Raw genomic sequence first — 72,089 nt, 5'->3', positions numbered from 1 at the left:
ATAAAATTTATCAGAAGAATATAATGTTTTTATGTAATTTAAATAGGTCGATTAGCAAAAATAGTCGTATAATGAGAGTGAAACATGCGAATGTCTATATCGGTATGCAAATATCCTAAAAGCTTCGAAAGTACTTGCTCCACACTTTAGAGAAAGTTACTAATTGACTCAGCATACTACATTATTTAAGATCAAGCTACTATTTTAAATGCAATCTTGGTTTTTATGATTATTTCTTTACGTGATACGATTTTTCGTGTGTACACACATATCATCGAATTACGAAAAGTTATAAATTCTTTTAATTCCTTAGATATCATATTATATGGACGCAAATTAAAGAATATAACAAGAAAACAATGTTTTTACAAAGGTTAAGAACGTCAATAAACGACAAAATTGTCGTATAATGTAAGCAAAACATACGAATTACGATACCGGTATGTAAAAATCGTAAAATCTTCGATAGTACTTGCACAACAGTTTAGGGAATGTTACCGATCGATTCAGCACACTTTATTACTTAAGATCAAACTACTATTTTAAACAGAATCTTGGTATTTAACATTATTTCCTTGAGTTATATGATTTTTTGTGCATATATGCTTATCATCAAGTATGAAAAGTTGTAAACTCATTCAATTCCTTAGATATCATATTCTATCGACGAAGAATATAACATTTTTACGAAGATTAAATAAGTGGAATAACGATAAATTATCGGATAATGTAAGCCAAACATGCGAATTTCGTTGCCGATATGTAGAAATCGTAAAATCTTCAAAAGTACTTGCACCACAATTTGGAAAATATTAGCAATCTATTCAGCGCACTGTATTACTTCAGAACAAACTACTAATTTTAACAGTATCGTGGTTTTTAACATTATTTCTTTAACTTATACAACTTGTCGTATTTATAGGCTTATCGTCAAAATACGAAAAGTTGTGAACTCTTTTAGTTTTTTAGATATCATATTTTATCGACGCAGAATAAAGAATATAACAATAATATAACGTTTTTACGAAGATCGTAAAAATCGTCGATTCAATACGATATCAAAGGAATTGAAAGAGTTTACAACTTTTCGTATATTTTTGATAAGCGTATACGCACGAAAAATCGTATAACATAAAGAAATAATGTTAAAAACCTCAATTCCGTTTAAAATAGTAATTTGATCTTAAGTAGTGCGGTACGCTGAATCGATTTGCTACATTCTCCAAGCCGTGTCGAAGTACTTTTGAAGATTATACGATTTTTACTAATCGGTAGCGAAATTCGTATGTCTCGCTTACATTATACGACCATTTATTCTTAATCCACGTATTTAATCTTCGTAGAAATGTAATATCCTTGTTATATTCTTTATTCTGTGCCGATAGAATACGATATCTATGTAATTGAATGAGTTTACAGCTTTTGGTATTTCGTGGATTAGCGTATCCGGACGAGAAATCGTATGACGTAAAGAAATAATGTTAAAAATCACGATACCGTTTAAAATAGTAGATTGATCTGAGGTAATGCTGTGCGCTGAACCGATTGGAAAAGTTCTCCATACTGTGATGCAAGTACATTTACAGATTCTATGGTTTTTACTTTAGCGAAAGTTGCATGCAACGCTTACATTTTAAAACAATTTATCATTAATCCACATATTTAATCTTCGCAAATGGTTATATTCTTGTTACATTCTTAATTCTGCAACGATAAAATAGGATATCTAAGAAATTAGAAGAGTTTACAACTTTTCGCATTTCTACTATACTCTACTATACACACCAAAAATCGCAAAACGTAAAGAAATAATGTCAAAAACTACGATTCCGTTTAATATAGGAGCTTGATCCGAGTTAATGCAGTGTGCTGGATCGATTAGTAACATTCTCCAAACTGTAGTGCAAGTACTTTCAAAGATTTTACGATTTTTATTTATCTTTAAAGGGTAATTCGCATATTTCGCTTACATTTTCCGACATTTTATACTTAAACCACGTATTTAATCTTTGTAAAAACGTTATATTGTTGTTATATTCCATATTCTGCGTAAAATACGATATTTAAGTAATTGAAAAATTTTATAATTTTTCGAATTTCCACGATAAGCGTATACGCACCAAAAAAATATAGAATAAAGTAATAGTGTTAAAGATCACGATTCCGTTTAAAATAGTAGTTTGATCTGAGGTAACGCAGTGTGCTGAATCGATTGGTAACATTCTCCAAACTGTGGTGCATGTCCTTCGAAGATTTTATGATTTTTACATTCCGGTATCGAAATTCATACGTTTTGCTTACATTATACTACAATTTTTTATAAATCTATGGATTTAATCTTAATGAAAACATTATATTCTTGTTATATTCTTCATTCTGCATCAACGGAATACGATATCTAAGAAATTGAAAAATTTTACAACTTTTTGTATTTGGATGATAAGCGTATACGAGAGAAAAATTGTATGACGTAAAGAAATATTGTTAAAAACCACGATTTTATTTTAAATATTAGTTTGATCTAATGTAATATAGTGCGCTGAATCGTTTGGTAACATTCTCTAAACAATAGTACATGTACTTTCGAAGATTTTATTATTTTTACTTATTGATATTGAAATTAACATGTTTCGCTTATATTATACGACAATTTTTCATTAATCCACGCATTTAATCTTCGTAAAAACATTATATGCTTGTTATATTCTTTATTCTGCGTAGATAGAAAACGATATCTAAGAAATAGAAAGAGTTTACAATTTTTCCTATTTCGACGATAAGCGTATACGCTCGAAAAGTTTTATAACGTAAAGAAATAATGTTAAAAACAAAGATACCGTTCAAAATAATAGTTTGATCTAATGTAATGCAGAGCGCTGAATCTATTGGTAACATTGTCCAAACTGTGGTGCAAGTACTTTCGAAAATTATACGTTTACTACTTATCGGTAGCGAAATTCGGATATTTCCCTTACATGATATGACAATTCATTGTTAATTCACGTATTTAATCCACTTAAAGACGTTATATTCTTGTTATATTCTTTGTTCACTGTTGATAGAATACTATATCTATAAATTTTTGTATTTCGATGATAAGTGTATACGCACGAAAAATTATATAACTTAATGAAATAATGTAAGAAACAACGATTCCATTTAAAATAGTATAGTTTAACCTTAAGTATTGCAGTGTGCTGAACCGATCGGAAAAATTTTCCAAACTGTGGAGCAAATACTTTCGAAGATTTTACGATTTTTACTTATCTATATCGAAATTCGCATGTTTCGCTTACATTATACGACAATTTATCGTTACTTCATATATTTAATCTACGTAAAACGTTATATTCTTGCTATATTCTTATCTGCGTAGATAGAATAAGACATCTAAGAAATTGGAAGAGTTTACAGCTTTCAGTATTTTGGCGATAATCGCGTGCGAACGAAAAATCGTATACTTCATGAAAATAAGGATAAATCCACGATTCCATTTGAAATTTCTTTTGTCGTTAACTTTTATTTTTCTTCATAAGCAAGCGAAATGACTTCGCCAAATAGATCTTGTTTAACGGATGTAAACCTTACCGAAAAAGATAGTTGATCTCATGAAAGCGCGTTATTACATCGTGAACAAAGCCTTCAGGATGTTATGAGCAAAATTTCTTCATTCAGGGAACAGTTAGACAATATAAAAAGATATATCGACAAACAGAACGCTACTCCACATAGGAAACGAATAGAATTAAAATAACACGAATACCAAGTTACCGAACGAGAACAGTTACTAATTCGCCGCGAACGCGATTTAGATAAACGGGATGGATTCTTAATTATAGACGAAACATACGACGGTAATCACTCATCTTGACATACTCCAATACGTTGCGAAGAGAGTCGTTGCTCTTTCAGTAGCGATTCACACCTGCAATTCGATATCGATAACCTCAGTCAAGAAATCGACGAATTAAAAAGGAAATTAAATAACGAATCAGGAACTAGGCAACATATACATTATAGACCGACTGCTGCACCTAGATTGAACATGCCACAACTCAAATTGAGAGATATACTGGAAAGCATATCTAATTTCGACGGCGACAATATGCTCGTTCTTCGCTTTACGCGAGAATAGAAACGAGCCATGGAACTCTTCGGAGAGATCCCTTCAGCCGAAGTTGATCGGGCTCCAGTAAGGGCTATTCGCACTAAACTAGAAGGGCACGCGTATTTAGTGGTAGAAGAAGAGAAAATCACCACGGTAGAAGAAATAGAGATTTTAAAGGTAGCGTTTCAACCCTAAAGGTCAGTGAATTACTACAGAGGCTTACTCAGTAGCACTTATAAGAAATCAAATGAGCATGTCCTAGATTACATAGGCAGGATACGCTCCGTTGCCAAGGGTGGAAGAGGCATGAAGCATCTGCATTCCTTCACGTACTTTTTGTCTTCCTTTGTTCCTCCACGTGTTGCTCTAGCGCGTGCTCCGTTACCAAGGGTAAAAGGGCATAGCGTATTTGTCTCTCGACACGTACTCCTTTGTCTCTTTGTTCTCTTATTTTTTTATTACCGTACCCGTTACATACCTGAGCGTATGGATCATCATCTTGTTTCCGAGAATTTAAGGCTGGCTCTTGCTTGCCGTTGAAGATATTTATAATGATATAATCTTATGATATTACAGCTAGTTTTTTTTATATTATATGTTATTCGTATGGTTAATACATATGTGCTTATACGGTGTAGCTATAATAGCGTCTTATGCTATCCCCATATAATTAATTTATTACTACGTATCGTATAGATAGTTTTATTAATGACATGTTATATGTTACATAATTATGTAACATATAACGTAATGACATGGTACATAATTAATTATTAATGACATGTTGCAAATGATTATTCTTATGAAAAAGTTAAAAGAAAAACAAATAAAAAATGATAAATTTACATCACTCAACATGCACATATATTCGTGTCTTTAATAAGTTTTTCTCTTCTTTAAAATGTCTTTCAAAGTTTCTTGTTTACCTACACACGAAGATGTGACACCTCCACCCTTAAATAAGTCGCTCGGAGTTTGGGTGCTTCAGTGACTTAGTACCGCATGCTGCAATTATTTTCTCAAGGATAGGGTACTTTATTAATGTCCTTGGCGTGGGGGTCGTAGTCGCATCGTTTCCTTCTGCTAACATTGGTTGTTCACTTTCGATACTTACGCTGGTTTCGTTGTCGTTCCTGACCTTGTCCTTGCAGCTCTTCGGTGGTCGTTGTCGTCCCAAGTGTAAAAGCAGTTGTGCCAATGAACTCCCAGATTGCACCTAACAAGTGTTAACGCCAAACATACACTGAGTGGAGCACATATCCTCGGATAACCGCATTAACATATATTTTAATGCCTTTTAATTACTATAAATAATCCGATAACTCCACACTTGCTGATCCGAACACTAAAAATCCTTGTCACACTTTATAATTTTTTCCATTATTTTATTAAGATCACCTAGTAGATTGTGATGAGATGGTGTTTGGTGGAACATGGTGACCAGTTGCTCCTCTCGCTATTGCATTTAGAAGACTAGGTCTTTCTGCCGGGAACATGTTGTGATCCCTTAGATTCTCCAGGTCCTGTTGGGAGTCCCGTTCGTCATAAAGTGTTGCGTATCCGTGTATTTCCGGACAGGTTTTGTCATAGGATGAAGGATTTGCGGAGAAAGGATCTTCACTGGTTTTGGTGTAAGTCGATACCAATTTCCTTCTAAGGAAAACATATAGCGGTAATAGGCTATTGCATTCCCTGACTGTTCCCGATTTCACTAATATTCTTGATTTCGGTGTTAGAAATAAACTGTCATTTTTCTGATGAACTGGCAGAGTGATAGCACTCTTCTGTTGTTCTTATTTTTACCGGTACAAGAGTGCATCTAATGATGTAGATCACTTCTCCCGCCGTCATGGTCATATAGCCAACTGATTTCATTACCCTGTAGGCAAACTCGTCCGTGCGCAATGTGGCCGATGCCAGAGCGTTTTTCAACACTTGTTTTTCCAATTTGCATTTTTTTTTGATAACGTCATTGTGTAGTACTGTCATCTGATTCTTGATGTGTTTTCCAGTATACGAATTTTGAATTTACGTAAGCAAAATGATCAAGTTCCTCGGCCTAAAGTTTCTTCTTTGATGCAAATGTTCGGCCCTTACGAGTTTCCAATATGAATAATTTTGGATTTTCGCTTTTGAGCAACGTATAACCACATAAATGGTACTCGTCCCTTTTCTCTAATGCTAACGTGATATCGTGGGTAGTCAGCATGTAGATGCTGGTAATGTTTCGGTTTGCCTAGATACTGTTAATTTTGTAGTTAATCCTTCATACAACACATTATAGTATTCGAAGTTGCATATCGAGTCAGGATGCGTAGTCCAGAATGCGTTGCCTTCTTCGTTAGTGAAGCAGTTACCTTCGGAAAAAGCGCATTTGATGCTCTTTCGGAGAATCACATTATTTTCTGTTATTTTTACTGTAACGTAATATTCTTCTAAATTGACTTTTATTGACGTTTGCACTACAACGTCGTTCCAGGTACCGTACGGGTCGACATATTGTATTTCAGTGCAACGTTCATCTGTTCCTATGAATCCGGCTAACGTCACGCTTCGATGTTCCGTAACATTAATTTTTAAACCAACTATTTGTAGAGTGGGAGTTACGGCTAGAATTCCTGTGTTGAATGCAGCTTTGCATGATTCCGAGGTCGTGTCCAGCAGGTATATTCTTCTCCCGTTGTGGACGATAGATACGTGAAAGGCCATACCGCAATGGCATATTGTGCGGTTCAATTCCACACGGCACTGGTGCACGTGCGTACGTTCATAGTCCGTGAGTTGAAGGAGCTGTATGTACACCTCCGTCGGGTTTGATGTTTCGACAGGAGCGTCACAATCATCAATGTCCAACAATGAGAGGGTCGTAATGTTAGTAGTTGCCCCTCCATAGTCGTATCCCAGAAAGGCGGCATAAAATTTAATTATAAGTACTGTAATTGCCGCTATAGTTAACATTTTTACGATATTTCTTATCTGAAACAATACTAAGATCTATTCGATTTTAGTTTGGATTTCCGTTGTTTAATACAGTCCCCTATTTTTACCTTTCCGTCAACTTGTAGCTTAATATTATTCTGAGGAAGCATTTCTAGGATTTTATGAGGGCCGGTATATTGGTTTCCTAATTTTGAGGTGGGTTCTTTCAAAAGAAATACCTCATATCCTACCTTTAGTACTTGAGGATTTATTTTTCGGTCATAATAACTTTTAGATTTTTCCTTGGCCCTTAAAAGATTCTGTCGTGCTACCTCTTGTGTGTGGTTAATCCTATTCATTAGTTTAGTATAATATTGGAAGTATATTTGATCCAAGTTTTCGTCTAATGGCGAGTCCGACGCAGGTATCAAGGCTCTCTTCCCAAAGACTAATTCGTGTGATGAAAATCGAGTTCCCTCATGCGTACTTGTGTTGTACGAAAACATTGCGAGATCTATCCATTCGTCCCAATCCTTCTTAGTGACGAATATTTTTAGATATTTTATTAGTACGTGGTGAGACCTTTCGACCGAGCCATTTGATTACAGATGAAACTCCATGATTTTGTATTGTTTAATTTTGAATTTTCGTGCTATTGCCTTAATTAGTGAGCTGAGAAAATTCGTGCCTTGATCTGTCAAAATAGCACGAGGTGCTCCGAATTTACAAATTAGGACTTTAATCATCGTGTTTGCTTTATCAATGGATGTAGTTTTATTAAGAGTCGTTGGAATGGAGAACTTAGTGAGCTGATCTTATATAGTTAATATGAATCTATTTCCCTTCAAGGTTTGAGGGAGAGGGCCTACTATATTCATCGCCATTTTATCAAATGCTGCGCCTGGTGTGTCCGTTAGAATGATTGGTTGTTTGTTTTTTATTCTGACTAGTTTCAATAATGGACATTTTAAACAGTTCTATATAAAATTTTGTATTTGTTCCTTCATATTTTTTGCAATGATAACGTTGTCTTAATCTGTTATATGTTTTAGTTATCCCCTTATGTCCACCCAGGACTGAGGCGTGATATTCTTGAATTAGACTCTCTCTCTCGTGTTCCTCGGAAGTTGTTGTTAACATATACATATACAAATATAATATAATACATATACAAATAATGCAATGCTCTCTATTGAATATCTCTACCAATCTTTTTTTGATATGCTTCCACGGAATATTATCGATTTCGGTAGTTTTTGAAATACATATTGTATGAAGATCTAGCTCTCGTGCTACCGACAGTAGTGATTCGAATGCGGAATCTAATATTTCATCGTCCAGGATTATATTATTTGTTTCTTTGATATATTATTTGTCTCTTGTTTATTTGTTTCTTTGGGTAGAGATATTAATTTATTTTTTCCATAGTCAGTTACTTTCGAGCGTCGTAGCATTAAATCTTTATATTATGGGAGTTTACCCATTCTGGCCAACTGTTTAGCTCCTACATCACATGGTGTTCCACGCATAGTGATGAAGATCGCTAAATTATCTCTTTTAAAAGAAATTTGGTCGCATAATTCTATTAGATTCTGTGAATCACTATATGTTTCCTCTAAATGAGGTGATGTACGGACACGAGGCAGGATCAAACATACTTTCCGAATTAGTGTCTGAAACGTCGTCCCTTTGACCCTAGGGTGGAAAGAGATATTCGAACCACTGCTCAACGCCTCATGCGTATCTAATAGCGCCGAAATTTCTACTGGCGATTCTTCTCTTAAAGTTTTTATTTGTTCGCTCGTTTACAGTCTACTTGAATATAAAGATTCGTCGAAAGATGTTTCATTTGACGGACAAATAGGTATAACCTGTTTAGTTTCAGGAGAATTCCTAGATAAAGCATCCGCATTAGCGTTGGCGATTCCTGCTTTGTAAATGATTTTGAAGCTATACTCAGCTAATTTTAAAGCCCATTTTGTTAGTCGAGAAGTTAGATCTTCAACCGATTTTAACCATACTAAGGGTTTATGGTCAGTTATTAAGTTAAATTCTCGCCCATATAGATACGGAAGGAAGTAATAGATTATAGCTAATAGCTCTCTTTCGATTGTTGAATAGTTTCTTTCAGTCTGGTTCAACAATCTTGAGCAATACGAGTTTGGAAGGTCTTTGCCGATAGGGCCTAGATGCCCTATACTCAAATACTCAATACGGCGCCGATTGCATATCCCGACGCATCTGTAATTTCATTGAACTCTTTCGTAAAGTCAGAATACTGCAAAATGGGTTCTCGACATAATACGTCTCGGGGAGAGGTGAATGCGTTATCCTGTACTTGGTTCCACGCGAAGGTTACCTCCTTTTTTAGTAGGTCGGTAAATGGTTTCACTAATTTGGAAAAAGCTGGGATAAACCTTCGATAGTATCCGGCAAGGCCTAAAAACTGGCGAATGTTCTTAATGTTTCGCGGTGGCGGGAACTCTTTGACCGCTTTGAGCTTTTAGGGATCTGGCTTTACTCCACATTCCCCAATTATATGGCCTAAATACACAACCTCTTTTTTCAGAAATTCGCATTTATCTGGCTGTAATTTTAAGTTGGCTGTTCTCAAACACTCTATTAACTTTGTGAATTTAATTTCGTGTTCCCGAAGTGATCTCGCGTACAGGACCACGTCATCTAGGTAAACAAACATTTCTTCACCTTGGAGGCCTGTTAGAACAAGGTCCATTAGATGTTGAAATGTCGCTGGGGCATTCTTGAGGCCGAATAGCATACGATTAAATTCGTAGTGTCCATGTGGCGTCGAGAATGCCATCTTCTGCCTATCTACTGGATGTATTTTGATCTGATGAAAGCCCGACTTGAGGTCGAAAATCGAGAAATACTTTACAGATTATAACTGATCTAAAATTTCTGTAATATTAGGTAGTGGGTACGCATCCCCTACCGTTTTCTCGTTTAACCCTCTACAATCTATTATTACTCGCCACTTTGGGTTTCCCTTTAAATCAGCTTTCTTGGGAACTACCTAGATGCCGATATACGGCAAGACTGATGGCTGGATTATTTCATCTGGCAGGAGTTCTTTCGTTTGTTTGTTGATTTTTTCTTTGTGAATGGGCGGAAATCTATATTGCTTAGTATTTATTGGAATCTATATTGCTTGGTATTTATTGGAATCTCATCCGTTGTTATAATTCGGTAATTTATTAATCTTGTGCTTCCTAACGATTCTACAGGTAGGTAAAAATAATCCACGCTGATGGCTAGTAATCTTCCTACGCTTTCTCTTTCCTCTTTATTTAGTTGTTCAAGTCGTAAAAACGATCGTACCTGCTCTATTCTATTCTTACCCTTAGGATTATGTATTTTCATTTCTATTTAACCTGTCTTAAGTCTTGGTAACTACGGAGGCGGCAGTTATTGCCCTAATTGATGCAATCGGACATCCTTCTCCTGAAACTTTACTTCCTCGACCCATTGATTTGGCCTAACTTAGGTCATGGATCTCGCACCGCAGAAGTTTTAAAGTGGGAACTATTATGTCGAAATCCCCGGAATATACCCGAGAGAGTTTCGAGTTTGGGTACGTAACTCTCTTTGACTTCATTATTCTCGATGCGACAACGAAATATTGTGCTTGACTTTGCGGAAGCGCGAATTACTTCCCAATCTATGAACGGAATTTTCCTATCGGTTAGTTCTAGCGATTCTTTGGAGTAATTTACGCTCGCGCCAATTTCTCTAAGGAATTCACTGCCTAATATACCGTCCTGATTGATAGGAAAGGTAGGGTCCACTACTTGGAAGCTTATAGGTTTATCGAGGAGGTCTATTACAATAGAGCCTTTGTGTAAATATATGGTTACTAGTTATTCCATTAATTCTTATGGCTTCTTCCTCATTCACTGCCATTCCGTTTCTAATAGCGTTTGTTTTGATGTTGTTTACTTCTGAACCTGTATCTATCATGAATTTACTTTGTCCGTGGAAAATAGTCGAGTTAAGAAATATCGAAGGCACTTTGGCCGTTGAGCAATAATTGACCACATTTATTCGTTTGTGCCGGTTCCTAACGTGGTCTGTTTCGGATGAACGTACTTGGTCGTGGGCCCGCTCACATTCTTGCGGGTTACGGACGCACCTAAATTTTGGCGACGATCGTCGAATGCCTTTTTCCAGCATTCATCTGCCGAATATCCCGTTCGGTTATGGTAATCACATTTTACTCTAACCTTTGGACTAGCAGGACACGACACATTCATTTTAGAATCTATCTTAATAGTTTTCCCCTTAGGAGGTGTTGATAACCCTTTCCTCTGGCGATCAAATCACGGTGATTCTTTTCGGCGTGGGGGAGGACTAGCCGCTACTTTCAGGTACGTAGTTGGTCGCGAGGTAGAACAGCATTTCGCGGTTTGATATTCTCTTTTTCCGCACGACTCACATTTTGATTCCTCGACAGCTATCGGTCGAACGGCTAAGATCTTATTCCTGTTAGAGAATTTAGCCCTTTCCTGATCTCGCACGACCACTTGAGCTATATGGATGAGAGCGTTTGATGTGGAAGTGAAATCGTAGCATCTCTCCATAACAAACGGATCCTAAGTTCCGGCGGTAACCCGTATATGAAGCTATCTAATACCTCGACTTCTATCTTACGCTTTTCCTCGAAAGGGATTCCATTAGGCGGTTTCAATTCTCCCTCCATGATAGTCTGTCTTAAATCGCGTATCCTACCTATGTAGTCTAAGACGTTTTCACACGATTTCTTATAAGTGCTACTGAGTAAGCCTCTGTAGTAATTCACTGACCTTTAGGGTTGAAACGCTACCTTTAAAATCTCTATTTCTTCTACCGTGGTGATTTTCTCTTCTTCTACCACTAAATACGCGTGCCCTTCTAGTTTAGTGCGAATAGCCCTTACTAGAGCCCGATCAGCTTCGGCTGAAGGGATCTCTCCGAAGAGTTCCATGGCTCGTTTCTATTCTCGCGTAAAGCGAAGAATGAGCATATTGTCGCCGTCGAAATTAGATATGCTTTCCAGTATATCTCTCAATTTGAGTTGTGGCATGTTCAATCTAGGTGCAGCAGTCGGTCTATAATGTATATGTTGCCTAGTTCCTGATTCGTTATTTAATTTCCTTTTTAATTCGTCGATTTCTTGACTGAGGTTATCGATATCGAATTGCAGGTGTGAATCGCTACTGAAAGAGCAACGACTCTCTTCACAACGTGTTGGAGTATGTCAAGATGAGTGATTACCGTCGTATGTTTCGTCTATAATTAAGAATCCATCCCGTTTATCTAAATCGCGTTCGCGGCGAATTAGTAACTGTTCTCGTTCGGTAACTTGGTATTCGTGTTATTTTAATTCTATTCGTTTCCTATGTGGAGTAGCGTTCTGTTTGTCGATATATCTTTTCATATTGTCTAACTGTTCCCTGAATGAAGAAATTTTGCTCATAACATCCTAAAGGCTTTGTTCACGATGTAATAACGCGCTTTCATGAGATCAACTATCTTTTTCGGTAAGGTTTACAACCGTTAATGGAGATCCATATAGTGAAGTCATTTTGCTTGCTTATGAAGAAAAATAGAAATTAACGACAAAAAAAAAATTTGAAAATATTTTGAACCAATCTTTTCGAGGATCAAAAGTACATCCCACCCCTGCTACCAAATTTTATTATTGGAATATCTGACGTCAACAGTTGAATCTTGAATGACTGTAAAGTAACCGAAGTGCCTGCAGCTTCCCAATTATACGAACCTAGTCACGCGCCTCTTTTTCGCTCCATCCTTTCGGAATCTTACACGGGAATGTTTTTTTTTTATTTTCTTCACAATAGAGCAGTCAAACTGCGCCAAGAAAGATTTACTTTAACTTACCTTATTCGATGGAATGCTGAGAGGGGCTCTGAATATCGTTACTCGTGTTTATTTTTCTTTCTTGGGCTGCAGACTCGAATAGTGACTCTTGACTGGTTACCTCTTGTTAACGATGGCTGAGGAACAATAGGGCGAAGCGATGTTCGATATTCGACAATTTTTTTCTCTTTTACGATTTGATTTATTTGGTATGAAATAGGTGATAGAAATTTACAAGGAGATGAGTAACAAATGAATGAAACTAGTTACTATGATTAGAAACATAAGTGTTAAGTATTTCTTAACGAGAAATTTTTCGTGAATAAATTGAACGAGCTAACATAATCGTTTTGGTCATAACGACTAATTGCAAAGAACTGATCTTAACGACTGACTGCGATGAAATTATTTCGACGACTGCTGATGATGAAGTGTTCTTAACGACAGACTATGATGAAGTTATCTCGACGACTGCCGATGAAGAAGTGAGTTCTGCTGCGGGCTTGCCTGCAGCATCTAGTCTCTAGGCACGTTACTCCGCATGCTCATCGCCTGCAGGCGCCCCCTTGCACGAACCGTTCTCGCGCGTTTTTTTGGTCTCGTCAAAGGCGATAAGCCATTGCGTCACAGTTTTCCTGCGCGTACTTCCTTGGTCGACTTTGTCTCTACACATGTAGCTCTTGGGCGTGCTCCGTTGCCAAGGGTGGAAGAGGCATGAAGCATCTGCATTCCTTCACGTACTTTTTGTCTTCCTTTGTCCCTCCACGTGTTGCTCTAGCGCGCGCTCCGTTACCAAGAGTAAATAGCGTATTTGTCTCTCGACACGTACTCCTTTGTCTCTTTGTTCTCTTATTTCTTTACTACCGTACCCGTTACATACCTGAGCGTATGGATCATCAGTCTTATTTCCGAGAACTTAAGGCTGGCTCTTGCTTGCCGTTGAAGATATTTATAATGATATAATCTTATGATATTACAGCTAGTTTTTTTTATATTATATGTTATTCGTATGGTTAATACATATGTGCTTATACGGTGTAGCTATAATAGCGTCTTATGCTATCCCCATATAATTAATTTATTACTACGTGTCGTATAGATAGTTTTCAATTAATTATTAATGACATGTTGCAAATGATTATTCTTATGAAAAAGTTAAAAGAAAAACAAATAAAAATGATAAATTTACAACACTTTAGATGCACATGTATACGTGTCTATAAAATTTTCTCTTCTTTAAAATGTCTTTCAAATTTTCTGATTAACCTATCCACGAAGACGTGACATTAAATACGTGGATTGAAGATAAATTGTCGTACAATGTAAGCGAAACATGCGAATTTCGCTACCGATAAGTAAAAAACGTAAAATCTTCGAAAGTACATGCATCACAGTTTGGAGAACGTTCTCAAACGAATCAGCACATTGTATTATATAAAATCAAACTAGTATTTTAAACGAAACCGTTGTTCTTAACATTATTTCGTAATGATCTACAATTTTTCGTGCGTATACGCTTATCGAACGAAAAGTTAAAAATTCTTTCAATAACTTAGATAAACTATTCTATCGAAACAGATAAAGAAAATAACAAGAATATAACGTTTTTACGAAGATTAAATAAGTGAATTAACGATAAATTGTTGTACAATATAATCGAAACAGGCGAATTCGGATACCGATATGTAAAAATCATAAAATCTTCGATAGTACTTGTTCCAAAGTTTGAAGAATGTTACCAAACGATTCAGCACAATTCATTATATAAGGTCAAACTAATATTCTAAACGGAACCGTTGTTCTTAACATTATTTCATAAAGATCTACAATTTTTTGTGCGCATACGCTTATCTTCGAAATAGGAAAAGTTATAAACTCTTTCGATACCTTAGGTATATTATTCTATCCACGTAGAATAAAGAATATAACAAGAATATAACGTTTTTACGAAGATTAAATACGTGGATTATCATTAAATTATTGTCTTATGTAGGCGAAACATACGAATTTCGATAAACATCAGTAAGAATCGTAAAATCTTCGATAGTACTTGCATCACAGTTTAGAGAATGTAACCAAATTTTTCAGTACATTGCAAAACATAAAATAAAACTACCATTTTAAACGAAACCGTAGTGTTTAACATTATTTCATTTCGTATACATTTATCGATAAAATACAAAAAAATTTTAACGTTCCCAATTCTTTAGATATAGTAATCTATCGACACAGAATAAGGAATATAATAAGAATATAACGTTGTTACGAAGATTAAATTCGTGGATTAACGATAAATTGTACAATGTAAGCAAACATGCGAATTTCAATACCAATAAGTAAGATTCGAAATGTCTTCGAATGTCTTCGAAAGTACTTGCATCACAATTTGAAAAATGTTGCCAAACGTTTCAGCACTTTTCATTACATAAGATCAAACCACTATTTTAAACGGAACCGTGGGCTTTAATATTATTTCATTACGTTATAAGATTTTTCGTTCGTATACAATTATCGTCAAAATGCTAAAAGTTGTAAACTCTTTCAATTCTTTAGATATCGTATTCTATTGATCCAGAATAAGGAATATAACAAGAATGTAACATTTTTATGAAGATTAAATACGTGAACTAACAATAAATTGTTGTATAATATAAGCGAAACATTTGAAATTCCATACCGATAAGTAAAAATTGTAAAATCTTCGAATGTATTGTATTAGGTTGGAAACTATGAAACGGGCGTTGAATGAAAATAAAAAACAAAAAGCGCAATTTTTCACATTATTTATTATATTCAATTGAAATAATTTCCATTGGCATCTACGACTTTTTGCCAATGATTGGGCAAATCATATATGCCTTTTTGAAAAAAATCTTTATTTTTAGAGTTAATAAATAATTCAAAGTCTTTTATAATATCATTTTGGTTATTGTATTTTTTTTCTCTTAAAAATAATTCATAATTACGAAAAAGGTAATAATTAGTCATTGAAATATCGGGTGAATATGGAGGATGCGGTAAAATTTCATATTGTAGAGAAGTTAATTTGTCAACAGTAATTGAAGCTTTATGTGGTCGTGCGTTATCATGCAGTAATATTGGACTGAGCCGATTGAGCAATGCTGGTTGTTTTTTCATAAATTTCTCATGCATGACATCAATTTCACGACAATAAGACATCGCTGTTATAGTTTCGCCTGGTTGTAGAAAGGAATAATGGATCACTTCTTGGGCATTCCACCATATGGTAACCATAATTTTTTTTTATGAAATTTCGGTTTCAGAGTGTGTCCTGGGGTTGTATTCTTATTTACCCATTGGCTTGATCGTTTTCGATTATCATACAAAGTACACTTTTCATCACAAGTGATAATTTGGTGTAAAAATGGCAATCGTGTATTGCGAAGCAATAAAGATGCGCACTTGCTTTTGCGGTCGATCATCTGCAATTGCGTCAATTCGTGCGGCACATATGAGTCCAATTTTTTGACTTTATTTATCGCACGCAAATGTTTTATCACAGCTGTATGACTAGTTCCTAGTTTAGACCCAAGTGTTCGACTAGTTGTGTGTGGATCGGATTCCATAGTATTCCTTAATTCCTCGTTATCATTATGAGCCGGTGGTCTTCCTCGAGGCTCATATTGCCAGAACGAAATTTTTGGAACCAATATTGAGCATTTTTTTCATTGATGGATCCATCTCCGAATGCCAGATTAATATTTCTTGAAGCTTGAGCTGCGGTGTGATTTAATTTAAACTCGTACAAGAAGAGTAGATGTAAATCGCGTTTTGTTTCCATCTGGTTTAGGATAAAAATAAAATAAAAATGGGATACAAACATGAAAAAATTTTACAAAATGAATAAGAGGAATACCTTTAAGCTTTATAAATTGAAATATCGAGCGCACGTTACAATGTATCCCTCTCAGTCGCAGGTAAATACAGACTAAACAAAAAACGCCCGTTTCACAGTTTCCAACTTAATACTTGCACCATATTTCGGAATATATTACCAAACGAATCTGCACATTGCATTACATACGAATTAACTACTACTTTACACGAATCCGTAGTTTTTAAATATGATTTCGTTACGTTATACGATTCTTCGTTGATATACGCTTTTCGTCAAAATACGAAATGTTCCAAACTCTTTCAGTTCCTTAGATATCTTATTCTATCGACGCAAAATAAAGAATATAAAGTTTTTACGAAGATTGAATTTGTGGAATAACTATAAATTGTCGTATAATGTAAGCGAAACATGCGAATTTCGTTATCGATAAGAGAGAATTGTAAAATTTTCGAACGTACTTTCATCACAGATTGGAGAATGTTACCAAACGGTTCAGCAATTTGCATCATATAAGATCAAAGCACTATTTTAAACGTAACCGTTGTTCTTAATACTACTGCTTTAAGTTATACGATATTTTGTTCTTATATGCTTATCATCGTAATACGAAAAATTGAAAACTTTTTCGATTCTTTAGATATAGTAATTTATCAACGCAGAATAAAGAATATAATAAGAATATAACGTTTTTACGAAGAATAAATACGTGTATTAACGGGAAAATTGTCGTAAAGTGTAAGCGAAACAATAATACGTAAATATAGCGTGAATATAATGTTATTATGAAGATTAAATACGAGGATTATCAATAAGTTGTTGTATAATGCTAGCGAAACATTCAAATTTTTTCACAGATAAGTAAAAATTTTAAAATCTTCGAAGGTTCTTGTACCACAGTTCAATAAATGTTACCAAATGATTCAGCTCACTGGATTACATAATATCAAGCTACTATTTTAATAATAATAATAATGATAAAATTAATACTAATAGTAATATCAATAATAACAGTAATAACTTTTCGTATTCCGGCGATAACCGGATATGCACGAAAATTCGTAAAACGCAATGAAATATTGATTAATATTACGATTCCGTTTAAAACAGTAGTTTAATTTGAAGTAATGCAATGTGCTGAATCTTTTGATAATTCTCCGTACGGTGGAGCAAGTTCTTCCGAAGATTGTACGATTCATATTTATCACTGTAGAAATTCGCAAGCTTAACTTCTATTAGTCATCAATTTATCATTAATCCTCGTATTTAATCTTCGTAAATTCGTTATATTCTTGTTATATTTTTTATTCTTATTAGGTAGATTCCAATATCTAAGGAATAGGTAAAGATTTCAACTTCTCGTATTTCGACAATATCCGCAATTGCAAGAAAATTCGTATAACGTAATGAAATAATGTTAAAATCCACGATTCTATGTAAAACAGTAGTTTGATCTTATGTAATGCAATATACTGAATCATTTTGAAACATTCTCCGAACTGTGGTGCAAGTTTCTTCGAAGATTTTACGATTCTTATTTATCGGTATCGAAAGTCTCATGTTTCCCTAACATTAAACAACACTTTATCGTTAACCGTCGTACTTAATCTTCGCAAAAACGTTATATTTTTGTTGTACTATTCACTCTGCGTAGATAGAATACGATATCTAAGGAATCGAAAGAGAATTCATTTTTTCTCTATTTTGACCATTTCCTTATACGCACGAAAATTCCTATAATGTATTGAAATAATGTTAAAAACCACGATTCGGTTTAAAACAGTTGGTTCATCTTATGTAATGCAAAGTCTTGAATCGATTGGTAACATTCTTCAAACTGTGATACAAGTTCCTACAAAGATTTTACGATTCCTATCGGTGACGAAATTCACATGTTATGCTAATATTATACAACTTATCGTTAAATTTATCGTTAATGCTCGTATTTATCCTTCATAAAAACATTATATTCTTATTATATTCTATATTCTGCGTCGATAGAATACGATATGTAAGGTATCGAAAAAATTTCGAATTTTGTATTTCGACAATTTTTGTATGATTTTTGTATGATAATTTACGTACGAAAATTCGTATCGCTTAATGGAATGATACTAAAATCCGCGATTTCATTTAAACCAATAGTTTGATCTTATGTAATGCAGTGTGGTACAAGTTCCTTCGGAAAATTTATGATTCTTACTTATCGTTGTATTAGGTGGACCGGAAAGTAATGTCGCTTTCTTAAATTAAATTCAAACGAATAAATTTTTAACAAGTTTTTATTTTTAATCACATACTCTGTATCTGGGTAATCACGTAATTAAGTATATGGATTTTGATAATATTTCAATCAGTCTAATAAGTAAATAACGAAAGTAGACACCTAGGCGCAATAAGCCAAGGGTTATCTGGCTTCTAGTTTTAAAATATCCATTGGCATTTTTTAATCATATGATCATTAGAACAAAGTGGACACATACGGAATGTTTAAACATTCCAACAAACTGCCCCCACCAATGACATTCACGGCGTACGGTGATTGGCCGTTAGAGTTGGACAAGAAATTTGTAGTGGTAGGACTGCATGTAATTTATCTATCAACAGTTCGCACACCTGCGGCACTCCTAACCTCAAATCTTAAAAGCGCGGGAAACACTTCAGGCATGACTCTACAGACCTTGTCGCCCGTGGTTAAGGAAAAATTTTTCGAAATTTTTCAAAATTTTCAAAATTATCAAAATTTTCGAGCTTCGTCATAATACGCGACTGCAGTGATGTAGCCACAATGAGAACTACCCCAAATTAATGGCGGGATGTCTTGCATGATCAAATATATAATAATTAATTTTTTTTTAAGTACTTTATTATTTTTCTATTTCTTTTTTTCCTCATCGCGAAATGTTATTGTTTGATCGTTGCATCGTCACTCTGCCATTAAGAGAAGTATACTTTAAGTACTACTTCCCTTTTTTTTCTCCAACTCGCATGCAATCCGTCCAAAATTCCCTGAAAACGGAATTAGGGGCCCCCAGCCTCTAGGGATAACCACAACCCCTGCAACAACAGCGCACATGCAACACATAGAAAGAATCCCCTACCACCGATTATCGAGCAAGACGCCAAGCAAGTCTGTGGGAATTCATCTCCAGAATCACCGGAAATGGTCGCAGAAATAAATGATGCCCCATCCAATACCCTCGTAGAGGACCATATACGCGTAACCCCCGATACCATCGGCGCGATAGGCATGGATCTTCAATTAAAGACACCGCGTGTTACTTTCGCCGATCCCTGCGCATCAATCTGTGGTAATAATACGATTTCGATCAAGACCCCCCTTTCACGTAAATTGCATGTTCTCTAAAATTCATTTGTTGCAGTTAAACATGGGACGTTCTAAAACGATAACTGGCGAAGTCCGCGAACCGATTAGCCAGAAACACCTGGACGTGCTGCTTTTACAAGAGCCATACGTTCAAAGGCACAGGACAGGTTACGAAGTTATAGGACTAGGAAACGGAACAAGAATAACTGCCATCCGCGATGAAAGACCCTGGTCGGCTGTCGCGGTAACCAGCCCGAACATCGCGTTACTTTTTATCTCTCAGCTCAGCACTCAGCACTGCGTCTGTGCAGAAGTGCAAGCACCCGGCTCCTCTTTCTACATTGTCTCGCACTACTTTCAGTACAGCGACGAAATAGAGGAGCACCTTAGGCACTTGGAATCCTTCGTGCAGGGGTACTTCGTGCCCTAAGGGGGGAGAGAATAATAGTACCACTGAACGCTAACGCGCGATTGCCTCTCTGGGGCCCTCACGGCACAGACGAAAGACGCTCGAAGTTAGAAGCCCTCATCCGGGAATTCGGGTTAAGAATTATTAACGACGTGAAGCAGCCACTCACATTTTGGACGACGAGAGGCTCCTCGTACATCGACGTAACCCTCTAGTCACAATCTATAGCCGATTTATTTTCCGAATGGAAAGTCAGAACAGGCTGGACGTCCAGTGACCTAAGACTGAGTCGGGTCGAGAGCGTTGCGCTCGGGGCACGGGGAACAGGAGGTTCAACACCAGGAGAGCTGACTGGGACTTGTTCGCCGAGCGCCTACTCTCCCTCTCTGCGGCAAGGCTGGATCAGTTTAGGATCGGCTTCAGAAGTAGAGACAGTAGAGACACTCCGATTCTATGCCCCGTAAAAAGTCCAACCCATGGTGGACATCAACGTTAACGAACCAAAAGAAAACGGTATCTCGACTAAGACGCGCGTTCCATGGAGAAAAAGACTATTAGGCACGCTTCGGGTTAATGCGCGAGTATCGTTCGTCGTTGTGGAACTATAGTAAAGCGGTACGACGTGCCAAATTAAAGAGCTGGAGGAAATTCGTCACGGAGCAGGGTAACTCGGAACAGTGAGGGTACATCTATAAGCAACAGACAGGTAAATTTCGCGTCGAAAGAGTGATTAACACTCTTAAACGAGAAGGCAGGAAAACTACGAAAGTTCGTGATACGGCAAGAGTCCTCCTTAGTACGCATGTTCCGGATGACTGCGTGTCCGAAGACATGCCGGAACAGCAAGCGGTACGGAATATCTCCAGAAATGTTCCCGAAGCTGCAGATGCCCCTCTCTTCACGAAGGAAGAGGTCGCGCGTGTCATAAGATCTCTCAAAAACGGAAAGGCCCCGGAGCCGGATCTTATCGAGGTGTGCGTGCTCAAGAGAGCCTTTGCCGCTATCCCATTCCAATTCGTTGATCTTTTTAACAGATGCCTTCAATGGAGCATCTTCCCATTTATTTGGAAAGAGGGCTCCTTAAGAACACTCTTTAAAGGCGATAACAAAGACGCGGAGGACCCCAAGTCTTACCGGCCCATATGTCTTCTCTCCATCATAGGAAAGGTTCTAGAAAGGCTACTGAAGTTGCGCCTTAACGAAACATCCCTCGCGCCGGGTAAACTTTCGGACAAACAATTTGGCTTTGTCTCGGGACGCTGAAGACGCGATAGTAGAGATGCGCCGAATCATTTCTGCCTCCTCACGGAGATATATCGTCGTAGTGTTATTCGACATCTCGGGAACCTTCGACAATGTCTGGTGGCCTTTAGTCCTCAAGGCACTACAAGATCGGGATTGTCCGAGAAACGATTTTAACGTCATAACTAGCTACTTCGCAGGCCGCAAGGTAAAAATTACCTTAGGAGAGCATGAGGTTTCAAAGCAGGCCTCGAGAGGATGCCCACAAGGATCGGTCTTTGATCCCTCCTGCTGGAACCTCATGTTCGACCAGCTCCTCCGGATACTGGAGGAATCCCCGGGAATTAACGCGATCGCGTACGCGGACGACCTACTCGTCATCATAGATGGAGATTCTAGGAAGGAACTCAAGGAAAAAGAAAATCGCGTGGTAAACAGCATCACCGAATGGTGCTCGACGGCAAAATTATCTATCTCTGAACGTAAGACGGAAGCTATCGTCCTCAAAAGCGACTGGGTGAAGAGGAAACCCATTGGTAGAAGGGCAGGACAACGTCCGATAGGAAGCGGAAAACGGTGAAAAAGACCGACTTAGCCAGTAGGCCGCCCACCATAAAGATAGGGGACAATAGCATTAAATTTAGAAATTCCGTTAGATACCTCGGGGTATACTTCGACAAAGGGCTGGGGGTTACGACACACTGCTGTTACCTTAACAATAACGTCGGACTACTATTAGCGAAGCTAAGTAAATTAGCAGCCAGAGAATGGGGGCTTCGTCATTGCGCTCTTCGGACGATTTATTGGGCGATTCACCTCTACGGTCACGTACGCGGCAGCAGGATGATCGGATCTCTACACCGAAGGGGATCTCAAGAAGTTAAGCGCGACCTAGCGATCGGCCCTCATCTCGGTCATCTGTGCATACCGCACAACCCCGACGGAATCCCTCTGCGTCGTAGCGGCGGAGCCGCCGATTGATCTCCAGTTATTGAAACGTAAAAGATTATACGGTATTAGGAAAAATAAGAGCGCCGTAATAGCGACGCGAAAACTGGAAGGAACGAAGAATAAGCGCACGATAGTAAGGCAGATCGACGAGGAAATTCCTCCGACGAGGAGAATCCTCAAAGGGAAGGACAACGTACGCGTTTTTCCCGGACATCAAGAACAGGATGGGTGTTCGCTTCATCTCTCCTAACCACTTTACATCTCTGTTTCTTACAGGACACGGAGCTTTTAAGGCCAAGCTGACTTCGCTGAACACCATCAGTGAAGGAGCATGCGAGTGCGGCGAAGAGGACACGGTTTCGCATCACATCGTCGACTGTCCGGTTTTCGAACCCCAGAGGGTGGCTCTGGAAGAAATTCTCTGTGAAAGGAGTTGGCCGGAAGCAACAAGACATCATGTCTCCACGGTCGAGGCCTTCTCCCTCTTCGCGGAGTTTTGCAAAGAAACCCTCCTCCTTAAGGATTATTAGTTCATGAATCCTGTTTAGCTGGGATGTCGGAGTCCTGGTAATGGGGATGAGTGCCTGTAATCTTCTCAGGTTAACTCACTCTCGAACAGGATAGAGTCGAAGACGTTCGCATGCATATTCATATTTTTTATTCTCTACCACCAAATTCTCTCCCCTAAACCTGCTATCCTTCCGATCCTATCCCAACCTACAGAACGAGTGCCAAGAATAGTGGTATTATGAGTGGTCCTTCCCGTGGTTCCCCCTGGGCACGGCTGACATCAGCGTGGTGATCCGTTGCTGCGAGGATGTCGGTCGTGGTTAAACTGCTCACCCTGGCCGCCAGCAGGAGTTTTGGGTTTTTCCGAATTCGGTCTCTTCGTTGTGGTGGCTGCTGTCTGTAGGTGGTTCTGTAACGTATGCCCTAATGGACGAGGTAGCTTTGGTGCAAGCACCCTTCGGGTGTCCACCTTTACAATATACTGCTCCCACCAATGAGCATTTATTCTTTCACTTTCCATATTTCAACTCCGCCCTTTACCAATCTCATTTCAGTTCTAAAGAATCCAAAAGAATAGTCAAATTACATCTTTCAGACTCACAACATCTAAGCTCTCAAGCCTCTTTCAGAAGCATATAACTAACTACACAACATATCCGAAACAAACAAACAATTATAACTCATTTAATCAAATACACGGTGAGATTTACATAGCGCGCATCATTTAATATCGCGCATTTACTTCTCAATTCCTCACGGAATTTTTTAAAAGAACGCGCGTCCTCCATATAATTTGCGGGAACGCGACGAATGATCTTTTTCTGATGACCTACAACAGTATCCTAGCCACCGACCTTATTCATCGTGACCAGTGGGTCTATAGCTCGAACAACAAAGACAAGACGGGGGAACTTTCCTCTGTGCAAATCGACTATCATCGCTGGTCCGGTGCGAGATGCGCATCTAAAAACGCTCTCGTAGTGTAAGTCCACACAACGCACAATAAACTAAACAACATTAATGAACAATCGTTAATCTTCGTACTTAACATTCGTAAAAACGTTCTATTCTTGTTATATTCTTCATTCTTCGTCGATGGAATTCAATTTCTAAGGAATCAGAATAGATTTCAAATTTTCATTTATCGACGATATCGGTATAAACAAAAAGTATCGAAATAATGTTAAAAACCCTGATTAATTTTAAAACAGATGTTTGATTTGATGTTATTTAATGTGCTGAATCGTTTGGTAACATACTGTGGAGGAAGTTCTTTCGAAGATTTATGATTCTTACTTATCGATGTCGGAATTCGTGTATTTAGCTAACAGTATACAACAATTTTCGTTAATCCTTGAATCTTATCTTCATAAAATGTTATATTCTTTTAATAAACTTTACATTAAGTCGATAAAATCCGATACCTAAGGAAGTGAAGGAGAATTCCACTTTTCATATTCCGACGGAAAAGGTAAATAGACGAAAATTCGTATAACAAAATGACACATTTTAAAAAACAAAAATTCCGTATGGTCATCATCAAATTGGTCAAGATCAAATCAATGGTTTGATCTTATGTAACGGGATGTGATGATTTTATATATTAATAATAATAGTAATAATAACAACAATAACAAATGTAATAATAATAATATTATTAATAATAGTAATAATATTAATAATAATATTAATAGTAAAAATAAAAATAGGAAGTTAATATTAATATTATCAAATATTATAATAAAATAAATATAGTAATAATAATAATAATAGTAATAATAATAACTATAATAATATTAATAAAAATAATATTATATGTAATAACAAGAATAATTATAATAATAAAAATAATAGTACTAGTAATTGCTATAATTTATATTAACAGTATATTATAAAAACAATAATATATTTAATAATTAATATAATAAAAATAACAATAATAGAAAACATAAACAATATGAAAATGAGTCTAAATATAATAAAGATAATAAAAATAATGACAATAATATTTAAATTCCTTATAAAAATAATATCAATATTAATAATAGTGTTAATAATGTAATTCACAGTAATTATAAAGAAAATATGAATATTAGTAATATGAAGATATTCATAATAATAATAGTACATCAAATAATAGTAATAGTCATCATCATAATTTTATAAACAATAATAATAATAATAATAATAATAATAATAATAGTAATAATAAAAATAATAATAATAATAATATTAATAATAATAATAATAATAATAATAATAATAATAATAATAATAATATTAATAATAATAAGTCTGCTTTCACCTTCCGACGCGAACACATCGAAACTCTTTCTTTCCGAATGAATGTACTTATAAATTAATATTTTCGATAAACTTTTAATTATTTCAATAATCTTTAGTGTACGTCGGATAGAGTAAAGTATTATTTAAACAATAGTACATTTATTTAAACATTAAAAATTCGGAAAAAAAAACTAAATTAATTTTAATATAATACAGGGATACTTCAAAGATCTTATTTATTTCTTCACGACTGTGAGGGCGGAAGAACCTAGTGGAGTCAACCATGAAATCAAATCATTTCAGACTAACAATTTGATCTTACTTTGGAATTTTATTCCTACCATTGTAACACACAATTTCAATTACAAAATGGAAAAGTCGCTGAAAGAAAGCACTACCCCAAGTGACAGCTCAGAAAAGAAATCCACCATTGCGTTATGCAATGCATCAGGACCTAGGGTTTTGGGGAGTCCCAACATCTGCAATAAGGATGAGTCGGAGCATCCTTGGTATCCTTCCGGACTTAAGTTTAAAAAGAAGTTTTTTGCGGGCACTTTAAATGTAAATTCTTTGCTGAAGGTTGGTAAATAAAAGGAATTAGAACTATTTCTGGATAGAAACGAAATTCAAATTTTAGCAGTACTGGAGACGAGATTTTTGGATAAAAATGTGACAGAAACAAAAGATTATATAATCTTTAAAGGCAAGCCTGCGATTAAAATTATGAAAGGAATGCCAATCTTGGGAACAGCCTTTTATATCCATAAAAAATTATTAAAGTGTGTAACTAAATTCAAATCCCGCTCAGAAAGGATGTATCTTTTGATAATGAAATGCAAAAATAAATTACACACTTTTATTAATTGTCATGCACCAATAAATAAAGACAACAAGAAGAACCCAAATAAAATAGAGGAATTCTGGGACCTCCTGGACGATGAAATGTCTAAAATTCCAAAATCAAATGTAGTGATATTACTTGGAGATTTCAATGCCCAAATAGAAAGAGAGAGAATTCATAGACCAATAGTGGGAGAATGTGCTGCACACCAAAGAACAAATAGAAATGGGATGAGATTGATAACTATTTGTAAAAACTTTCAAATGAAGGTAATGTCGACTTTCTTCAGGTAATTGCCAAGAAGAGCTAAAACATGGATTTCTCCAAATCCAATGCTAGGTGAATTTCAAATAGATCATGTAGCTATATCCAAAAGAAACATGACGGAAATTATGAATGTAAAGGTAGTAAGAAGCAGAGAATTTGATCACTATTTGTCTAAAACCAACTCAAATTTTTACCCAACAGAAATCACAGAAGAGGGGAAAAGATAAATAAATACAACACAAATAGACTCCAAATTACACAAGAAACTTTGGAAACATTTCAGGCTAGCTATATCCAAAAGAAACATGACGGAAATTATGAATGTAAAGGTAGTAAGAAGCAGAGAATTTGATCACTATTTGTCTAAAACCAACTCAAATTTTTACCCAACAGAAATCACAGAAGAGGGGAAAAGATAAATAAATACAACACAAATAGACTCCAAATTACACAAGAAACTTTGGAAACATTTCAGGAAGAAATAAAAGTAATTCATCATGGGAAGTGGCAAGATTTATCTAAAGAAATAATGAACGCAGCCCAGAAAACATTTGGACTAGCCAAGCATAGAAAAAAATCTTGGTGGAACCAAATATATGAAGATGCATTACAGTAGAGAACAAAACAATGGAGAAAATGGAAATGCTCGGTGAAGACTGAACACCATGACCAATTCAAACAACAAAAGAAAGACACTGCTAGAATAATAAAGGGAGTTAAAAGATCTTTCGAAAAATCACAACTTATTGACATGCAAGACAACTTTGTTAAAAATAATTCACGAAACTTCTATCAGACTTTTAAAAGTCAATTAAAGTAAACTTAGGTAAACTTGGCCTAAGCAATGCTGAGAACTGTGAAATACTTGCGAAACACTTTGATCAACTTTTAAACTTCCCTGAACCAAAACATAAATTGGAATTCTCTGAACCAACTGAAAATCTGGAAAAAATATACCACCTAATGCTGAAGAAATTAAAGAAGCAATTAACAATCTAAAAAATAATAAAGCTAGTGGAAAAGACTCTATAACAGCTGAACTTTTGAAATGGTCTTAATCAAAAATCATTGAAGAGCTGCAGTTAATCTTTGAAGATATTTGGAGAACAGAGAGGTTTCCAGAAGAATAGAAAGTAGCTCTAATTCACTCATCACATAAAAAAGGGGACAAACAGAACGTTGATAACTATAGAGGCATCTCCCTTCTGCAAACTACATACAAGGTAATCTCAAAAATATTGCTGAATAGAATAGAAACAATACTTGACAAGCAACTGGGCGAGTATCAAGCTGGATTTCGAAAAGGTAGATCTTGTTCAGAACAAATATTTAACTTAAAATCCATAATTCGCCATAGAATACTGAATTCAAAGGACATAGTTGTAACTTTTATAGATTTTAAAAAGGCATTTGATTCAGTTGATAGAGAAACCATAGATAAAACAATACGTGAATTTGGAGTTAAAAATAAATTGGCAAACTTAATACGTGATTAAAACACTTACTGACACGATTTCAAAAGTAAAATTTATGGGTGAGATATCCAAACCTATTGAGATAAATACAGGTGTAAGGCAAGGTGATGGTTTATCACCTTTTCTGTTCAACTGTGTTTAGAAAAAATTGTCAGAATTTGGAAGGTAAAGCTAAAAGAACATAACATTTCGCCAGTAACTTTGGGGAGAAAAAAAAAGCATTGAAATAAGTTGCATAGCATTTGCAGACGATTTTGCTATAGTGTCAGACAACCTAAAAAGTGCAACAACACAAATCAATCTCTTGGAAGAAATAGCTAACAAAGCAGGTTTGAAAATCTCCGTAGAAAAAACTAAATTTATTACAAACATCAAGAAGGCTCCAAAATTTTTAACTACAGATATTGGTCCGGTGGAAAAAGTAAAAAAATTCAAATACCTGGGAGAAATAATTCAAGAAAATGGTTTAGAAAAATCTGCAGTAGAAGAAAGGTTACACAAGATGGAAATAGCGTATGGTATTACTAAGAATTTTTACAACACAAAGTGTTTATCTAAAAATCTTAAAATAAGACACTACGCTACAGTAATGAAACCAGAATGCTTATACGCTGGTGAATGCTTGGTACTAAATTATAGATTAGATATATTAGAAATACTAGAAAGGAGAATCATGAGGAAAATTTTAGGTCCAGTGAAAACAACAAGAGTATGGAAATTAATATCTAATGATGAAATATACAGGAACATAGAAGGCATAACAGAAACGATATGGAAAAGAAGACTGCAATTATTTGGCCATATACAGAATGGATGAGTCCAGATTAACAAAAAGGATACTCATGTACCTTTGGGAGAAAAAGGCAACAACTAGCTGAATTCAAGAAGTAAAGAAAGATCTAGAAAGAAATAATATAAGTGAGCAAGAAACTATAGACAGAGAGATTTTTAGAAAGAGGATATTAAATATGGAAGGATTCCAAGTAAAATTGAAGAAGAAACCTGGTGCGAAGTGGTCTGAGGACAGAAAGAATCAGCATAGTGAAAAGATGAAGGAACGGAAGAAACGGAATTGGAGGGAATTGGAGGGAATTGGAGGGAACGGAAAAGAAAACAGCTAAGTGTGAAGAATGGAAATTGGCACGTGGTCCCTAGCAGGCCTCATCGAAAGAGTAATAATAATAATAATAATAATAATAATAATAATAATAATAATAATAATAATAATAATAATAATATTATTATTATTATTATTATTAATAATTCTAATAATTATAATAATAATGATAATAAGACTAATAATAATAATATTAATAATAACGATAATAATATTAATATTAATAAAAATTATTATAATAATTATAATAATTATGATAATAATATTCATAATAATAATAATAAATAGTAAATAAGATCTATGATTTCAAAAGGTATCGTTCGTTACGTTATTTTATAATACAGCTATTTCATAACTCGTAACTAATGAGAGAAAGAACTTTTTACATATATTATAAATGTTACTTGAATGTATATTTCTTTTTTAACAAAGTTACATACTTCTTTCTCGTCAACGTTCAAATTTAATATTCGTTTGTTTTTTCTATTATCTAACTTTTTGATTTTTTCAAAATAATCTCTTTTCCATATTGACGTGAATACGATACATCAGAAAATTGATACTGTTTTCCTAAGAAGAGAAAAAGAGACGCATCGTTTCCTTATCTTTGCTTTTAATACAAAAAAAAAAGATAAACTCATGATTCATACGTTACGGACGGTACGTATGATCTATTTTTCGGAAAAGATAAGATAGATATTTATAAAGAAATTGTTTGTTATGATTTGTTGATTTTTTTCAAGAATAGAAACATGTTCCTTACATATGCAAATGTTAGAAAAGTTGTTATCAATAAATTGGAATCACTTCAATAAACGATGAACGTATTTACGTTTATCTAACGAAACGATAAATTTAATTTACTCCAGTATAAATTCACTTATATTATTAAGATATGATTATTTATTTGTTTTAGTTCTATAACTATATCAAGAGATTATATAGCAAAAGAAAAATTCACAATAGACAGGTTTTAACAGCTATAGTTGAAATTGACAGTGATAGTGACTCTGATTATGAACAGGAAAGAGTAAGTAATTTCCTTAGAAAAGTTGATTAATTATTTATTCAAATTAACAGAAAATTTTATTATGGTCTGCAGGTCTTATGGTCAGATACCTTTTTGGAGAAGGAAAATAAGAATTTTGCATAACCATTTAGATGTAAATAAAGATGGAATAATCAATTATGACGACTTCATGCTACAGACAGAACAATTTTCTAAAATAAGAGACTTTTCTACAGAAGCAACTATAGAATTTATAAAGATATTAATAGTAAGTGTGTGTGTGCATATTTTTATATCCAAATTTGTATATATTACATAAAAAGCTTAATATAAATTTTTATCATGCTATTCTTTATATAGGACTTGTAGGAAGAATTATAGGGAGAAGTTAATCCTTACAATCTAATCAGCATTGAAAAATATATAGAGGAAATGCATCATGTACTTAATGATCCTTGTTTGAAAAAGAAATATCATAGTTCTTTACCTTTTCTTTTTAAGATATGTAGTTACTATAGGATTATGAGCTCTAAATATATAATTAATAAAGATCAAAATGGAGAGATCAATATAATAGAATTTAAACTATTTTTTAAATGTTTGAGACTAGAAAATGATGTAAGTACAATACCTTGTTCATAATATATTACAGTAAATCTCTATATGATGTATAGGGTATATTTTGTTTTATGAATCCATATTATATGAGTTACAAATTTTTTCAAGAAATACATATTTTTTGAATGATTTACATTTTACTGTTTATACTTTTTTTTATAGCATGCTGTTATATCATTCAACTACATTGATATAAATGAAAATGGAAAACTCAGTTTGGAAGAGTTTGTAACTTTAGGTAGAGATTTTTTTCTTATCAAGAATTAAGCCGAACAAACTCTTTTAGGGCTCTCTGGTAAATTAATTATCTCATGTATATATTAAACTTCTTGGTAAAACTTGTGATAATTATAGGATTGTAATTTTTCAACAATGATAAATAATATTTAAAATGTAAGTTATCGTGTAGAGATTTAATATAAAATTTTGTATCAACGACTGTATTAAAACGACAAATAGCATAATAACTGAAAAAAAAAATAAGACGAATAAAGGAATTATTTACTTCCTAAAGAGAACTTTTTAACTTAATACAACAATGAAACAATGTTATAAATTTTAAAAATGTTATTGTATTGACTTAAGGTACAAAGATACATGTATACTGTCAATGGGTGATTGTACAAACGAATACATTTTGGGAATAGTACAATAGTTTAATGGTAAATGTGACCATATGATCCCATGACATACACTTACGATCGAATTATTCGTTTTCGTATTGCATTATCATTTCCTTGACTTTCTAAGAGAGAAACCTTCTCCAGTGAATGCTTTGAATTCATCTTGATCTTTTACCTATAACGAGTAGCATCATTCATATTCAAATGTTATTTGCAATGTTATATGTAATAAAGATGTAATTAAATTTACCTCTTTGTTGTTAACAGGCTTCATATTTCTTAAAAACCTTAAAGTGCCTATTTTATAATCATAATCAGGAATACCTCTTACATAGGCCACTTTATTCATCACCGAGTCAAGCTGAGACGAATCCTTACGCTTTTTACCGTCCAATCTGTTTCCTTGTCCCTTAAATGGTACAAAACCGGTAGGCGTTGGCATTAAATCCGCAGGATCTACATCTTTCTCATTGTTTTTTGTTTCTCTTTCTGGTTCTTTATATCCAAGGGGCGGAGCAAATTCAACATTCATATCGCATTCGATAATGCTAACTGCTGGACCAGGTTTAGTTTCTAATACACACATTTCATATATTCTTTGATTATATTTTATTGCGATAACATCCCCCGTAGTGAGACATGCAAAACTTCTTAAACCATTTTCTAATACTGCTTTTGGATTTGTTATATCTAAAAAGTCTTCTGATTGTGGTTGAAAACGTGAAAATATTGCAACAGGAAGAGATACACTTTCAACGTTTAACAACTCTCCTTCTTCCAGAAGAAGGTTATGCATCATCTGTAAAAATCACATGACATTTTTAAATATAAAATCATTGAAAAATAAATGTATATATAACATTTTATGAAATATCTTACCCAATAAGGCAAATAGACCTTTCCTTCATCGGCAACGAATTCTAGGACTCCGCAATGAGTAATTCTATTAGTTTTCTTATTCGTTAATTTGAACAACATTGGATAATTAATATTTAATCTTGTTAATTGTTCTAGAGCCGATGGAGGCATGATTACTAAAAAGAAATATTGGTAATACACTAGTTTATCATTACATGACATCTTTAATTTTATACATTTTACTAACTTTTTCCACCACGTTCTACATCTTGCCTATAAATTCCTGGTAACATCGACACGGAAAAGCACTTGTACTGCGTATTAAAGGGCCGCGGAATCTCCGGAAACATGTTAAACCCGAACTGAAAGTGGAAAGTCATGCTGATGATCAACTTAACCTCTATCTACAGTAAAATCCGTCGAATGCAATGTATGCCTTCTTTAATATCCGGCCCTTCTTTCTGATTATTTTACCATCTTTTTAGTATTTGTTTCAGCGATCCGTCTCTCAGCAATTGACAATTAGTTTTCTTGGGAAAATTTTAATTTTAAATCTCAGAGAAAAGCAAAGGAAAAAGAATAACGTCAACGTTGCCACACAATATAAACGCGTAGCAGACGACTTTCAGCTGCTCATGATGATTGTATTAATAATACAATGTAATGTCCGAACCATATTATATAAATTTAAACCGAAATGTCATATAAAACGCAATGAGCACTAAAACGGTCTTTGCATGATTCTCATTATTCCAATCTAATTCTATGACAAGTGCATTAAATGAACAGGAGAAATTTAAGTCAATGCACCGTAGGAATCTATATTACCGATCGATTTTGAAGAACAACGCTCTTACTAACAAACAAAATTCGGTTTATGAATGTCTATTATATTACAAAGATAAATATATTTCTACATATTATTCATTTTTATATTTTTTTCTATTTTCATGATATTACCAAATATTAATTAATATAATATTGTTAAATATAGTAATATGTATAGTAACGTAAAAAAAGACCTTTTGTTTTTGTAATAAATATTTTATTTAAATTATCAAATAACCATATTGGTCGCTGTTTTTCATGTTAGTTAAAAAATATATACAAAGGATATTTACAAGTAAATAAGTAAACATTCGTCGTTACATTCATTGAATAAGATGAAAAAATAAACATGTTATTTCAGTTCTCGTTGATGATTCATGATAACTTATACACTGAGAAATAAATAAAACATATATGTATATATAATTTAAAAATATACTGTTATTAAACAGTATTAATTAAAAAATAATTTATGTGAGTGAGCTTGCATCATTGTTACATGCTTGTACACATTCAACATCTTTGCCAATGATTATTTTCCACTGATTCATTGATTTTTATACTTCAACAACTACATAGTATCTTATCTCTAAATAATATAATAGATAAATCATTTTTTTCCAATTATTTTTCAAATCACATCAATGATAGAGTAATGTACCACGCTAACGATTAGAAAAATAATTAGCATCAAAATACCATTTGTAAATTAAGAGATGATTCTCTTAATATACATTTTGTTAATTATTAGTTACTTATTTTTATAATATGTATATATATATATATATATATATATATATATATATATATGATTTTTTGAAAGGCCAAATAACTATAGAAAATATTGTATATAAATATGAAGAAAAACACAAATGATAGATTAAATCATTTAGGTTAGGATTTGTTTAAACATTTTGATAGCTATAAGCGTGTGAATGTAAACTCCACTTAAAGAATGAGATAAACTGAACAATCATATTTGTTGTATTCATAGATTGGACATAATACTATAGCAACTTCTCTATTCCTTAATTATTTATGCTATCTTTCATTCTTCCTGAGCTGTCTTTGGTGTTTGTCCCACTGTACGTTATGATTCTTTTGTGCGTTTTGATATTTCATTCTTCAAGTAATTTCATTCTTCAAATTATTTGAAGTGAATATTTAAATCACTTTTAAAATCAATTCTATCAAATAATTTCATTTAAATTATAGGTTAGAGACTAGTTTCTTCTATGGAATCTGTTCTCTGAAGTTGTTTCCTTTCGTCAATACCTACAAAATATGTCGTGACATATCCTTTTGGTTTAACCCAAGTTTCACCACGTAAGTGACATTTAACACCTTGTTGTTCCAACACATTAGCAGTTTCAGCTGTTACCTGTAACAGTGAATACTGTCATTAGATATACAATGTTATTCTTTGACACTTTTATAGGAAGCAGAATTTCTTATATCGAAATTATCATTTTACTAAAGTCTATAAAAGCTAATCAGACCTGTATTTTGCCTGGCAATCCTGTAGTATCCATTCTTGATGCCATATTAACGGCGTCTCCCCAAATATCATAAAGAGGTTTATGTGCTCCAACAACACCAGCTGAAACCTCACCATGCGATATGCCAATTCTCAATCTACAGTTTTATAAATTTCATAACATTTTAATCCTGTATTTATTTCTTTCTTTTTTTTTTTCTTTTATATATAACAAACGACAGTTACGTACCTGTATGGTTTGGACGAAACAGATTCGGAATTTATTCTATCTAGGACTACCATCATCTGTGCTGCAAATTCGGCCATAACTTTGACCACGTTATCACTAGAACTTTCGTCACTTTCTAAGCTATGCATAGAATCGCGACGGTTAGATTCAAGGCCGCAAGCTGCCATGTATGTTGTTCCTAATGTTGTAAAATGTATATATATATATATATATATATATATATATATATATACATTTTATATATATATTTATATATATATATATTATATTATATATATATATATATGTATATATATACTTATAAAATATATATACATATATTTTATAAGCTGTAGCTTTTAAATGTTAATGATTTAATCGGTAAATAATAAATACCGTAAAAGCGGTTTCGAATACCTGCTATTTTTATTTTTTCAATACGACAAACGTAGTACGGCTCGAATAACAACTTATCGAATTTGCATATGATATCGTTCAGGTCTATAAGGATATTGCTTTCGTCAATCGATAGATCCGTTAAGGACGCAAACATTACGGCGACATTATGATGTGCACGATGATACGGTTCATTTCCTTCCGTTCTATCCATATTTAAGTAGAATTCCGCTGCAAACAGAAGCATTACTTTGAATCGTATTTCATTAACATACCCTATCTAACAGTTATCGGATTTTTAACACGATAATAGAACATAGAAAAATATTCAATATATATTTATTAATATATAAACAATACATACCAACGTGTTCTGGTAAAATATTACGGAGTAATAATTTATTAGCATTTCTCGTGTGAAAAGCTTCGTCCTGTTCCAGTGTCAATTGTCGTTTCCATTGATAGTCTAATCTGCTCAAGTATTCTGCCTGAATAAAGTTCCATGTAAGTAAGAACGAAGAGAAAAATTATATCACTTTTGAAAAGATGATAATCAATATATCGTAGATTGTCTAAATCAGATAATTCACCTGACGATCAATAAGATGAAGCGAGAATGTGAGAAAAACAACGCTTAAAATGTGTGCCACTCTTGGTTCCAAATATGGATTCCATGTTTCGCCTGACTATCGAAAATATAAAGATTGCGTAAAAGATAGTTTCATTGAAATTATTTCGATGAACGATCGTTTTAACAACAATTTAAACGTTATCATTACCTGGAATATATTGCTGCGATATATCCAAACGTTCCATGTATAAAATATTACCATTACAATACCTATCAGTAACTTTAGAAAGTAATGCACTCTTAGGAAGAGGAAACTCGTAAGAATCGCCAAAGAGCAGGTTTCTGTCATTTGCTGAAGCAATGATAACATTTATAACACTAAACACTGTATCCCTTGTTAGATGCTTAAATATTTTAAAGAAATAATAAATAATTTATATATAATTCTCGTTTACCTACTAAACAATCTTACCCAGGGTGTAGAAATACATTCAAGTTTTGCTGCCCCCACTTGTGCTATACTAGACGTTACGTTATCGCTCGCCAATTTGTCCACGTTCTGACATTCGAACTGAAAATGAAAAATGATAATCGAAATAAAATTATGTTAGAATGTGATCGATTTATTGACTAACTATACCTTCGAATACTTACAATCATATCGAACATAGCACACGTCGCTAACATTATGGTCATTACAAGATAGAGAATTATCCTGAGCAATGCGCTCCAAACAATCTGATCGTGAAAAAATGATTAATGATTTTAATAGTAAGACGTTGATGTTGGTAAACTTACCTTGACGCTCGTTTGATACAGGAAGTATATCAATTTGTTACGAGGATTTGGTACGTTTCCCTCATCGTGTGGATCTTTATAACGATTCCATGCGAAGTGCATCCAGGTAAGAGGCATTAGCGTTAGTAGAAACAACATGCTTATCGTATAACCGATGGCCGTCCCGGTATGCCACCTGTAAATACATCGACTGATATAAACTTACCATTACGTATATACATAAAATTCATAGGGTATTACTTTTCAGGAGGTAACGCACTCTGATAGCGTGATCGCTGTTACAAGTGATATAAGGCCCATGAAGAAAAGTACAAATACAGCGCATGCGACAAAAAATTTAAAAAGGGGATCTGGCTCGCGCAGAAACGGTATCTCCCAATTCCATTGTTTGTACGTGAGGAAAATAGGATTGATATGTTCCCATCTGGTCCATTGCCTGGAAACACGTTTGCTGTATTTTAAAGTATTATATAACAACGCGTGAATGTTAATCAATAAATTTATCAATTGTTATACTCACTGCCATTTGCTAAGCGGCATCTGCTTAATTGCATTTTCCATTTCCGCGTCTGCAGCTTTAAGCATAAGATGATAATCCCTCAAACAGGAATCCATGAAGTGAGTTCTGCGTCTGTAACTACCGGCAAATACATCTGCGTGATCGCTAGTCGGTGAGGTCAATCGTCTCCGTGCACTTGACGATACACTTGGTCGTGCACTAGTCAAGAACTTGACGTAATGCTTATAGCCTGGTGCCGAAGTATCCGGTGTAATTACCGTCAAGGTGTTCTCGCTGTTCTGCAACAAAGTTCGCCTGTCAACGATACGAAACGTTCAAACGAAGTTTCACCGAAGAGAAAGCCATTAACGCACAAGTAAATCTTCGAAGAACTTCATTTGTTTAAATCCATCAAATTGTGCTAATAATGTCGATGAGAAAAAAATTTAATTTGTTCACAGATTCAACTCGAACTTCCGAAGAGGTTCCATAGAACAAAATATTCAATTTCTCTCCGATATTATCTCCATGATTAATGTATTTTTCTCGTCAAGAGAAAATTCATATCACTGAATAACACACACCTGCATTAACAATGTATCTGGCGGAACGGGTGTAATTAAGTAACTGCGAATGCCATATTTATTAAGAACTTCATCGTTCAATACTTCAACTGGTACGCAGTCGTATTCGGTGGCATTAATGAGATCCAATGTCTGTTGAGTAACATGAACCTTTCCAGGTTTACCAGTTTGTTCCATCTTATTCGCTATCACAACGTCTCGCGACCATACATCATATTGCCACTTGTTCGCGCCTAAAATTCCGGATATTATATTCCCCGAGTGAACACCGATTCTCATGTTAACATCTACACCGCTCTCTCGACGAACCCTGGTTCTTACTTCTTTGATAATCCTTATCATATCGAGGCCTGCAGAATAATGCGGTACGATTACGTATTATTACATTGTATGTCTGATTATTACGTTAATATTTTACTACTATTAACAAAAAGTCGTATTAATCACAATTTATAATATTAGTATTTATTACTTGGTAAATATATTTTAACGCATGGATGTGTAATATCGATACATAATGATCATAAATTAAAGTTTCATTTAAAGGAGGTATAAGAGTGTTGAACGAAAAACATAACAATATGAAAACAATGTATGCATAATATACGTATTAATGTATAATTATGCAGGACTTCATGTATTTACCTAAATCGACGCAGTTTTTGGCGTGTTGCGAGTTCGGCGTGGGCACACCGCTGACACAATAATAGCAATCGCCCAAAAACTTTATCCGTAATACGTTATGCCTCTCAGATGCTTCGTCGAAACTACCAAACAAGTCGTTTAGAGTTTCGACTAGTTTTCGCACGGGTAACGAGAGAGTTAAGCCAGAAAAATTGACCACGTCGGCGTACAAAATGGAAACGTTATTGTGCGTTTCGACGCAGAGATCACTGAAAGAGAAATAATATCAAGAGATCAGTTTTTGTAACATAGACATTTTTTTTTCTTTTTTTACACGAAAAATTTTTATCGCAAAAATTACTTTCGTGGTCTTCCTTTTGGTGGTGCCTTTTTGTGCTCTTCCATAAATTTAAAAATATCCCGGAAGTCCTTCTTTATTCTTGCAGCTATGTGCTGGGGAAGAATACTCCGTGTAAGTTGTTCCTATAAAGAGAAGAAAGAAAGAAGAAGAAGAAGAAAAAAAAAGAGAAACACATTGTTCCGAAATCGATTTTGGTTCTGCATTATATTAAAATTGCTTTCCATCATCTTTTATACGATCTTTTTGTTTGACGGTTTGGTATCGATACAGTGTAGTCGAGCGAATGAATAAAGAGAGAAACATTGACTATTCATATTTAAACGTTTATATTCATAACAATACTGTAGATATCGTAGAGGAAAGGGGAAGCTTTTCATACGCTGTTATCATCAACACTAGGAAAAGAGAAACAAAGTTCGAACACACATTGTGTGTTCTCTAAATATCTACAGAAAAAATGTAAAAATAGATTATTATCTAAATATCCTACGGTTAAAATTTTAAACACGTATTTTTTCTTTTTTTCGAAATTCTCCAATTATTTCGATTAAATTTATTTTCGCGTGATAAATTTAAAATGCTTTAATATTTTTTCTGTTTTTTTTTCTTTTTTCTTTTTTTGGAATATTTCTAACATATTTGAGAAAATCCTGTAAGCAATACCTCTTGATCCTTTTCATAATTTAGCTTCAACGTCGTCTCGACGCATTTTCGACGATCAAGGAAAGATCGTCGTATGACGACCTCATTCATGAATCTAAAGTAAAGACCCAGGCCATTAACGCAAACGTAATATATGGCGTCGGTGGTTATCTGTAACGTAAAGAAATTTAACGCAATTAAATTTTCATTAATGTAATGTATGTGAATATAATTTAAACAGATGTTGAAAGAAATCTCACTTTGCTAATGTAATCAGGTGTATTCCTATAAGTGATGAGGAACAGAGTAGCCAAGTAGCACATCGTCGCTGTAATGCCGAGCACGAAAGCGTGCAGATTTTCCGTTAGTGGTAGAAAGACGTAACATGCTAGTAGCGTGTGCGTTGCATATGTAGGACTAAAACAAGGAAAAAAGATCAGAATTTTCGTGAGGTGAGGAATAGTCTATCGAATAATTTTGTCTTGCTGTCTAATCTAAAAAAAAAAAAAAAGAAAAAAAAATAAGGGAAGGAAGAAAGAAATCTTTTTTACCGTATCGGTGCTATATCTTCGGTGTATGCAAGAGTGTAATAGAGTGGTACCATAAGATCACCGATCACCAAGAGCGTGACTACCAAACACGAGAGCAAAACTGGCAAATACGTATTCTTCGCGATGATTTTTGATCTGAATGAGAGCGCTATCGTGGGACAAAGTAAGGCGCCTATTATACTGTGGACTATCACGTCTGGAAAGCATTCTTCGATGTTTACCTGAGACGAGAGAAATGAAAAGGAAGAATCGATAAAAAAAGAAGTTTGCAATTCTCGAAAGTGATATTACCAGATTAGGTATTAGATTAGATTATCTAGCACTTATTGTTAGATATAAGGCGTACCTGCATGTAGATATACTTACCATCATGATTAACACAAAACAATAGACAAATCCCAAAATTATTTCGACCAGTACGAAGAGCGAGAGGTAACCATATTGAAGTCTCCTTTGATAGCTGGTATAGAGTTTTTCCAAGTTTTTGTATTTGAATTGTTTCTGAAAAGTAAAATGTCGCGATAAAATTCTATGCGACGGCAGTGATTTAAAATTACTGATAGGATTAGTACTGATAATTCTACTTAACGGAAGCTACAATTAGATTGACGAGTGTTGATTTTTGAATGAATCGACGAGTCTATTTATTGCTTTTTAAACTTGCGTAAAAAAATATACAAAAAACTCATTAATACGTTGTCTGGTTATCTATAACCCAAATATTTCCTTTCGTCCGAAAATATAAATTCTATAGGAAGACATACAGAAATAGTAATAACAAAAACTTTCTGTAGAAAAAAAAAAGGAAAAAAAGAAAAACAGAAAGAAAGAAAAAAATAATTGTCCTTTTGCGTTTTTATCTGTCGAAATAGAAAAAGAAAAAAGAAAAATTGAAATTATGATAAATTCTCTATTATGATTTTGACGATTAAGATTTTACAAGTTATAGTTAAATGCAATGAACATTTTTTTAACGATTGCGGTATAACATAGAAAAGATATAACTAACAGCTCGATCGTAATTACTATATTACGATCTACTATATTAAAATTCTGATACTTCTCTTGCAATGAGACGGAATGGTAGTCCAAAAAAAGTTACAGTTCGTTTTGTACGACGAGAAAAACTCGGTGAAATCGTTTCGGTTCTACCTAAACTCTCTTTCTCTCTCTTTCTCTCTCTCTCTCTCCCCCTCCCTCCCTCTCTCTCTCTCTCTCTCCCTTCCTCTCTCGTTCTTTCACTCTTACGTATAAATCTTTCCTACTTCTTTTTTTATTATTTCATTAAAACATCCAAAGAAAAATAGTCATATTGGTAACACATAACGGCACTCGCGCATCGAAAGAAACGATTTGACATAGCAGTTCTCTTGTTGTTTTCTCTCTTTCTCTCTCTCTCCCTCTCTCTCTCTTTCTATCTCTGTTTTTTGTGTGTCCCTTGCAAAATCGAACGAGTATGTTAAGAAGTCCGCGAGGTGCGTGATAGCCTGTAAGAATTTTACAAAAAACGAAAATGCGAATTTATCGTTCGAAAGTCGACAAATACCAATCGTTTTCAAACGTTTCTAACGAGTCACTTTGCTGGTTTTCTTTTCTTTTTTTTTTCTTTTTTCTTTTTCTTCTTTTTTTTTCTTTTCTTTTCTTTTTTTCTCTTTTTTTCTTTCTTTCTTTCTTTCTCGTAGACGTAACGTAAACGAAACGAAAGCACACGAATAGGAGCGCGGTTCACGGAGTTCTGCCGGTCGAGCTTTCAACGAATATATATGCGAAAAGCTTCTCTGCGTTTCGCGCGTGCGTTTTCGTATAATTTGCTGCTACTTGCTGAGAGCCTCTCGACCCGCTGGATATTGATCTTCAATTTCAAATAGCTTCGAACCTCTCTCTTTCTCTCTCTCTCTCTCTCTCTCTCTTTTTCTCCCTCCCTCACTCTTACTAACTCTCTATCTCTGGTTTCTCTCTTCAGCATCGTTTTTTTCGATCTTCCAAAATATAAAATCTTATATAAAAATAAAATGGCTTGTTTCTTTCATATTAATACGTATTATGATAAATAACAATTTCTAATGTTTAGCTGTTAGTGATATTTCTCTATAAGAAGGGAAGAAAAATTGAATGTAATATAATAAACTATATAATGAATCAATTGAAAATGTTCGTAGCTCTTAACTGCATGTATCTATGACTACTATCGATAATAATTGGAATTGATAATATACTTTCGATTGCACATAATTTCTCTTTTGTATATGACTTTCCTTTTTGGTTTCTTTTTTTTTCATATGTTTCTTTTTTCTTTTTTCTGTTTTCCTTTCTTTTTTTTTCGTAAAGTTCGAAAACAATAAATATCGATCCGTAAGAAAGTAGCATGACGAGCAACGTGATTGATATAGATCGAAATATTTAAGAGAAAAAAGAAAAAGATATGAGGTGAAAAAAATAATCGATAAAAAGAAAAAAAATACATTAAATGGGATCACATTATCGTTGAATTTCATCCATCTATGATTGAATCGTTTGACGATCTATTTAAAAGAAAAAAAAGGCAACTTATCTCATGTTAACACTTCTCGAGACAATTAAATTCTACTGTAAAAAAAAAAATAAATAAAGAAGAAAAAGAAGAAGAAGAAAAAAAATGTCCCTTTCCCGTTCTATCAACTAAGTCGGGTTGATAATGAAGAGGTAAGAAATGAAGAAGAAAAGAAAAAAAAGAAAAATAAAAAGAAAAAAAGAGTACTGTAGTTGATCGTATATCATGTTGCGCTGATCGAGTTATCGAATGCGCGTCTACTGATACGCGAATCCGATAGGCGAAGTAAACAACGTGCGTGCGTGCGTGCGCGCGCTCGTGTCTTCTTCGAGAAGAAATTTTTTTTTGTGTTAAGCTCGATTACAAAAAGAAAAGAAAAGGGAGGCAAAAATGCGATATGACTTCCGGCTACCAGACGTATCCTCCATATGCGTGAACGTAACGTTCTTATTGGAGCAAGTAAACTGAGATATCTCGATTTCTTTTCGTTTATCGATTAAACGGTTAAGAAGAATCGATGTAAGCGATAAACGATCTATGGGTCAAACCATGATTCAACCCCTCCTGGCGAATCAACTTCATTATTCATCGAAATGATATTTATATTATTATTACTAATTACTATTAGCCGAAAAAGAAGAATAATATCGTATAGACGAATAGATGGGATAGATAAAAGAAAATCATGCCGGACGTAATTCGAGGCAATCGATTTTACTTCGAGCGATATTTTGTGTCATTAAATCGAAAACTGTTGACTATTAGAGTACGTGATATACGTAAATATAAACAAAATTATTTAATCAAGGACGGGGACGAGGAGTTAGGGAAGCAGTGGGGTCGGAGCCAGGTTCGACATCATACGCGTAACATTAAAATTCTCGTAATTCTTATCGCATTAAGAGAAAATATAAAAAGGTCGTCTCGAGAAGTGACTCGTAATCGATAGGCAGTAAAAAAAAGAAAAAAAAAAAGAAGAAAAAACTTGTCGAATATCGATCCTATCGATCGTATTTTAAATCGGACTCACTCTTAAACTGGACCAAGTCCATTCGTCGAGGCTGTTGGGCGAGACGACACGGCCATCGTCTACATTTTGAAGGGAGGTCAAGGATGCTCGCGTGACCAGCTCCACGTCCATTTTATTATTCCTCGTATAGGCGCTCTTGCGATCAGCCGGAAGACGACGATAATAGTGAGATGGTGGTAGTAGCGGTGGAGGAGGAGAAGGAGGTGGAAGAGGTAGAGGAGGAGAAGAAAGAAGAGAAGGAGAAGAATAAGGAGAAAGTGGTGGAGGAGAAAAAGGAGGAGGGTGACGATGAGGAGGAGAAGGAAGAGGACGACGACGACGACGACGACGACGAGGATGACGATGATAATGACAATGACGACGACGACGACGACGACGACGACGCCGATGACAACGGCGACGGCATCGCGATTGCTCCATTCATCGCGTTTGAGTACCGCGAAGCAACTGATTCACCCCAGTTTTTGTCGAGCACCGAACCGATTGTCAAAGAGTTTATCACGATAACGGGAAATGGGCCACTCGAGGAGTTGCGCCCTTTTACCGGGGCTTTCAAGCTCCTCTACGCGTTAGAGCGAATGTATTGTTACGATAAAACTCTTTGGTAAAACACCTTTACAACCTCCGCAAATTAATTAATTTCCATTTTTTTCGTTTTCTTATCTCTTCTCTTCGATCGATCCTTTTACGTTCTATGTGTCTTATAACTGTTGTTTTTTCCTTTTTTATTATTTTCCTTTCTTTCTTGTCTCATTTCAAATTATGCTTTACTACATTTATTTTTCTTTATCAGTCCAATTCATTAACATTTATAACTTATTTAACAAACAGATATATACTATGCGAAATTTACATATCAGATCTTGATAGCGTGTAATACGCACACTAAACCATTTCTTTATCTATTTGAATGCGAACAGTTCAAAAAACAATAGTTTTTACTTATTTATTTATTTATTTTTTTTTTCTCGCGAATATCATCAAAATGCACTCTGTTAATATTTCCTTTCGGAGGACGATTTATAGTAGTTCTCCGCACGGTCTCAACGTATTCATTCACAGCGAATACTTTGAAAGTCACTAAAAAAAAACTTGTATTTTTCACGGAAGACGACGTTTCGTACTTTCTCACATTCCTCGCCTCAAATATGAATCAAGGCGGAAAATATATACATATATATATATATATATATATATATTTTTTTTTTTTCTCAATATCTTCCTTTTCCTTTTTCTTCCTTTGATCACTTTCGAACGAGTCTTATCGGTGTCCTTCTATCTCGACGAAAGTCACACTTTCTCCCCGAGCATTCTCGCTTCTGCAATTCGCATTACGTGCGTGTCTCCTTCCGACATGACTGTTTCATTTCATTTCGTATTCTGTATCTTCACCGCATATTTCATCAGACGTACATAAAGTTCATTTCGTATTTTAACTAAGCACCTATATGAGTTTTATACGTATAAAGTACGTGTCTTCGAAGAAAAATAATTAATCGTCGAAGCAAACAGAATCGAAAATCAAATTGATTCTTTCTTCCAAATACGGTTTACGCCTATCTATATACATATACGCATATATATCTATATATATATATATATATATATATAATATGTGGTAAAGGTATATATAATAGACGTGTGATTAAAACATTCGAAAAATGACACGATTACTTTACTAAGCTTTCGATCAATGCGGACATCCTTATTACATCCTGTTCGCGTTCCTCCTTCGTATGCGGACGATAGAATACGAATAATTCTATCCGGTACCTTTCCGGTCCCCTTTTACATGCCAAAAGTGGACTTTCTATTTGACTGAAAAAAAGAAATATGGATCGTTCTCTATTCGAACGTAACTGTTTTATATATAAAGAGATAGATAAATATGTTTCCACCGAGTCTATTTGCGTGTCATGTAGATGAAGAAAAAACGAGAATAGGTAAATATATAGAATAGGAAGAAAAGAAAAGCGTATGTATGCATGTATATAAATCTGTTCGAGGTAACTTACATATGATAATATGTAGATACTTATTATCATCAGCTTCGATACGTTTATCGTAGCTTCGAAGAAACGTTAGAAAAATGCTAATTAATCGTGTTAGAATTAAACGGTCAAAGTACGAGTTGGATTTTCAAAGGAACGATCGCGATTCCTTGGCGTTCCTCTTCTCAATGACAAAGTGGTACGTGTTGCATTAGTTTTGCCGTGCGCCGATTGGTAGAATCGTAAGTTGCGAACGTCAATGGAAAAAAAAAAGAAAAGAAAAGAAAAGAAAAGAAAATGACAATAAAAAAACTATTTATTTATCCAACATATAGGTTAAAAATTGGTCGATATCACACCGACACGTTCATCTCTATTGTTCTCGTTTTTTCTTTAGAGATTTATTATTAATTAATTAAAGTTTTTATTTTACGGGAAACGATTGATCGATGACACGATCCTTCTCTGTAATCTTTTTAAATCGAATAAATTGTACAATGTGAAGAAATTGTACTAACCGGAATGACGATGATCGACGAACGATGCCGCCGAAACGCAATCGAACACCGTCGCGTGGCGTTCCGGACTATCCCGAACGGTCGACTAAGCGTTCTCATCGAAACGAAACTTTCCATTGGAATATGTGCTAGCTCGATATCTTGTTAGAGCGGTGGCCTCTACTAGTCCGACAGGTGTGAACCGAAGGAACGCCCCCGGCTAACGGGGTCTGATAATTGTATGTACGTAGTCCGTCGATTCTTTTAGAAATTAGAAGTGAACGCACCTTCTCTTTTTCTCTATCATTTCAATCATCAATTATATCGTCACACTAGAATTTCCTTTTATTATTCTTTTTTTCTTACTCGTATCCAATCGTTTTCTATTTTCATATTTATTAAATAATTCATTCTGTTCGGATCGAAAAGAAATTATTTCTTTATTAATTCGTTTCTTTATTAATTCTCAATTAGAAAAAATGTTTGCGTTTAAAATGTAAACCCAAAACGTTTTAGATTTGCATAATATATTCCATGTTTCCTTTTTTTTTCTTCGTATAATTCAATGCGTACAAGATTTATGACGACTTTGACATTTAATGGACGTAATATGTACTTTTGTCAAGACTCTTCCGATGGTAATAAATTAGATTTTAAAATCGAAAACGCCTATATATCGCTTTACAAAACATTAATGACATTATTTTTTAGAACTTATTTCTTTTCGTTTCTTTTTTTTTTTTTTTAACGATCTTCCAAACATTTAGAAACTACATGATACGATTATAGACCATATCGTAGTTATCACATCGTTTGTATTCTATTATAACGATAATTAAAATAATAATAATAAATAATCATGATGACGACAGCCTAGAAATTCTTCCTTCCTGTATATTTTTTCCTTCGTAAAAAGATTAATCGCAAATTATGGTATTAAATTTCTCTTATAATTTTCTTTTCTTTTCTTTTTTTTTTTTTGTTTTTGTAAACAGAACGTAATTTTCGTCGAAATATATTATATAAATGTTTGCTATATTATTTGAGTAACGTAAAAGAAAGGAAAATTTGGTCTCTTCAATTTAAAAAAAAATCGACTAACGTACGTTGCTTCTTGTCCTTCCTCTCCTCGTTATATTTCCCATCGTCCTCGACATACACCTACGACGCGACGTCTTTTTCATTCGAGTCATGCCGGAATTTTCAAGGACGCGCTGCTCGCCGCGATGACTAATCTCATCAACGAACAACTCCGATATCGATTCAATTGATACGATATGATGAAGTTTTTCATTATTTCTTTCTTCGTTTTATTTTGTCCTCTCTCTCTCTTTCTCTAGAAACGATGAACGTCCTATATTATTTCTTAGAACGATGCTTTGAAAATTTTTTTCTCGATCATCATACAACACGATCGATTATTCTTGTCGGTAAGGTAGGAATCCTTTTTAACATACAGATCGTCCTTCAATACTTTTCATTCTCGATCTAAAGATCGAACATATATATGTTTTTTCCATTTATTTACTTTCACTGCAAACTCATATGATTAATGGACGTAATTGTGATGAAATTTATTTAACAAGTACGCAAATAACACACGATATCGAACACTTATTTATGAGCTTTTTCGTTAACGTCAAAGGCGAATGATCTCGGTATGACTTGGAAGAATCAACTGAATAGGAGAACGGGTTATCTTTCCCTGATGATAAAAAATCGATAGCATCTCAAAATCGTGTATGTATATGTCCACGGCGATATGTGTAATATATATATATATATATATATATATATATATATATATATATATATATATATAGATAATCGTATACAAATATGATTCATTTTGAAGTAATCGTGTGAATAATTTCTTCAAGTAGAACATCGTGAAATCTTGTATGAAAACGGACAATTAAATTTATAACAAGCACCCAATCTAACGTCTTTATTCGTTGAATTATACATTTACGAGTATTATGTGTACGTGTGTCTGTCTATGTGTGTGTATTTATACGTTTATGCATTATAGAATACTGCTCTCTTTATTGAATACGTTTTGATTATAGACAAATATAATGCAAAATTTATCGTAATAACACCTCTAACGTTCCTGCTCTCTCAATATACGTTTATTGAATTGTTTCATTTGATTCATTTTATAATGTAAATTTTATCTTAGAATAATAGCACCTTTACTTCGGAAGATAGAAAAACAAATAAACGACGTTACTCGATGCCGAAATTTCATTTGACAGATATAATATAATATTTCTCTTTAAAATACAAAATATTTCAATGTTATTCTCTATATTGTATCGACAATACAATAGCAACTCGTGGACTTAAAAAAGAACGAAAAGAAAGAAAAAAGAAAAGCTATATTACTATTATTGTAAAATCTGGCCATATTCGCTTTACGATTGTTCTAATAATAAATTTATAAGATGATTAAGTCACTATGATCGTAAATGTAAATTGAAGAGATTTGTAAACATTGCGTCTAAGTCTTAAAACGATACTAATTTGCGAAAACAAAGTGTGTATTTCGTGCATAATGCCTTAAGTTTATGTTAATCAAGTGAAGATTTGAATGTAATTGAAATATAACTTAGGAAAACATCTGTTGAATATTTGTAGCTATCTCTGGTGGTAATTCGGTGTAGACAGAATTCCAATCATTCGGGAAATCTCGTTGGGCAGATCGTACAAATTCCATTACAAGGCTTTTTGCTTCTGTTTTAAGAAAAAATAACGATAATGATTAATAACAAGTAATAGTATTAGAGTTATGTGAATTCCATTTATCAATATATATATATATATATATATGCATGACTATTATATAATAATATTAATAAATTATTATTTATTAATATAATAAGTTATTAAAATGTACCATCGTCGGTAGTCTTTCCTTCTTGGAGCACGCTGATTGCAACTTGAAGTAACGGACGCATGTGAGGTTGTAATATGTTATGACCGGCCTGATATAAGGTTAAAATACTTCTAAAGACAGCCTTATTTTCTTGAAAATCTTCTTTCAATGGTAATTGACTGACGAACACCGGAAAAACTTGGTCCAATGGCAAAATTCCATAATTCACAATAATCAATCGTGCTATTGCACCTACAACGTTATCTCGAGCACCTACGTGCGACTCTTTAGCAATAGCGCTTGATAACACTTGTAAAATGTCAGGATAGTGGCTATGATATTGATAATGAAGGAATATTATATATATATATATATATATAACTGTATTATTATATATTATATAACTGTATGTTTATATATAATATATAAACATACAGATATATAATGGCACAATATAGTTAAAATGTAAAGAACGAAGTTTATTAAAATTTATTAAAAGGATACGAATAAACAGCATCTTTACCATGGAAGGCAAGTTCACCGATTCCAAATATTGCATTATTACGAACATCAGCATTAGAGTCATTAGTAAACTTCAAGAATGTAGGAAGAAGTTGCGGTACAAAGGCAGTTACAGCATGTTCAAGTCCAGAAAAACATTCGGAAATCATACCAACTGCAAAAGATCTTTGCGCATCGGATTTATTTTTTTTCTATAGAAAAAGAGAAATTAAATTGTATTAAAAATTAATAAAAAATTATAACAAAACATGCAGCAGAGACTCACCGATCTTTCTATAAGCATTGGTAAGACTACTTGAAAGTAAAGAGCAAAGTCTTCAGAAGAAATGGCTTTTCCAAGATTCGAAAGTACATCACCTGCACATTCGACTAACAGTTCGTCTTGTTCTGCCTCGATCTCTACGCCCTCTCCTTCTTCTTGATCTTGACATTTAGTTTTACCTTTAAAAATAAAAATCATAAGAATGACATCGCATTATAATTCTAAAGGCAACATTACAAGACATTACATTTATAAAATTCACTATACCTGACATAATATCCGTTATGCAATTCATAATAGCATATTTATGACCTTCACCAATAACAACATCAGATTTTATTTCTTTAAGCAGCTCCGAATATGCATCCAATCCACACATGGCTACTGTTCTCTCATCGTCTAATCTTATCAATTCTGATAATTTTGGAACAAAAACTGACAGAGCCTTAAATAGCGACTGTCTGCCTTCATTAGAATTAATCTTGGAGAAGTTAATACAAAATTGCAATAAAGCCTCTATAGCTGCCTTTCGAATATCTTCTTGAGGATAATTAATTAATTTAAAGACCTCTTCGAATGATTTCTCAAGATATGGCAAAAATGCTTCCCTATAGCAAAAGAAATTTCAAAATCTCTTGAAATGTCACGTTTTTCAAAATTTATCAAATATAATATATAATATATTTAAATTATTAAATAGATATAAGAATTAAGCAAGTTTACAAAGCAATTTATCAATATAAAGTATCAAAATCTTACTCCGTATATTGTGCAATCTCTTTGAGTGCCACGATTGCCTCTTCTTTTTCTTCAATATAAGCATTTTCTACACTATAACCTGCCACATCGTCGTCATCCCCATCTTCTTCATTGTCCGTGTTTTCTATATCTTCTTCATCATCATTCTCATCGCTAAGATCCTCATATATCGGAAAAGCAGTTGTTTCATCTTCTTTAAAGTGAGGCTGCGAAAAGCATACGATACTTGACGATAGATTTAAACATTGATGCATACATCAAAATATACTTACCACTATACCTTCAGAACTTTGTATACTGTTTATTGCATATTCGACAATTTGAGGCAATGCCATAGCTATTTCTTTCTTCATAACTGTGCTAATCGAAGCAAATAAACCGTAAATGGATTTTCGCAAATCTGGGTCTTCGGTTTCCTTCAATAATTTCAATCCAAATTCAAGAGATCTAGTAGCGAGAGGTGCAAAATGCTCATCCCCTATCGTTCTAGCAATTACTCCAAGAGTATCTGTAATTTAAATAATACGTGCTACATATTATATTATAATATCTGCAATAATTTAATATCATACATCATAAAGCTTTACGTAATATGACTTTTAAACCAACCAACAGCTTGAATTTGAAGACACATAGTTTCGTTTGTTTGTTTTTCCGTAAGGTAACCATTAAGAATAGAAATAATTTTTTCAAAATAAGGCAACATGTGTTCCTTACTAGCATAGGCTGCTGAGCCAATGGCACTAAGTGATAATTCTTTTACGTGAACCGAAGTTTCTGCACTTAAAATTTCAAAAAGTCTTTCCATCAAAGTAGGTAAATATGGTAACAAACTTTCATTTAAATTTTCACAGAACATTTCAAGAGCGTAAAACATTCGATCGATCGACGGCGGTTCTTTTTTCTCTTGTCTGATAAGGGCACATACTTGACCAAAATATTCGAACAATACAGGTAATAGTTCAGATGAATACTGGGATATATCTGGTTGTAAATGTTCGGAAAATTGTCCGAGAGCAAAAAGAGCAGCATTTCGTACGACAGGTGCAGGATCGGTTATTCCTTGACAAATGCAACGTAAAAAAGATTCTAAATACTTGGTACGAATATGCTCGGAACAACCTTCAGCAAGTACCGCCATAACTAAATGTGATGATTTTTTTGCATAAATATCAGAGCCTTGAAGACTTGGTTCAATGTGTTTCAACTATAAGAGAAGAAAAATAGTAACATTTTTATTTGTAATCTTTATACTTGTATTAAGATTTTGTATTAAATAATTGCATATCCATACCAAATGTGGAATTAATTTTTCAGGAGGCAAATGCAATGCTAATGTATCTAATGTTTGAGTTGCACAAGTAATAGGCGTATTATCTTCATTTTCTCCGCTGAAGTAGACTTCCTCGTTATCATCATCAGGACGAGATGACATAAGTGTAAACAATGTATCTATAAATAAATGTATTAGTCTATGATATAAAAGGAAAAAGTTGGATATATATATATGGATCCGTTCCTACCAATAATTGGTTCGACCAATTTGTGTTTAACAAGGGCCTTTTTTTTAGTTCTTGCAAGCCAGCCAATAAAGCTGATTGCTTTAACTCGAAGAGGGTCCGATGAAGATTTGTTACTGGCAATAACGAGGCACATATTAATAAGTGGCTTTACATGTGGTGCTATTACGCTAATTTCATTTTCACATAACTCATCTAATAATTCAAAACATGTCGTAGCTTTATCTTCGTCAACTGCTGCTAAAGCTTGTATCGTTGCCATTACCTGTGGCATCATACGTTGATAGGCATTTATCATCTAAAAGCACAATTAATTATCATCTATGGTTACAGATTCGAATGTCTATGTAATAATAATAATAATATATAAAATAATATATAAATCTATTTCGTACGTACATTCTGATTACCTTCAACCAAAGGAATTAAATTTTGTAATGTTTGTATGACATAGTATGCAATAGGATTTCCTAAATCTTGAAGATTACTTAGCGTTTGAGAAAGAAGAATGACAACTGATTCTGCATAAACGAAATATGCACTTGGTGCTATCTCTGTCATAGTTGCCAATGTATACATACCTAACTATAATTAAATGTCTTTTATCAATAAAACAAGTTTATTAAACACCAAGTTCATTAAACACCAAGAAAATGATAATTACCTCTTTGTCAAATGAATTCTCACTTGTAACTAATTGCTGTACAAACCGCAAAACTTCTGGCCAATCGTTATTAGGTAGTTCATGTTTAACTATAATACCTATCAATTGAACTATAGCATTTTTTACGAATTTTTCTGGTTCATTACATAGTGCCTAAGTAAAAGAATAATCGAGAATTGAACAAATATTCTATTAACTTGATTAAATATAGAATATAATTTTTAATTAAAAATAACGGTATATACTTACTGGTAGGATCATTCCTTTGAAATCAGTACGTATATTCTCTGGTAATTCTGTCCAATGTTTTCCTTTGTTATAACGCTTTCGAAGTAAAACTGCTGCATATTGCCTGATCTAAAGATATTTGTTGTATATAATATTTGTCAACTCCAATGAATATGCTAATATACTTAAGATAAACAAAAATACAATATTACATACTTGTGGGTTTGCAGAAGATACAACGAGTTGGCATAAAGCAGGCGTACTTTCAGGTTTCTTGAATGCTTTTCGAAGTTCTGCAGTGCCCTATATATAAGAAATTTAAGGTACATGAAATAGATACTTTATGTTACCAGTATTCCTTAGGATGACTTATAGGTTATATAACCTTTTCCGAGTACAATTACTTTTCAATTTCAGGAAATACTTTACAAGAATACTTACATAGATACTTATTAAGATATATAATTTATAGTTACTAGAGAGAAAAGGTTAAGTACATTCAATTTTTTTTCTGATGAAATCATACAACTTTTACTTTGCAAAACTTTTTTTATATAAGAAGAAAAATGTATTTTAAAACAAATAATTAATATCAATATATGATAAATCTTAGAAAATTACCATACTTAGAAATTAACACGTGTTTTTACAGTGTTTTTAGATATATTAAAATTAATTGACATCTTGTCAATTGATATATTCATACCTCTTGTATAGTAGCATTATCGGCTACGAGAAGCTTCAATAGTATTTGCTCCATTAGCAAATATCAACGTAACAGTAAAAAGATTCTTTTGACAAAAATTAGTAATGAAAAGCACGGATTTATCGCTACCGCTAAAACGATTCGTTAATAATGTCCGCACGGCGCTCTTCGTGCACATGCGCAATGCGGACCAATCATGTCCAAGGAGAGTACTTACCTTTAATATAATTTCCAGTTGATATCGATGTAATTTTTATCGAAGGAGTATGTGTTGCATTCGCATATGTACATGTATCATACAAGGAACTTAAATAAAAGGACTTTCATTACTTTTTTTTATTTTTCTAACTAACTTTTATAACAAGTCGATGAACTTAAAATTACTTTTTCTTTAAAACTGCGTGCCTGTATAATGTAAATCACATGAAGGATGTAATTTGATTTCGTCTAAGAGTACCACATCATCGAGATCAGTTTATTATTTTAGAACGATCTCTCTCTCTCTCTCTCTTTCTCATCAACTAATCTCCTCACATCTCTTTCTCTCTCTCTCTCTCTCTCTCTCTCTCTCTTTCTATTCCTCTCTTTCTCTCTGTTTTTTCCCTCTTCTTCTTCTTCAACCATACATCGTCCTCTCTCACGTATGCCGCTGCGAAAACACCTTGAAATAATGCAGTCATCTAACAGACTCTTTGGAAGTCAGCTATTTTAAAAATTCACCCAACGGAACTTCCTAGAAATATATCGACGTTATCGGTTCTGCTTTTCATACTTTTCTCGAAATTGCGTTTTCGTGGAAGATGAAAAAGAAAGCCCAAGAAATAAAAGTTCACGTCTCGCATTTTTGTTTCTTTGGAAATCGACGAGCAAAAATCCGATCTGATCCGATCCGACCAACCTCCTATTCTGTCCTCTCCTATTCTATCCGATCTGAAAGAAGCCCACTTAAAGACAGTGATGTAGCTGTCGTCGGGCTCATTGAGTGACTTCTCTTGCACCTCGTGCACATAACGCGTCGTATGGTCGGTCGTGCATTTCTAACGACGGCTTACAAGGAAGGAGTTGCATTAAATCGAATATCGTCGTACGAAAAAAAAAAAGAAATCTCTGCTAGCTCTCTTGTTCACTGATCGAAGGATACATAAGTAGGATGTATTATTAAACTTTTAGTTCGTATCCGATACTATTTTTTATTTTCAGAAACTCAATGTTTCTTTTTTTTTTTCTTTTTTTTTTTAGGAATCCTACTCTCTGTTTTGAAAAAATTCTTTTTGACCTTTTTACCTTAGTATATCATCAATACTATTGACGTGACGTTTTTAATTTTTTAGCAACGTGAAATTACATGAGCCGATTAATCGATGCGTAACTTTTTTTTACTTAAAATATATTTTCTTCATAATTACATTTAACGTCGTTACATAATTAAAATTTTTATGACGTTGAATAACAAATAATGCACAATGTAGATCTATAATTTTATCAATTTTTTTTTATTTTTAGTTTTTGTTTTTATGCAATTAATCGACTTGACGAACGAAAGGCTCCTCATATATAACAAAGAAATTAAGATTAAAATATCTCCGAGATATTAATTTTAAGAATGGTATTTTTCTTAATCTTTAACTTACTGTAATTAAATATTAGTTTGTTCTCCTTTCGATACATATATACTATTTTGTTTTTCTTCAAATAATATCGATCTTTTATATGCATGGGTTGAAAATTTTACATTGATAACTGTTAACCGATCACAAGTATTTCACATGCATCAACTTATACAATTATTAAAATACAAAATTGTGTAAGTCGTCATTATAATTTAATTTATCATATTAGATAATTTTTATTTAATCTTGATATTATCTATCCTTTTAATTTTCTATTAATTTGATTGTCATTTTATTACCATTAAATATTTTAGAACGACGCATCACAATTTTTTCTTGATGAGGAAGCAACTTTCAAATTATTAGAAAAAAGTGAGAGTGCATATCTTAACTATAATTAGATAAAATAATATATACAAGAATAAAAGGAAATCTCAATGGATTGGAAGTGTATAATTCTCGAAAGAAAAGTGCAGTGAAACTAGATATCTATCTACGTATATTAATTGTAAGACTATCATATTAGTAATAACTATTGACAAACATATATCTATAAGATATGTATCAAGTTTTATGTAAATAAAATATATATATATATTTATATAAAGTTATTGTAAAAACAGCCGTTGGATACGAGTTAGTTTTGATTGATCTTAGTGTAACAAATTTTCCGAATGAAAAATTTAAAGGGGAAATACGATTATATCACTCGTCTCTTTGTGCCTAGCTGATCACGAAGAAAAATCTCATCTCGAAATTAATGTCGGTTGCGAATCTGTTTCGTGTAAGCCGACACCATATATGTTCTCTTCATCATACACATTGCGAACGTTCTCTAATTTATAGTATAAGCAATCGTTCCACTTAGTTTCCTAACTCGATTCGATGAAAAGAGTGATCGGTGGACGATCTCTTTTCTTTCGCATCTAACGGGCCACGTACTCACCTTTTTTCAATAATTTCGAGGTCATTACGTATTAATTAAATGTAAAAAAAAATGAATCCTTTGAGATAGTCATAGGATAAAATTCGTTTGATTAATTTTTATAGAAAAGAATTATCGACGATAATTCTTCATTAAAATCAGTCTTCTACCTTTACATATAGAAAATCATTTTAAGTAATTTTTATCTTTATTAAAGCTAATAAAATAAAATTATTTTGATATTTCAGTAACGAATGCGATATAGCACATTACCGAAATTTAATATGTACCACTGTATTGCAAATTAATAATCTTTTCTATACCATCTATACCTAATCTGTTTATTATATTATATTTAAATTCTAATTGTCAGTTATTAAGCAATTAATATAATTGTTTCTTTATTGATATACGTGTATATATATATATATATATATATATATATATATATATATATATATATATATATATATGTTCATTTATTGACGGTAATAAATATTTATTCCATAGATAATCCTATCTACATACCTACATACTTACATTGTATTATCCGGATTTCCACTCATAAGCTGAAAAGAACAATGAGAGAATCAAACTAACCGCTAACACGATAATGTTTCTTTTTCTTTTTTTTTTTGCTTTTTATCGGTTACAGGATGACCAATCCGATTAATCTAACTTGGTGTTCCTCTCGGTCGCGATAATGAAATTAAGATCAGATGTCAACGTTATTTTTGGACGGTGACGATATCGATTATCAAGCTGCGTTTCTGCGAAACAAAAAGGGCCGCACGCTCACGTGATTCGTAAGAACGTGCATTTCGGAAGGCAAAAAGGGTGTTTGAACACATGGTAACGCGATATTCGAAAGGGAGTCCATATTACTTGAATAGGTAGCAAACTCCTGATTTTTTATTTTGGAAAAGACCCGACGATATATACCATCCTCATTTTTATGACTAGGTTGGACGAGACAAACCGTTCCGATGAAGACTGCCAGCAACATGTTGCTATCGCTTACGTTCCCATTATCTTTAGTGTGTGAGCTGTTATATGGTTCTCTACTTCAAGTATTTTCTTCTTCTTCCTTTTTTCTCTTTCCTTCTTTTCCTCTTTCTTTTTAAAAATATTCAATGAAAAAGTTAGCGCGTGGGAACATGAAATGTGTAAAGAAGATTTATGTAATAAAGAAAATATAGTAGAATAGGCACGATCGAACTATCTTTTTTTTTTTTTGATAAAACAAGAGAAAACTTAAATTTATTTAAGAGGACTGTATGACTTTTCGATCGTTCTAAATATGGGAAAATATTTTTAGCTACAAGCTTATTTAAAAGCTCAGGGAAAAAATTATATATATATATATATATATATATATATATATATAATATAATCGAAAGAAATGAATCAATGTATATACTACAAAAGAGATAAGATATTCATTATATGTTGTATATAGAAGGCCAGTTCTACTAGATTATAACATACCTACCCATAAACGTAATTTATATTAGCTATCATATCACTTAGGCACTTTAGCTATTCACGTGACTTGATTTTCAGCAAATTAGATTATTCGAGATAACAGATATATTTAATAGTTATTATTGAAAGAAATTATGTTATCTAATAAAATTAGAGAGAAAGAGAGGGAGAGAGAGAGATTATATGTTATCTATTAATTATATAACATTTCAAATATCTCGAATTTTATCTGAGGACCCAATATGAGGATTGTAATAAAACGAGAGAAAAAAAAGAAAAGAAACATTTAATTAAGAAATCCAATTTATCTAATTAAAATGAAAATTATTAACTAGCAATCGTGCTAATGAATCACAAATATATTTTGTATCTGCAATATTCGATTGATCTTTAATTTCAACATGACATTAATTTCGTATAATCAATGTTTTGTGTCATCAATAATAAAAAAAAAAAAAGAAAGAAAACAATAGAAAAGAAAAAAAATATAGAGAGTCACCATGGTTTTTCAGATGAAACGTTCGTCTTGACTTCACGTATTGTCTTACGCGGAATCGCATTATCCATTTTTCCTATCCAATGTCTTGCCGCGTAATTAACTCCCAATCTCTGTCGAGTTCTTATCGTTGCCACAAAACCAACGAGTCCTGACGTCGTTCTCTCGGATATTCACACTCGATCACCACGTTCGAAGGGGGCGAATAAGTAAGTACGTCATCCGCGCTTATAGAATTTACTGGGATACCGGCTGACGTCATATGATCAATAAACGAACAATACTCCAGTTTGTTTTTGTTATTTTCTTTTTTCCCTTTTTTCTTTTTTTTCATTTTCTTCCCCCCCCCCTTTTTTTCTTTCTTCTTTCCTCCATTCCCCTTGTTTTTTTTTTTCAATGAATGAGATATTTAAATTCTACAGATTTCGCTCGACAACGTTTATCCTTAAATTAACAACGGTATTTAATGATAAATCATAAATACATATACATATTATAATACCTCTAGGCGGACAATCGTCAAAGTCAAATTGAAGAAGTATGTCATCGTGTTGAGACGATCATGATCGTCGTCGTCGTTCGTCGTTATCATCATCAATATCATCATCATTATCGTTATCATCGTTATCAACGAGCTAAGATAATTTTCTTTAGATGATTTTGGACGTAAAGTTTTTCTCCCTTTCTTTTGTTTTTTCCTTTTTGTTTTGCCTTTTCCTTTCTCAAAAGTCTAACTTTGTCACTTTTTCACATATTGTACTTTATCTGATCGTAATACATCGTCGATGTCGGCGTCGTCGGCGTCGTCGTTGGCGTCGTCGTCGTCGGCGGCGGTGGCGGCGGCGGCGGAGGCGGTGTGTTGGCGTGATGGAGGCTCGAAGAAACGGCTACGTTTGGCACATTCGATATGCTCAGACTACCGATGTTACTTAAGTTCAAAGAACTCAAAGAACTCAATGAACTCAAGCTCACAGTACCCGTTGGATGACCGAAGTACGAGGGCTTTCTATCGATTATGCTACCTCCAGAACTATTTGAACTTGAATTCGAGCATTGCATTTTTAACCCTGTAACAGACATGAAAAACGATTTTTTGAAGATATTAAAATCAAATTGTATTATCGATTCATTGGGAATAGATAATTGCTAAAAAGATTCACCTAGATATTAAGTTATAAACTTTTATTTTTATGCATGAATTATTCTCAAAAAAATACCACTTTTTAACATGACTTTTTTGCTTAACATTTCAATGATTCTAATCATTCTAATAACGAAATATTATTTCATGTTCTTTTTTCTTTTTAATTTGTACTGAACGTCCTACGAATTTTTATCATTCGATAAGTATACATGTAAACAATAAATCTGATAATGCATTGTTACAGGAAAAAAATTCGATATATTTTTCGTAGTTTGAGACCATACATGACGCTACGAAGATGCGAGGAAGAACAAATCCAAGGAAAAGAAGAAAAAGTTCTCTCCAACGATAGAAATCGGTCGGTTCTTGTATAGGTACGATAAATCCCGGCAGCTCTCAAGTAGTCTCAAGCCTCAAGTGACCACTTCACTCGTGTCTCGAGCTCGCTTCTTCGTTCTCTCGTTCTTTTTCGCTCGATTTTGCCCTCCTTTTATTTCTTCGTTTAAAAAACAAAAAAAAAAACAAAGCAAAAAAAGAAAAACAAAATACACGCAAATTCTGGAAGAAACGAGACTGATATACCTATCGTAGAGCTCGAACGTTAATATAATATGTGAAAAGACGAGATATTTACTTAAGTCATTTTTCCTGATTACACGATAAAATTCGTATATTTAATAAGTATTTTTCAAACCTTTTTTAATAACAACTCGCAACGACAAATATCATAATTCATATAACTATCGTATAATATCGTTTTCCACAAATAAATTTGTTTATATAGCTTCACTATATATATTCTTTTTTTTTGATTTATTGTGTCTGTATCTGTTCTTCGTAAACTATTAAAAAAAAAAAAAGAAGAAGAAGAAAATATATAAATAAAAAAAACATTACAATACCTCATTAGATAATACTGATAGACAATTAAAATTTTTATTTTAATAACTGTACACGTTCCAATTGTCTTCGCGAGAAGACATTCATTATCATAAATCGTTTATCTAAATTATTAACATTATCTATATAACAATGCATAATAATGATTAACATTATCTATTTTACATATATCTCTTAAATAAATGCAAAACAATTCGGATTGCATAAAAAATCTTAGAAAACAATCGGAGCCGAGTATCGAACACTTTGAAAGGGTTAAGGACGATACACGTCTTATCTTCGAGTTTCTATAGCAGAAGATACCATCAGAAGAGTAGCATCAACTCTAGCATAAGCTTCAAAACGGCGTCGTGTGTGGTCTTTCGATGGCACGGTGAAAATCACTCTTTCTTTCTCCCTCTCTCTATTTCTCTCTCTCTCTCCATCTCTCTCTCTCTCTCTCTCTCTCTCTCTCTCTCTCTCTATCTATCTATCTATCTCTCTTTCTCTCTCTCTCTTTCACTCTCACTCTTATTCACTCACTCTCACTCTCATTCACTCTCTTTCTCTCTTTAACTCTCCGCGAAGAAGGCTGCTCGAGTCTCTCTGGCCGTGGACCAACGTGCTCGTCGCCAATTTTTTTTTACGTACGCGTCGAAGGCGATCGAGAAACAGTGCTGTTGTAAAAGACGGATACAGTAGCCTGTTTCTGCTCGAATACCGGCACGGTATTCGTGGTAACACAACGAGAATAATGTCGAGAGTAGAGAGAGACTGAGAGAGAGAGAGAGAGAGAGAGAGAGAGAGAGAAAGAGAGAGAAGATGCGGCCAGAAATATACCAAGACCGGGGAAGAAGTTGAAGAATAAGAAGAAGAAGAGGAAGAACGGGGGGTGAGGGAAAAGTAAGGGGAAGAGGAAGAGAAAAGAAAAGGAAAAAGAAAAAAAATTAAAAGAAGAAGAAGAAAAAGAAAAAAGAAAAAACAAAAGAAAACATCCCTGGCTGCAGATTGATCTCGTTTACACTTCGGTGACTGACGGAAATGAGATGGGAGGATATAGCTTTAGGGTGAAGTAGGGATAAGGTGGAAGGGTGGTAAATGCGTGGGTGGCGAGTTTACACACTGTCGACGATTTACAGGATATCAAGATAGAGGAGGAATAGATTGCACTTATCACATAAGCAAGAGGGACAGAGATAGAGATAGAAAGAGGAAGAGAGAGAGAGAGAGAGAGAGAGAAATGATGAATCTGAATGAGAACAATACATCCACCGATCCTTATGTTCATAAGTATGACGCAAAAGATTGTATAATCGGACGATTACGCTCACCCTTTGTTTGTTTCGATCCTACCGATCTGAAGTATCATTAAATTTTAACTCCCTACTCTCTCGACCTTACTCTTTGACGAGTTAAAAAGCCGTTTACACGAATACTGCCTTCGGCTACTACTTCGTTTCTCGTAAGTGGAACGTATATTAGAGTAACGTCTTGTTTATCGCGCTTTGTAAATGTTTACAAGCGTGGCCACGATTTGAGGCTCTCTCTCTCTCTCTCTCTCTCTTTCTCTCTCTCTTTCTCTTGCTCTTACATACAAGCAGCACGCGACTCTACTAATTGCACGTGGCAAAAAGTTTACGCGTCTTACGGATTCGTAGTGGTGGAAATTCATGAGATTTTCCTTTCTTTTTTTTTTGTTTTGGCTTATCGTTTTATATTATGCATTAAAACGACGAGTGGATATCAATTTTTGTTTTTTATTTATCGTATTTTAATCGCCAAACGAAAACAATTATTATTAATATGGTAAGTTATCTTCAAATTTAAGTACATGAAGCGTTCGTGATATAAAATCTATTTTGATTACTTATATATATATATATATATATATATATATATATATATATATATATACATATATTTGTAAAAAAGATGTGTATATATGTATACGATATTTTTTTACAAATTTGTAATAAATTTTAAATTATATTAGTAATTTATTAGTGATAATATTAGTAAATTATATTAATAATTTAAATTGCTTATTTTATATAATACATTTTCACAAATTTGTAATAAATTTTAAATTACGACATACGCTAAGAAATAGATTTTTCATTTAAATGTTATATTATTGAATATATGAATATTGTTGAACAATGTCAGAAGTTTGAACTGTCAGAAGTATTTTTTTTTCCCCTGAAGGGACACAAGAAATTGATATTTCCACGGGGTGTCATAGAAGGAAGCAAATGCGAGGTGGAGGGCGTGTCGCGAGTTCCGACGTTACACGTGTTAGCTTACAAGCGAAGAATTACTATCTTACGAGTTACGGGCTGCATCTGGGTGTGTGACGGCAAAGCGTCATCTCGTCTAATAGGTCCTGTCAACTCTTACGATTCTGTGACGCTTTTCACCAAATGTCAATCTCTGATTCCCTCCTTCCTTTCACTTTCATTTTTAATCCTTTCCGGAGAATCGGCAAATGATTGGTATCTATGAGTGCGTCATGAATTAGTCGATGAGAAAGATAATTGTCGAATAATTAATTAATCAATCGAAATTTCGATACAACGTGCAATACGTAAGAATAGCGAGCTTAAAAATTTCGAATGAATATCGTTTCGGTATATTATTCGAATATGGCTTTGAACAATTCCTTCTATAAAGGATTTAACAACAATCGTAATTTAAGACAAATTTTTGTATTTCGTTTTTTTACTTAGACATCTAATATACTTTTTTACTTTTTATTTTTTAATCTAATCTATTTTTTTGGTTCTTTGATCAATGGCACATCGCATTATAATTGTTTTTAGATATTCTCTGAATATTCAAATAATTATATAGATAATCTATAATTGATAAGTGGTTCGTTTCTTTTCATGTATATTTGAAAAATATAACAAACCTAACCGATGGCCAATCCTTACAAAGAATCATTCGATTCGATAAAATACGAATCACACGAGAAGTGCCAGGAGGACAACGTGTTAATCCTTCCAATGTACATTATAAATTTTCAAATTAACCTCATTTATTTTCTCTTATTTATTCATTAATAATTTTTCTTTTTTCAAAATAGTTTCTAATTTATCGTCCAATCTTCCTTCCAATGTATATTATAAATTTTCAAATTAACCTCATTTATTTTCTCTTATTTATTCATTAATAATTTTTCTTTTTTCAAAATAGTTTCTAATTTATCGTCCAATCTTCTAGTTTCCTTTTCTTCTCCGTTTTTCTTTCTTTTTTGATTAACTTTCTACTTTAAATCGTGCCCTTTATTTTTTCAACATAGTCGAATAAATTGTAAAAGATTAAAGGGAAGGTAAGGATGTCTCGAAGGGAAGATAGACATGCTCGAGCAGACTCGATGGCTCGTGAATCCCAGAATGGTCCGAGGTAGGTAGGTATGCGTTAAAAGACGCGTTCTTGAGTCTCGTATTACGGATTCTGGCGCCGGGCGCGGCCATGAGCTCGTAAACTGTCTCCGGTCTTCCAGATGGCCCCAAAACGACAACACGATCGCCACGAGCTAATGTTTTCCTCGCGATTTACAATAATTCAAAAGAAGTTTGAACATGTACTTGTTCGCAACCAGCGACCGACGATACTATCTAAAAGTATCTCAATTAGGATTCGAGAATTAATCGTTTGTGTTTTATGCAAGATCAATAACGTTTTATTCACATTTCATGTTGAATCACAAAATGCTTCATGCAATCAAATGATATTACAATTGATGCCAAGCTTGATCCTATCGATGTCTATTAATGTTATTGTGTCGATTGATATTCCTCAACAAAATTTTTTTCAACATCATGCCGGATTCAAACGGATAGACCGTGTCGATGTAAGAAAACGAAGAAAGTCGGGATCATTCATTGAATTTCTTCAAATTAGAAATGTATAAAGAGAAGTGATTATTTTTTTCATCGACGTTGTTAACGTTTTATTGTTTTATTTCAACTCATAGATTTATTTCGTCCCAAAAATTGTCAAGATATTCGATATATTAATAAGTAAATAAGTAGATAAATTATGTGGAGTATTGCCTTATTATGAATGATTTTATTTTACTAATTCGCTAAATCGTATCGAGGAACGAGCGTTGATTTTTTATCAATATTATGGCAGGTCACTTTGCATTTCATCGAGTTGCAGTTAAAAAGAAATAAAATTTCTATCGAATAATACAAGTGAAATTCGAATTACAGATTAAAAGAAAACCAAAAGTAAGTGAAAAGCTCGAATTAATATCGTTAAAAAATTTGTTATTTTGTTTTCCATCTTTTTCTTAGAAACATAAATCAGAAAATATATCAGATGAAATCTAATCGTATTGTGTTTATTTTATAACGTTCGTATTCTCGCTTTGAGACAAGCTATTTGAAAAATTATGGGAATTTAAAAATGGCGGGAAAATTGAAACTCACCGTGATCGGTGACAGGTGTCTGACAAGCGCTGTGCGGCGAAGCTACGTTTCCAGCAGGACTACCGTTCCCGTTTTGATCATGGACAGTCTGCATGGCGAGATTGACGTTGACGTTAGTCGTGGCTGCAACGCCTGCATTGTTGACACCAATAGCACCGTAACCCACGTAATAGTCTTGTCCGGTAGTAGGCTGAGCGTTCACGGTGGGATTACCCGCACACTTGTAGATCATCATACCCTCGTTGTCCTTGTATATCGTTTCCTGATGATGTTGCGGATGATGATCTTTCAGCTGAAATCCGTCTATGGGTCTGTAAGCGGCAACGGAACTCAGTTGATCCTGATTCCTTCCAACGCCATAACCGGGCTCGCTCTTAAACGTAACCAATTCGCCGTTACGATAAACTGACGAAGGTTCGCCGGTTTTATAAGTGACCTCGGTTGTCTTATAAGTGACTTCGGCTATAGGAGGTGTCTTATAACTCGGCTCAGGATAGGTCCAATCCGCGGAAACTGCTGCCGCAGGTCCATACATAGCGTACTCCTGATAATTCTGATATTGATTTTGATAACCATTCGCGTATTCCATGCCACCGGACGCCGTTAGATTATCGTAACCAGCCTGAACCCCTACAGGTCCGCTAGCAGAGAAATACTGTGGGTATTGGGGTTTAAGAGCTTGACACTTGCGACGGAAACCTCGTGGCCGACGACGAAAGCTACCCTCCTCGAACATATACTCAGTCGAGGGATCTATCGTCCAATAATGACCCTTTCCGGGTCTACCAAGACCCTTTGGTAATTTAATGAAACACTCGTTCAAGCTTAAATTATGACGAACGGAATTCTTCCAGCCTTGATAAGCGCCACGAAAGAATGGAAAACGTTGTTGAAGGAAGGAATAAATTTCTGAGAGGGTCAGTCTCTTTCCTGGGCTCGATTGTATCGCCATCACTATAAGGGCTATGTAGGAATATGGTGGTTTCTCTTGACGACGTGCACCTGGCTTACGTGCCACCTCCGTACTCGAAGGATTGCACATAAGTTGATCCATATTTTGATTTTGCGATAAATTCCCGTGTAATCCCAAACTAGTACGCGTACCAACCAACGTAGAACTCGATTGTCCGACGGACTGCGACGTTTCTTGTCCATGTACATGAACGTTACCATCGGACTCGTTCTTCATCGTCGTATGTTGTCTCCGACTGATCTCCGACAGAGATCCTCCTCGCGGCAACGACGTCACTATCATGCTCTGATCCATCGAAACTTCTCTATTCTCACGATCTCACGCACTCGCGTCGGACATTTTCTCCGCTGGGCGGATCTCGTCCAACTAATTTAACCAAGTACTTTTCTTTTCTTTTTACTATTTTCTTTTCTTTTCTTTATTTCTTTTTTTTTTTTTTTTTTTAATTTTCTCTTCCCTTTCCTCCTACGTAACTGATTTAATATCTCTATCTCAGGCTTGCGCGATAATAAAACAAAACATAATAATGAATTTCGTTCGATGATTCACACTATCGCAAAAAAAAGAACTATCTCACTTCGATTCGAATTTTTATTCGATTTATTTTTTTTTCTCTCCTTCTCTCTCTCTCTCTCTCTCTCTTTCAATATTGTTCTACTCAGCGCACAATTGGAAGATTTGTTTTTGTTGTATATATTTACATATACAAAAAAGTTTATTCTTCAATCAACGGCGACGATAACGATAAGAATAGTATTTCCTTATTGATAGACGAAGAAACGCGACGAGGAAGTCGAACGCGGTTGTGTTTTCGAACGACTGGACTTTCGGCGCTCTCGAGATCTATCGATGCGGAGTCGATCTTGACGTCTCTCTCTCTTTCGTCTTCTTTCCTATTTCTTGGAGGCGTGAATGAGAGGTGGAGGCGCGCGGCAATTCTTCGAAACTATTGGCCGAACTGAGCGCGCTCTCGTCCAATCAAAATTCAACGTTCATCGTCCGTGTCACGCCTGACGACGACCTGCCTTTACGATAGTCATCGATGAACTTTTTCTCCCTTTGTGTGTCTTTCTCTCTCTTTTTTTTTGTTTCTATATTTTTTTTATTTTTCCTTCCTTTTCTCTCCCTCTCTCTCTCTCTCTCTCAATCTTTCTCTTTCCGCGTTTTATTTTTCTATTATTTTTAATAACTATTATTCCTTTATTCTATTTTGTTGTCCTTTTTCTTTTTAATTGTCTTTTTTATTTTATCATTAATCTATCTTAGTTCTTTTCTTTCTTCTTCTCTGTATTTTGTTCTCTTACCTTCTTACTTTCTTTCTATCCCTTTCTGTCTATTTCTTTCTCTCTCTCTCTTTCTCTTTTTTTTTCTTAATCTTTTTTACACTTTTTTTTTCTTCATTTTTCATCTACAACGATCTTTGACGACCTGTATTTCTACGGAGTTATCTTTCAAGAAATCAAAAACGACATGTATGTATTTTCTGTTTCCTTCTTCTTGAAACCATTTTTGAAATTCATAACTTACTAATACAAATTTTGAACAAATTATTTTCTATGAGGTATATATATATACATATATACGTGTATAGGTATATATGCAATCCAATTTATACGATGGAATAAATCAATAACAATTAATCACTTTATTAGAGATGAATAAAATTTTGTTGAAAATTTGATAAAATTAAAGATCATCAAGATTAATTTCTATAAGTGAAAAATAAATGGCAATAAATTTTTAATCACATTCATAATAGGTATCATAGGACAAATTAAAAAGATGTGTAACAGTTGGTCGGTTCGTTAACCAACCGGATGTTTGGCCCCGCCCATTTCTTGAACCGCCCATTTTATTTATGCTCTCGGAGGACACTTACGTGACTATGATACTTACATTGAAATAAGTAATATAATGAATAACAAATCATTATTTCATTTCTGTATATCTAAATTTTTCAAAAACGTATACATGTATGTAGGTATATTCCTATTAAAAAAAAAAAAGAAAAAAAAACCCAAGAAAAGAAAAAATAATAATAATAATAGGTAATACAATCATCGATCAATAGTTTCTCGAATTTTTCCTATTTAACGAAACATTTAATTAATTAAAAAGCGCCCATTCGAGTATCTTTAAAACTAAAATAATATTATATGCGTTGCTAAAATATTTTCATTGGATGTTTCAAATAGTGAAAAAAAGAAAAATATATAAGAAATAAATAAATGAATAAAAATTATGTAAATACTTATAGCTAAGTATATATTTTTATTCTCGAAGAATTATAATCAAGGAAAGATATCCTTTGAACCGACGGTTTATCTCGCAGACATTCGATATCGTTTGACTCTAACTGTAGGTTTGCTCCATCGAGGACAGTCGAACGGTACGATGTTTATTCATCTGGGCGCGTGACGAGGCGTCGAATGACCGGTTAATAAAATAATAACATCATAGGTCTTATCGTTTCCCGCACTCATTTTTATTACGATCCTTGAGACACTTGATACTTGTGGTCTCGAGAAATTTCAATTATCGAATCTCACGATCGGAAAATTAGTCTGTCGATGGTTCTGTGAAAAAATAAAAATAAAGAAAGAGAAAGAAGATCATAGATGAAAGATGAAAGATAAAAAATGAAAGTCGTAACGTAATGCTGTCATTGTTTTGGAAATATGATCTCTCTGTGTGAGAATGATCCTGTCATTCGTTCAAAACGTGATATTTTTATTATTTCGTTTATAACAAGATAAATACTTTATTTAGTTAATTACGTGGACATTTAATTTATGATTGCGAATGAAAATTTTGTTAATTTATTAATTTATTAACGATATTATTTTCATATTTCTTAAACCAAAAGGATATTAGAGTCTATATTGTGAGGAGAACGATATAACTTGATGTCACCCTCCTTTTTCCTGGAGGACAACGTGCGCCATTCGACCATGTATTCTCTGAGAGTTTGTTTGCTTTAGGATCTATCTGCTGAAAGAGATGCGACACAGCCATCTTACTTTTCCCTCTCTTCTCGTACTTATGTATGTAGGTACATAGACGCGTAACACGTAACAAAGATCGTGAATAGATCCCAGGAAATTCTTTATTTCATCTCTTATTATCTTTGTCTAACAAACGTATAACAAACGTATAATACGAATTATATCATTTCATATATTACGTATAATTTCATAATATGAAATCATAAACATTTTATACTCATCAGGATAATTGTATATCGCTAATGTTGATATCTGATTGTGAATGTACTTTGTTATAGGGATAAAAAATTACGATAAATTAAATATCGACAAATATCTATTATTTTTAATGTCATTACGACGTTTTTAGGTAACGTATCGTTTACAAATTTCATTTCTTTTTCATATTTGATAATTAGATATCAAGATAATTCGAGATATAAAATTACATATGAAATATATCATGTTGTATATTACATATATATTACGTCATAATATAATAATAATAAACATTATATTTCATAATATATCTTTATATTAGATATCATGATTGTAAACGTATTTTGGAATCGGGTAAGAAAAGTCTTATGAACTTTTCACTATGTATCTTTGTTAATTGAAATTTTGCCATATGAGAGAAAGTCATTTGGCCGAAGTATGTATATAAGTACAGGCTACATCATATACATAAAAAAAGTACTTATCTTAACTTATGAAAAATGATATGAATACAAGGACAAAAGGAAAAAGGAAAAGAAATCGTTTTTTCGTTTCTCCCAAGAATGATTCTTCCCACCGAAGGGGACGTTAGCATCGTCAAGGATCTTCCGTGTACGAGGACACTCGTTTTGATTTGTTGACTATGAAGATGGCCTCGTGGCTTAAGGGTTGAAAGTGGAGTGCTCGTGACTCTTTCCATCCCCCGTATTTTTCTCTTTCTCTTCCTTCTTTAGATGCTCCTTTCCAGACACAGGGATAGTCTCTCTAATTTACTACCGACGACTTTTCTTTCGTGCTACACGTCGAAGGACTTCTCTTCAAGTGCCTCTTAGCTGAAATAAAGTAATAATTCCTATCTATATGTGTCGTAAATTTAAAAGAAAGAAAAGTCCTTGAGAAAATGCATACAGTAAATACCTATATAATCTCTACGTTAATTTAGATAGATATACTCAAATTTATTGTTAATACCCTTTCGTTTCTATTAATTTTAAAATTTATAATAACAAAAGTATTAGTATAAAAATATTTTTTGATTTCATACACACGCAAATTCTAATAACTACAACTAATTATCTTTATATTATAATAATATCTTTCTATATCGCGATAATCTGAAAAAAACGATTTGGATATATTATTAAAAATAAAAGTATTGTATAAGACTTTAAACATGTCCGTTGATTACTTCGAAGTATTCGATTTGCACGGTTTTCATATCAAAATGGTATCTGGAATTAAACCTATTGTTAAAGATTTCATTGTATATTACAATAATATCTTCGTAAAATCGTAAAGAAAGACGATAATAGAAATTTATTAAAAATATTTTGCAATTGCAATTCACATCTTTTTCAATTTCTACCGAATGCTTGTCGTATTTTGTGAACGAATCTTAGTCGCCTGAAAATTTCCTTTAAGCATCCTCTCAGAATATATCCTCTAAACTCTTTCGTCTAATATATAGCAATGTATGTATCATACTTATATTATAACAATATGCAGGCAAATATTTTATATTATATTTATCAGTCATATAAAATGTTTTATAATATTGAATTGTTTCGGAAGTTGATCACTTTTATTCATTTGTTTAGTATTTTTATTAACCAATGACAAATATTTCGGTTAGTACAAATAATTGTCAGGACTGACTCAGAATTACATCGCTTACATTACGTACTAATATTTTATTACAAATATACTAATCGTTTACTTAAAATAGTTTGGATTTTCTCATTGTATTACATAATATTGGAAAATTATAATCTTTTTATTTTATATTCAATTTATATTTCGTTATTAATGATCAATCGAAATCATCGAAGATGTCAATAATGGAGGCAAACGATTGACGTCTATAATATTTATTCCGTAGATATGTATGCACTTAACGATTAATCGCCGTTTTGATTAGGCAAGTCGCAATCGATTTTTTAAACATGAAAAGCACCGTTTAAGTGTTGGTAAGCAAAAGCGCCCAAAGAAAACAGTTACGATCGCACATGTTACTAAGCATAGGAAAACATCAAACCGGAACCAGAAATTGCTACTGATCACATTTCACGTGGTAGTTAGAAAATTTTACGTGTTTACATTCAAGAGAATCGCATCTTTTTTTTAATCGTTCAAAACGCCTTTCCTTTGTGACATTTTTTAATCGATAAGAAGTGATTTAATTTCTTGTCGTTGTTAACGAGCTCTTATCAATCGATCGTTTGAATGCAATACTATTTTTTCGCTTCATCTATTATTCATACTGTATCTATATTATAGTATTATTTATACTATAACTATATTATATTGTATCTATCTGTTTATAGTGTTTTCGAATTTATACGTATGAAAAAGTTTCTAAATTAGCAATAAAATAAAAATTAGCAACGAATTGAATGTGTTAAAAAATCTTGGAGAAACAAGAATAGAAAAGATTATTTTACTTTCGAAAATTTCTTTCGAATTAATAAGAATAATAATGCTAATTGAAATGATAATTGTTATTTCGATACGATGGACGACAATTTACTATCTATAAATTTTCGAATATTTCAATAAAGATGCATTTCAGAAAATATCATAAATAAATCGCTTCGAGATAAACGTAGCACAATAACATTTGTTAGAACCTAGATATTATTCCCTACATAAATAGATACAGAGAGACGTTACAAACGTGTACTTACATACAGATAAATTCTTTGTACATCTTTGATTTTGATATTAAATCGTCATTTTTCATTCGCCAGTCGAATACGATTTAATGGAGAGCGAGAGAGAGAAAGAGAGAGAGAGAGAGAGAGAGAGAGAGACGTTATAAATAAGTACTTACATGTAGATAAAATATATTTTTATTTCCATCGGACATCATTAATTCTGTTATTAATTCGTCATTTTTAATTCGTCAATTATAAGTGATTCGACACGACAGTTTTATTTCGACGACGTATATATTTATATTAAAGTTCACCAATTTTTTAAAGAATAGTAGATAATCGTGATAAAAGTATTTCACATACGATGTTGGTACGAATTAAACGTAACGTTACTTCGATTCAGTTTTTTGCTATTCACGTGTTATTTTTCGAAAATTTAAGATAACACAAAGATTCATCCTTTGAAAAGCAGACTATTGCTTCCATCTTACGTTATCCAGCTAACAGATCGCAAAGAAAAGGGAATGGAGAGACCGCGACTCGACGTAACCGTAGTCCCGATGCTTGTGGAGAACACGTGAAAGCCTGACGGCCACCCAAGCGGCCATCAGACGTGCCGACGAGATATTCTGTTTACACGATACCGTAATTTTATACCGCTGATCGTGGCTGCGCTTTACAAACCCTACGGACTTCCCTACGCCGTTTCCCTACGTTACAGTACGCATCACTCGCGTCCCTACATCCGCCACGGTCAAAGGGTATATATCGCAACCCCACAATAGCGCTGACGTATCTAAAAAAAAATCCAATATATCGAAAATCTTGTTACATTCATTT

At 33.7% G+C, this 72,089-nt stretch overlaps 6 protein-coding genes, 1 long non-coding RNA gene and 1 pseudogene across 15 annotated transcripts; 3 read left to right on the top strand and 5 right to left on the bottom strand.

Moving 5' to 3' along the window:
• Window positions 1-15,697: 15,697 nt before the first annotated feature.
• LOC146872295 (histone-lysine N-methyltransferase SETMAR pseudogene) lies at window positions 15,698-16,159 on the bottom strand (annotated as a pseudogene).
• Window positions 16,160-19,932: 3,773 nt separating this feature from the next.
• LOC118447918 (uncharacterized) lies at window positions 19,933-20,641 on the top strand. Its single transcript, XM_085663581.1, has 2 exons — window positions 19,933-20,071; window positions 20,144-20,641. The coding sequence occupies exon 2, from the start codon at window positions 20,150-20,152 to the stop codon at window positions 20,516-20,518; it is 369 nt and encodes a 122-aa protein (XP_085519707.1). The 5' UTR covers window positions 19,933-20,071; window positions 20,144-20,149; the 3' UTR covers window positions 20,519-20,641.
• A 5,103-nt stretch (window positions 20,642-25,744) lies between these two features.
• Window positions 25,745-31,390, top strand: CBP (sarcoplasmic calcium-binding protein). Its single transcript, XM_085663526.1, is given in 5 exon segments — window positions 25,745-29,241; window positions 30,103-30,216; window positions 30,289-30,463; window positions 30,556-30,813; window positions 30,976-31,390. Coding segments are annotated over 4 exon segments (552 nt in total). The 5' UTR covers window positions 25,745-29,241; window positions 30,103-30,202; the 3' UTR covers window positions 31,081-31,390.
• On the top strand, window positions 25,856-27,884 carry LOC146872294 (uncharacterized). The gene is made up of 2 exons (XR_014983508.1): window positions 25,856-26,065; window positions 26,124-27,884. It is a non-coding gene; the product is annotated as an uncharacterized LOC146872294 (long non-coding RNA).
• An 8-nt stretch (window positions 31,391-31,398) lies between the features above and the next one.
• Ufd1-like (ubiquitin fusion-degradation 1-like) lies at window positions 31,399-33,105 on the bottom strand. 3 transcript variants are annotated; one of them, XM_085663525.1, is made up of 5 exons: window positions 32,731-33,105; window positions 32,542-32,656; window positions 32,316-32,470; window positions 31,687-32,235; window positions 31,399-31,611 (listed from the first exon to the last, which is right to left on the bottom strand). In XM_085663525.1, exons 2-5 carry the CDS (start codon window positions 32,642-32,644, stop codon window positions 31,543-31,545), a joined length of 876 nt encoding a protein of 291 aa, XP_085519651.1. In that variant the 5' UTR covers window positions 32,645-32,656; window positions 32,731-33,105; the 3' UTR covers window positions 31,399-31,542. The 3 variants fall into 3 exon arrangements, with proteins under 3 accessions (XP_085519651.1, XP_035736307.1, XP_035736306.1); XM_035880414.2 differs by having other exon boundaries at window positions 32,769-33,105; XM_035880413.2 differs by having other exon boundaries at window positions 32,542-33,105.
• Window positions 33,106-33,913: 808 nt separating this feature from the next.
• On the bottom strand, window positions 33,914-46,869 carry ACXD (Adenylyl cyclase X D). Of its 7 annotated transcripts, XM_085663464.1 has the most exons (22): window positions 45,924-46,279; window positions 45,089-45,232; window positions 43,415-44,858; window positions 40,221-40,355; window positions 39,855-40,075; window positions 39,564-39,720; window positions 39,325-39,474; window positions 38,662-38,783; window positions 38,322-38,569; window positions 37,677-38,026; window positions 37,114-37,391; window positions 36,853-37,044; window positions 36,594-36,768; window positions 36,450-36,533; window positions 36,255-36,366; window positions 36,004-36,147; window positions 35,815-35,906; window positions 35,589-35,712; window positions 35,246-35,455; window positions 34,850-35,027; window positions 34,622-34,757; window positions 33,914-34,503 (listed from the first exon to the last, which is right to left on the bottom strand). In XM_085663464.1, exons 3-22 carry the CDS (start codon window positions 43,832-43,834, stop codon window positions 34,339-34,341), a joined length of 3,693 nt encoding a protein of 1,230 aa, XP_085519590.1. In that variant the 5' UTR covers window positions 43,835-44,858; window positions 45,089-45,232; window positions 45,924-46,279; the 3' UTR covers window positions 33,914-34,338. The 7 variants fall into 7 exon arrangements, with proteins under 7 accessions (XP_085519590.1, XP_035736451.2, XP_035736453.2 ...); XM_035880558.2 differs by having other exon boundaries at window positions 43,415-45,232; window positions 45,924-46,869; XM_035880560.2 differs by having other exon boundaries at window positions 35,815-35,910; window positions 36,268-36,366; window positions 43,415-45,232; window positions 45,924-46,276.
• A 955-nt stretch (window positions 46,870-47,824) lies between these two features.
• Window positions 47,825-53,602, bottom strand: LOC118447967 (importin-4). The gene is made up of 15 exons (XM_035880569.2): window positions 53,442-53,602; window positions 52,952-53,038; window positions 52,757-52,864; window positions 52,508-52,660; window positions 52,243-52,428; window positions 51,847-52,141; window positions 51,618-51,775; window positions 50,933-51,530; window positions 50,596-50,831; window positions 50,324-50,529; window positions 49,832-50,172; window positions 49,568-49,743; window positions 49,285-49,493; window positions 48,802-49,112; window positions 47,825-48,638 (listed from the first exon to the last, which is right to left on the bottom strand). Exons 1-15 carry the CDS (start codon window positions 53,493-53,495, stop codon window positions 48,514-48,516), a joined length of 3,243 nt encoding a protein of 1,080 aa, XP_035736462.2. The 5' UTR covers window positions 53,496-53,602; the 3' UTR covers window positions 47,825-48,513.
• A 4,235-nt stretch (window positions 53,603-57,837) lies between these two features.
• Window positions 57,838-66,234, bottom strand: LOC118447927 (uncharacterized). Its single transcript, XM_035880475.2, has 2 exons — window positions 64,420-66,234; window positions 57,838-59,024 (listed from the first exon to the last, which is right to left on the bottom strand). The coding sequence occupies exons 1-2, from the start codon at window positions 65,684-65,686 to the stop codon at window positions 58,705-58,707; spliced, it is 1,587 nt and encodes a 528-aa protein (XP_035736368.1). The 5' UTR covers window positions 65,687-66,234; the 3' UTR covers window positions 57,838-58,704.
• Window positions 66,235-72,089: the final 5,855 nt, after the last annotated feature.

Source organism: Vespa mandarinia, chromosome 22, assembly GCF_050613455.1.
Source record: "Vespa mandarinia isolate Hongniang chromosome 22, ASM5061345v1, whole genome shotgun sequence".
NCBI lineage: Eukaryota > Metazoa > Arthropoda > Insecta > Hymenoptera > Vespidae > Vespa > Vespa mandarinia.
Note: the sequence above shows the minus strand (reverse complement) of the source record. Positions and strands in the feature narration are given on the sequence as shown.

What these genes read in the sequence shown, in the direction of transcription:
- LOC118447918 (XM_085663581.1), top strand. Translation starts at nt 20,150, where the DNA reads ATGGGACGTTCTAAAACGATAACTGGCGAAGTCCGCGAACCGATTAGC.
- Ufd1-like (XM_035880413.2), bottom strand. Translation starts at nt 32,674, where the DNA reads ATGACTTTCCACTTTCAGTTCGGGTTTAACATGTTTCCGGAGATTCCG. An exon ending in TGTAGAACGTGGTGGAAAAA is followed by an intron (nt 32,471 to 32,541) that starts GTTAGTAAAATG and finishes ATTTCTTTTTAG; the next exon opens with TAATCATGCCTCCATCGGCT. An exon ending in AGCCTGTTAACAACAAAGAG is followed by an intron (nt 31,612 to 31,686) that starts GTAAATTTAATT and finishes TACTCGTTATAG; the next exon opens with GTAAAAGATCAAGATGAATT.
- ACXD (XM_035880558.2), bottom strand. Translation starts at nt 43,834, where the DNA reads ATGGAGCAATCGCGATGCCGTCGCCGTTGTCATCGGCGTCGTCGTCGT. An exon ending in CCAAAAGGAAGACCACGAAA is followed by an intron (nt 38,570 to 38,661) that starts GTAATTTTTGCG and finishes TTTCTCTTTCAG; the next exon opens with TGATCTCTGCGTCGAAACGC. An exon ending in CAGATACATTGTTAATGCAG is followed by an intron (nt 37,392 to 37,676) that starts GTGTGTGTTATT and finishes ACTTTGTTGCAG; the next exon opens with AACAGCGAGAACACCTTGAC.
- LOC118447967 (XM_035880569.2), bottom strand. Translation starts at nt 53,495, where the DNA reads ATGGAGCAAATACTATTGAAGCTTCTCGTAGCCGATAATGCTACTATA. An exon ending in TGGTTGAAGGTAATCAGAAT is followed by an intron (nt 52,142 to 52,242) that starts GTACGTACGAAA and finishes TTGTGCTTTTAG; the next exon opens with ATGATAAATGCCTATCAACG. An exon ending in AAAAATTAATTCCACATTTG is followed by an intron (nt 51,531 to 51,617) that starts GTATGGATATGC and finishes CTTCTCTTATAG; the next exon opens with TTGAAACACATTGAACCAAG.
- LOC118447927 (XM_035880475.2), bottom strand. Translation starts at nt 65,686, where the DNA reads ATGGATCAGAGCATGATAGTGACGTCGTTGCCGCGAGGAGGATCTCTG. An exon ending in GACACCTGTCACCGATCACG is followed by an intron (nt 59,025 to 64,419) that starts GTGAGTTTCAAT and finishes TGTCTGTTACAG; the next exon opens with GGTTAAAAATGCAATGCTCG.